The sequence below is a fragment of the Bufo bufo genome, chromosome 4, assembly GCF_905171765.1.
Source record: "Bufo bufo chromosome 4, aBufBuf1.1, whole genome shotgun sequence".
Classification (NCBI taxonomy): domain Eukaryota; kingdom Metazoa; phylum Chordata; class Amphibia; order Anura; family Bufonidae; genus Bufo; species Bufo bufo.
The window spans coordinates 302,628,427-302,695,815 of record NC_053392.1 but is presented as its reverse complement, the minus strand read 5'-3'; the positions used below and the strand labels follow the sequence as shown (position 1 = coordinate 302,695,815).

The following is a 67,389-nucleotide window of genomic DNA, read 5'->3' as shown; positions in this document are numbered from 1 at the left end:
TCATACGCACCCCAAAATAGTTCCAATCAAACAGTCATCTCATCCCGCAAAAATCATACCCTACACAAGATAATCTCCCAAAAACTGAAAAAACTATGGCTCTCAGACTATGGAGACACTAAAACATGAAATAATTGTGTAAAACTTACATAAATAAGTATACATATTAGGTATCGTCACGTCCGTAATAACCTGCTCTATAAAAATATCACATGACATAACCCCTCAGGTGAATACTGTAAAAAATAGAAAATAAAAACGGTGTAAAATAGCCATTTATTGTCACCTTACATCACAAAAAGTGTAATAGCAAGCGATCAAAAAGTCATACGCACCACAAAATAGTGCCAATAAAACCGTCATCTAATCCCGAAAAAAATGAGCCCCTACACAAGACAGTCGCCCAAAAAATAAAACTATGGCTTTCAGAATGTGGAGACACTAAAGAATCTTTTTTTTTTTTTTTTTTTATGCTTTGTTATGTAAAACTGAAACAAACAACCAAAAAATATATATATCATATTTGGTATTGTCGCGTCCGTGACAACCTGCTCTATAAAAATACCACATGATCTAACCTGCCAGATGAATGTTTTAAATAACAAAAAATAAAAACGGTGCCAAAACAGCTATTTCTTGTTACCTTGCCTCACAAAAAGTGTAATATAGAGCAACCAAAAATCATATGTACCCTAAAATAGTACCAACAAAACTGCCACCCTATCCCATAGTTTCTAAAATGGGGTCACTTTTTTGGAGTTTCTACTCTAGGGGTGCATCAGGGGGGCTTCAAATGGGACATGGTGTCAAAAAACCAGTCCAGCAAAATCTGCCTTCCAAAAACCGTATGGCATTCCTTTCCTTCTGCGCCCTGCCGTGTGCCCGTACAGCGGTTTACGACCACATATGGGGTGTTTCTGTAAACTACAAAATCAGGGCCATAAATATTGAGTTTTGCTTGGCTGTTAACCCTTGCTTTGTAACTGGAAAAAATGGAAAAATTAATTCTTGTGGAACACCTAAAGGGTTAACAAAGTTTGTAAAATCAGTTTTGAGTACCTTGAGGGGTGTAGTTTGTAAAAGGGGGTCATTTTTGGGTGGTTTCTATTATGTAAGCCTCACAAAGTGATTTCAGACCTGAACTGGTCCTGAAAAAGTGGGTTTTAGAAATTTTCTGAAAAATTTCAAGATTTGCTTCTAAACTTCTAAGCCTTCTAACGTCCCCAAAAAATAAAATGGCATTCCCAAAATGATCCAAACATGAAGTAGACATATGGGGAATGTAAAGTAATAACTATTTTTGGAGGTATTACTATCTATTATGAAAGTAGAGAAATTTTCATTTCATTTCTTTGACTCAATTTTACCACTGTCATGAAGTACAATACGTGACGAGAAAACAAGTAAAAGCGTTTTAAAGTTATCACCACATAAAGTGACACAGATTTGCAAAAAATGGCCTGGTCCTTAAGGTGAAAATGAGCCCGGTCCTCAAGGGGTTAAGTGGTGAGTCGATTTGTTTTACTTTTAATTATAAAAAAAATCAAAAATTTATTTAAGAAATTGAAAAATGTTCTAAATTTGAAAATCTCTGCCGTTAAAGGGATTTCGGATCATTATTTACAGTAATAGATGTGGAGTGCACATCACCGTTTATTTTCCTATTGACCCCTATTTCCCCGCTGTCAACGCTCACAGCTGCATTGAAATACATTGTCAGGACTGCGGTGCATGCACCCACCATTCCTCTCTATTATATTGATTTACAGTCATGTGAAAAAATTAGGACACCCTTTGAAAGCATGTGGTTTTTTGTAACATTTTTAATAAATGGTTATTTCATCTCCGTTTCAACAATACAGAGAGATTAAAGTAATCCGACTAAACAAAGAAAACTGAAGAAAAGTCTTTTCAAGATCTTCTGTAAATGTCATTCTACAAAAATGCCTATTCTAACTGAGGAAAAAGATAGGACACCCTTGCCCCTAATAGCGAGTGTTACCTCCTTTGGCTGAAATAACTGCAGTGAGACGGTTCTTGTAGCCATCTACCAGTCTTCGACATCGGTCTGAGGAAATTTTACCCCACTCCTCAATGCAGAACTTTTTCAGCTGTGAGATGTTTGAGGGGTTTCTTGCACGTACAGCCCTTTTCAAGTCACCCCACAGCATCTCAATGGGATTCAAATCTGGACTTTGACTTGGCCATTCCAGGACTCTCCATTTCTTCTTTTTCAGCCAATCTTTGGTTGATTTACTAGTATGTTTTGGGTCATTGTCATGTTGCATGGTCCAGTTCCGCTTCAGCTTTAATTTTCTAACTGATGGTCTCACATGTTCTTCAAGCACCTTCTGATACACAGTAGAATTCATCGTGGATTCTATGATGGTGAGCTGACCAGGTCCTGCTGCAGCAAAGCAGCCCCAAACCATGACACTTCCACCTCCATGCTTCACAGTTGGTATGAGGTTCTTTTCTTGGAATGCTGTGTTTGGTTTACGCCAAACATGTCCTCTGCTGTTGTGTCCAAATAATTCAATTTTGGACTCATCTGTCCAAAGAACATTATTCCAGAAGTCCTGGTCTTTGTCAACTTTATCGCTGGCAAATGTCAGTCTGGCCTCGATGTTTCTCTTGGAAAGCAAAGGTTTCCTCCTTGCACACCTCCCATGCAAGTTAAACTTGTACAGTCTCTTTCTGATTGTAGAGGCATGTACTTCTACATCAACAGTAGCCAGAGCCTGCTGTAGTTCTCGAGATGACACTTTAGGGTTTTTGGATACCTCTTTTAGCATCTTGCGGTCTGCTCTTGGGGTGAACTTGCTGGGGCGACCAGTCCTGGGCATGTTGGCAGTTGTTTTGAAAGCCCTCCACTTGTAGACTATCTTCCGGACAGTGGAATGGCTGATTTCAAAATCTTTTGAGATCTTTTTAAATCCCTTCCCAGACTCATAGGCTGCTACAATCTTTTTTCTGAAGTCCTCTGACAGCTCTTTTGCTCTCACCATGGTGCTCACTCTCACTTCAACAGTCAGGAGCACACCAAACTAAATGTCTGAGGTTTAAATAGGGCAAGCCTCATTCAACATGCAGAGTAACGATCTACTAATTATGTGCACCTGGTGTGATATACCTGTGTGAGATCTGAGCCAATTTAAGAGGGAATACATGTGAGGGTGTCCTATCTTTTTCCTCAGTTAGAATAGGCATTTTTGTAGAATGACATTTACAGAAGATCTTGAAAAGACTTTTCTTCAGTTTTCTTTGTTTAGTTGGATTACTTTAATCTCTCTGTATTGTTGAAACGGAGATGAAATAACCATTTATTAAAAATGTTACAAAAAACCACATGCTTTCAAAGGGTGTCCTAATTTTTTCACATGACTGTATGATGCTATGTAACCCTTAGAGGTCTGGAATGTACTGGATAAGGCTACCTTAACACTTGCGGTAGCAGGGTCCGGGCAGGCTGTTTTGGCGGGGAAACAGTCTGCCGGATCCGTACTAAGGCCTCTTTCACACGGGCGTCATGTTTTTGGGCCGGATAAGATGCGGGTGCGTTGCGGGAAAATGCGTGATTTTTCCGCGTGAGTGCAAAACATTGTAATGCGTTTTGCACTCGCGTGAGAAAAATTTGCAAGTTTGGTACCCAAACCCGAACCCGAACTTCTTCACAGAAGTTCGGGTTTGGGATCTGTGTTGTGTAGATTGTATTATTTTCCCTTATAACATGGTTATAACCCCTCCAGCCCTATTGTACTATGCATTCTGTATTCAGAATGCTATTATTTCCCCTTATAACCATGTTATAAGGGAAAATAATAATGATCGGGTCCCCATCCCGATCGTCTCCTAGCAACCGTGTGTGAAAATCGCACTGCATCCGCACTTGCTTGCGGATGCTTGCGATTTTCACGCAGCCCCATTCACTTCTATGGGGCCTGCGTTGCGTGAAAAACGCACAATATAGAACATGCTGCGATTTTCACGCAACGCACAAGTGATGCGTGAAAATCACCGCTCATGTGCACAGCCCCATAGAAATGAATTGGTCCTGATTCAGTGCGGGTGCAATGCGTTCACCTCACGCATTGCACCTGCGCGGAAATCTCGCCCGTGTGAAAGGGGCCTAACACTAGCCCACCGTGCCGCCGGAAGTCCGCTCCGGCCCCATTCACTATAATGAGGGCGGGAGGTCCGGCCGCAGCACGGCAAACAAGCTGTAGTAGTTTTTGTCCGGCCACCTCTCGGCATGTTTGCCATTCTGCAGCCACTTACTAATGTATTGTTAATATCCATTTTGCTTCTTTTGCTGGCTTGATTAATTTTTCCATCACATTAACCACCTCCGGACCGCCTAACGCAGGATCGCGTTCCGGAGGTGGCAGCGCTGCGCAGAGTCACGCATATACGCGTCATCTCGCGAGACGCGAGATTTCGCTCAAAGCCGGCCCGGCAAAAGTTAGAGGACAAGTTCGTCACCAGCCTGCCAGCAACGATCATTGGCTGGCAATTTTCAAAAAAACAAATCAGAAGCCAGATAACACATTATATTAGTAAATATGATCTGTTATATGGCTTGTCTGCTCCTCTGCTGGTCCTTTTCGTCGGTTGGTTCCAGCAGAGGAGCAGACATCACAGTGAGTAGCACCAAACACTTCACCTTAGCCCCAGATCACCCCCATCACCCGAATTAACCCCTTGATCGCCCCTGTCAATCACCTAGTGAAAGGAAAAAAGTGATCAGTGTAAACTGTCACTTTTTTTTTCACTGGTATTGACTGATAGGTTTTAGGATAGTTTAGGCCCCTTGGTTAGGTAGTTTAGCGTCAGTTAGCGCCCACCGCACCGCAGTCACTGATTCGCTGATTAGCGTATCGCTAATCAGCATTTGTACATTTATAGTATCTGTAAGTGATCAAAACTGATCACGGTCAGATCTATAATAGTATTAGTGTCACTTTAGTTCGCCCTCCACCCAAAACGCAGTGTTTGCCCGATCAGGCCTGATCGGTCGCCCACACGTGCGTTCACCCACGCCCGCCCCGCCGCAGTGACAAAAAATATTATATTTTTTGATCACTGCACAATCACTTTCCAAGCGCTGCGGCGATAAAAAAATCAGTTTTGATATTTTTTTATCAACCGCAGCGGCCTCCGGTACTTCGCTAGCCTCCCCTTTGTAAGACAGGCTTGCTTTTTTTCTTGGGTAGTCTCAGGGAATACCCCTAAATTTAGTAGTCCAAATGTCAAACAGGTGGTATTCTTCTGAAGAGACCTACAGGCTTCTGACCCAGTCGGATGAGGAATAGGAACCCTCATCTGACGAATCTAGCGGGTCAGAATATGAACCTGTAGAGAGCAGTGGCAGTCTGACCCAAAGTTCGGACGAGGAGGTTGAGGTCCCTGATAGCACCAGGCGTACCAGGCCCCGTGTCGCTAGACCACAGGTTGTGCAGGATCCGTTTCAAGGGCAGCAGAGTGGGGTTGGCGCTGTCGGATCACGTGGTGAGGCATACACCAGCAGCGCAGCCCTCCCTGGACCTAGTACCAGCACTGCCGTACAACATGGTGAAGTGGCGAGCACCAGAATGGCAGTTGAAGCTGGTACGGTGGCACGTGCAATAGTTACCCCGTCGCAGCCACCGCAAAGACAGGCCCGTAGAGTCCCTGAGGTGCTGGCAAACCCTGATTGGCAGTCACCAACTTCAGCCGCACCTGTAGTTCCCCCTTTCACCGCCCAGTCTGGAGTTCGGGTTGAGACGGCTCAGATCGGTTCGGCCCTGGGATTTTTTGAGCTGTTCTTGACTGCGGAGCTCTTGGACTTAGTCGTGGCAGAGACAAACCGGTATGCCACACAATTTATATCCGCCAACCCGGGAAGCTATTATGCCCAGCCTTTCCGGTGGAAACCAGTCCAAGTTTCCGAAATTAAAATTTTTCTGGGCCTTCTCCTCAACATGGGCCTGACAAAAAAGCATGAATTGCGGTCATATTGGTCCACGAACCCGATTCATCACATGCCCATGTTCTCTGCTGCTATGTCCAGGGCACGTTTTGAGACCATCCTGTGTTTCCTGCACTTTAGCGACAACAGCACCTCTCGTCCCAGATGCCACCCAGCTTTTGACCGGCTCCACAAAATTCGGCCCCTCATAGACCACTTCAACCAGAAATTTGCAGATTTGTATACCCCCGAGCAAAACATCTGCGTAGACGAGTCCCTAATACATTTTACCGGGCGCCTTGGCTTCAAACAATACATCCCAAGCAAGCGTGCCCGGTATGGGGTCAAATTGTATAAGCTCTGTGAAAGGGCCACAGGCTATACCCACAAATTTCGGATCTATGAGGGAAAAGATCAGACCCTGGAGCCGGTCGGTTGCCCTGACTACCTGGGGAGCAGTGGGAAGATAGTCTGGGACTTGGTGTCACCCTTATTTGGCAAGGGGTACCATCTTTATGTGGACAATTTTTACACAAGTGTGCCCCTCTTCAGGCATTTGTTCCTAGAACAGATTGGCTGCTGTGGCACCGCGCGAACTAGTCGCCCGGGCTTCCCCCAACGGCTCGTTACCACCCGTCTTGCAAGGGGGGAGAGGGCTGCCTTGTGTAACGAAGAACTGCTGGCGGTGAAATGGAGAGACAACCGTGACGTTTACATGCTCTCCTCCATTCACGCAGATACGACCATACAAATTGAAAGGGCAACCCGTGTCATTGAAAAGCCCCTCTCAGTCCACGACTATAATGCGCTCATGGGAGGGGTGGACTTCAATGACCAGATGTTGGCTCCCTATTTAGTTTCCCGACGCACCAGACGCTGGTATAAGAAGGTGTCTGTATATTTGATTCAATTGGCGATGTACAATAGTTTTGTTCTCTACAGTAAGGCTGGGAGAACGGGATCCTTCCTCAAATTTCAGGAAGAGATCATCACGAACCTCCTGTATCCAGGAGGTTCCGTGGCCCCATCCACCAGTGTAGTTAGCCGTCTACACGAGCGACATTTCCCCAGTGTTGTTCCTGGTACCTCAACCCAACCGTCACCCCGAAAAAGATGTCGTGTCTGTAGCAGGAGTGGAATAAGGCGTGACACCCGCTATTTCTGTCCTGACTGTCCTGACCACCCTGCCCTATGCTTTGGAGAGTGTTTCCGGAAGTACCACACACACAGGACAGGCACACAGGGCTATTAGGGCCCTTTTACTCACAGCTGCTGCAGCCCGCCCCTCTCCTCTAGATTGACAGCCCACTCGCGCCTGCGCCGTGTGCTTCTGTATTCGGCGCAGTGACTGTTGGACTGCTCCCTGTGACGTAATCGTCGGAGGCGCAGTGAAGATGCCGGCGCAGGGAGACAGTCACTGCGCCTGCGCCGAATACAGAAGCACACGGCGCAGGCGCGAGAATGCGGCCAAGATGCAGAGAAGTAGTCTGTCAATCTAGAGGAGAGGAGCGCGCTGGGCGGCAGACATGGTGAGTAGACGGAGCCTCTAGGTGCTGAAAAGACGCCCCCATAGCACCTAGAGGCTCATTAGCATACCACTAAAACTATGTTTTTTTAGGGTAACCGCTGCACAGAAAGGGATTACAATAGCATGGTTAGGTAGAGCAGACACTGGCAGATCGCTAGTTTCTGACAGCTAAATAGGTGAAAATGTGGTGGTAGAAACCCTTTATTCAATTTTTTCCTGTAACACAGCAAAAAAAAAAACAACTCAATATTTATTACCTTGATGCAGAAATACCCCACATGTGGTCGTAACCTGCTGTATGGGCACACTGCAGAAGGGAAAGAGTACCATATGGATTTTGAAGGGCAGATTTTGCTTGTATGGTTTTAGGGCGCCATGTCGCATTTGAGGAGACCCTGAGGTACCTCTAGAGTGGAAACCCCCAGAAAGTGTCCCCATTTTAAAAACTACACCCCTCAAGGAATTTATCAAGGGGTGTAGCGAATGCTTTAACCCCATAGGTGTTTCATAGAATTCAGAAACACTTGGCTGTGAAAATAAAAAATTACATGTTTTCAAATAAAATGTTGCTTTAGCTCCAGATTTTTCATTTTCAAAGGGGGTAACAGGAGAAAAAGAAAAAATAATTTGGTCGACAGCGATTGAATGTGTATGGCCAGTTTTATAACCTCCTATCATCCATTTCTTCACCAACCAAAATATTGTGACCCCTCTCTGGCCTATCTACCATTTCACTTTCTGCCTTAGTAACCCCCCCCCCCCCCCCCCCCCCCAATTCCTAGTTTAAATACTCCTCCACCCCAGCTAGTATTCCCTCCCCCAGCACAGCAGACTCCCTTCAATTCAGGTGCAATCCATCCCTAGAATACAGTTGATGCCACAATGAAGAGTCAGACCCAGTGCTCTAGGGACCCAAACCCTTCTGCCGCACACCAGGACTTAAAGGGAACCTGTCACCTGGATTTTGGGTATAGAGCTAAGGACATGGGCTGCTAGATCGCCGCTAGCACATCCGCAATATCCAGTCCCCATAGCTCTCTGTGCTTTTATTGTCATAAAAAACGATTTTATATATATGTAAATGAGGCTACTTACATTTCTGGAGCCCAGCCGCGCCCACTGTGAAGGAGCCCAGCACCACCCCGCATACTCCAAATCCCCTCCTTGCTCCCCGACGTCACAAAGCTAGAGCGAGGACTGGCTAGTGACCAAGATTGCTCAGGCGCCTTCCTGAAGCAGGAAGCACCTTTAAATACGGTACTTCCTGCAACGCAGCCGTAGGCTTGTTGTCTGTTTCATGTGCTGTGTTTGTATGGGTTCCAGTTCTGTGTCTGTTTCCACTGATGGTTTCACCAGTGTGGTTCTCTGCAGGTAGGGACCAAGTGTACCGGGACCTTCCTGGAGGTGCGACCAGTGAGCCCTTGGCCCAGTTCGTCCCCACGACCAGGGGCTCTGTAAAGAACGGGCTCACTGGCTCTCCGCTCTCTGGGTTTTGCCTCTGGTCTGTCGGTGCACTTGGTTCTGTGGTAGTGCTTTCAACATTGCCTAACCTGCTTACTGTCATGTGCTTTTATTACACTTGTAATAAAGTTCTCTGTGGGTCCTTGTTCTGTTTTGCCTGTGTCCTGTTCGCATGACTTCCCGGAGGTCTGCTTTGGGCCTGTGACACTCACATTTGTCACATCGGTATTCACCCTGGACTTCTGGCTCCAGTTGTGTATAGATGTGGAAAAGTGTGCACAGAAGACAACCTCCAGTCCTGCTGGCAATTAGTCCAGTTACAACAGTTATGTTTGTGAATATAAAAAGTTATGGCTGAGGTAAAACTGAACAAAATTAAAGGGGTTGTCCAGGAAAGACACGACCTGTCAAGAGAAGCATACTTTGCTGCTCTGTTCCAGCCCAGGGCGTCCTGGGCTGTCCTCACTGCACTTCAGTCTCCTCATGTAAACTTCCACCACCAGTAAAGGGGTATTCCCATCACAATGATCACTGTTAAATCTGTTAATGATTTGACAGTGATCATTTTTCTAAATACATTTAATTACCCAATTCCCACCCTTTTTGAGAAAATAAGTCCCCTCTTACCTGATTGTTGTCTTTCGTCTCCCCTGGTTACGGCCACCTCTCCCGTCGAATCCCACCGGGCCGCGCTTGCGCAGAAGACTGAAGATTCTCTCCCAGCCGGGCCGCGCAATGTCCTGAACGCGCACGCCGCCGCGCATGCGCTATCATGACTTATTCCTGGCCTGTATAGTACAGAGACGGCATGCGCGTTTGCGATATTGCGCGGCCCGGCTGGGAGAGAATCTTCAGTCTTCTGCGCAAGCGCGGCCCGGCGGGAGAAGACTTAAATTAAGCCCAGCCGAATCCAGGAAGCGAACATCGCACTGGACGAAGGTAAGTATGAAAACTGAAGATGGGAATACCCCTTTAAGGTCAAGTGCGCTCAAGTGACCTCAGTGGTGTCATGTCCCCATGGGGCATGTGACCCATCAGTGATGTGTATTTGCCATGGAATCCACAGTAGAAATCTGAGGCTGATTCTTGGACGTCCAGCACAGATTTGTAGTTTATCACGCTACGGATCCAACCGTAGTAAAAACGGTAATTACATATTATTATTTTTTATAACTTACGGTGCATATTTCCCATTGTATCTAGTGATGAGTGAAGCGAGTTTCGGATGTTACATCCGAAGTCGCTTCATTCAAAACTTCGGATTAATACTGTACGGAGATCTGTCTCCATACAATATTAGAATGTATGGGCTCCGATGAGCTGAAGTTAGTTATTCGCGAACTTGCGTGTGATTTCATTGACTAACTTCGTATTTGATTTTTAAAGTGGAAAACCACTTTAAAACTTGAAACCGAACTTGGCTTCAGTTCCGAGATACTAGTCGGAACCAAAGCAGAGTTCAGTTACAGAAGTTATTCAGCGAAGTCACTTGCGACTTCGCAAATAACTAACTTCAGCTCATCGGAGCCCATACATTCTAATACTGTATGGATACAGATCTCTGTACAGTATTAATCCGAAGTTTTGAACGAAGTGACTTGGGATGTAACATTCACACATCTCTAATTGTACCCAATGGCAGGTGGATTCCAATGTCAAGGGAACATACACTAAGGGGTCATTTACACGTGTGCTGCCCGTTGCCGTATTGCGGACCGCATTTGAGGATCCGCAATACACGGGCACCGTTCCGTGTGCATTCCTCATCACGGATGCAGACCCATTCACTTCAATGGGTCCGCAAATCCGAAGATGCGGAACGGAAGCACGGAACAGAACAGAACACTACGGAGTGCTTTCTGGGGTTCCGTTCCATGCCTCCGCACCGCAAAAATATAGAACATGCTCTATCTTTTTGCGGAACAGAGGGATCGCGGACCCATTCAAGTGAATGGGTCCACGATCCCCATGCGGCTGGGCCACGGTCGGTGCCCGTGCACTGCGGACTGCAATTTGCGGTCCACAGCACGGACTTCACACGGTCGTGTGAACGAGCCCTAAGGGAAGGGAAATACACCATAAGGCTACCTGCACACGTTACAGATTACACCGTTTTTTTTTTTTTTTTTTTTTAAGCTGTTTCTCGTGCAGGAAAACTGCAGCATAATACAGTACCAGCAAAGTGTATGAGTTGCAGAGTGGTGAGGAGAAAGCAAAGCTATTAAATATTTTTTTCTCCACTGAAGAAAATAAACTGTCAGATGAAATGCAGAATGTAAAAGTTAATTCCCCATTAAAAGTGCCCTGTCTGACCCAGAAAGAAGTACAGCGGCATCTTAAAAATATTAAAATAGACAAATCACCAGGACCAGATGGCATACACCCCTGTATCCAAAGAGAATTAAGTAATGTCATAGCCAAACCCTTATTTCTGATATTTAAGGACTCTATACTAACCGGCAGTGTTCCACAGGATTGGCGCATAGCAAATGTAGTGCCAATATTCAAAAAGGGTCCAAAAACAGAGCCCAGAAACTATAGGCCGGTAAGTTTAACATCTGTCGTGGGTAAACTGTTTGAAGGTTTTCTGAGAGATGCTATCTTGGAGTAAGTAAATGAAAATAAGCAAATAACGCCATATCAGCATGGCTTCATGAGGGATCGGTCATGTCAAACTATTTTAATCAGTTTCTATGAGGAGGTAAGTTTTAGACTTGACAGCGGCGAATCAATGGATGTCGTATATTTGAACTTCTCCAAAGCATTTGACACTGTGCCACATGAAAGGTTAGTATATAAAATGAGAATGCTTGGACTGGGAGAAAATGTCTGTATGTGGGTAAGTAACTGGCTGAGTGATAGAAAACAGAGGGTGGTTATTAACGGTACACACTCAGATTGGGTCACTGTCACTAGTGGGGTACCTCAGGGGTCAGTATTGGGCCCTATTCTCTTCAATATATTTATTAATGATCTTGTAGAAGGCTTGCACAGTAAAATATCAATTTTTGCAGATGACACTAAATTGTGTAAAGTAATTTACACTGAAGAGGACAGTATACTACTACAGAGGGATCTGGATAGATTGGAGGCTTGGGCAGATAAGTGGCAGATGAGGTTTAACACTGAAAAATGTAAGGTTATGCACATGGGAAGGAATAATGAAGGTCACCCGTACATACTAAATTGTAAAACACTGGGTAACACTGACATGGAAAAGGACCTAGGAATTTTAGTGGACAGCAAACTAAGCTGCAAAAACTAGTGTCAGGCAGCTGCTGCCAAGGCCAATAAGATAATGGGTTGCATCAAAAGGGGAATAGATGCCCGTGATGAGAACATAGTCCTACCACTTTACAAATCACCACACATGGAGTACTGTGTACAGTTTTGGGCTCCTGTGAACAATGCAGACATAGCAGAGCTGGAGAGGGTCCAGAGGAGGGCAACTAAAGTAATAACTGGAATGGGGCAACTACAGTACCCTGAAAGATTATCAACACTAGGGTTATTCACATTAGAAAAAAGACGACTGAGGGGAGATCTAATTACTATGTATAAATATATCAGGGGTCAGTACAGAGATCTCTCCCATCATCTATTTATCCCCAGGACTGTGACTCTCTGCCTCAGGACGTGGTGATGGTGAGTTCACTAAAAGAGTTAAAAAAGGGACTGATGTATTTCTGGAGTGTAATAATATTACAGGCTATAGCTACTAGAGAGGGGTCGTAGATCCAGGGAGTTATTCTGATTGGAGACAGAAAGGAATTTTTTCCCCCTAAAGTGAGGAAAATTGGCTTCTACCTCACTTTTTTTTTTGCCTTCCTCTGGATCAACTTGCAGGATAACAGGCCAAACTGGATGGACAAATGTCTGTTTTCGGCCTTATATACTATGTTACTATGTTACTAGATATATAAATATTGCGCACTGTGCTTTTTCCATGCAGAAATTGACCTGCCCTACAGATGTTGAAATCTGCTAATGTCAATTGTTTTTGCGATTTTTGGTGTGGATTTCACCCTTTTCAATGGAAGAGGATTTGGTACAGAAACACACAAAAATTTGTTCAGAATTTCTGCAAGTCTACCAGCACCCATGTGCAGGTAGCCTCAATCTTACTGAGCAATCACTTGTCTTTGTTTCACATATATATATATATACTAGGTTGTGTATATTATATATTGCTTTATTTTGTACTTTATAGACTGAAAATCACTGAAGCAGGCGACAAGAGAAGAATGATGGAAATCACACAAAAATCTTGGATGTTCTTGATGACAACATGCAGTGTATCAGTAAGACCCAAGATGACTTCAAGATGTGATCCTATAAAGTGGATACTCTCCACCATGACTTCAGGATTCCTCCACGTCTCTTGTGAGGTTCACTTTAACCATGGTGGTAGGTTTCGATAGACCACAACCACGAAGCCCTGAGAGAAAGATCTGTGGCTTTGGCACATTGCTGGCACCATCCCGTTTGGTTTGCGTGCCCACTTGTTTCGGTAGATACACCTGACTGAAATTCTCCCGTCTCATGTGGCTGCCATGGGTTTGCATGGAGTGAGTCACTTTCTGTCGTAAATTTGTCTGTAAGGAAAAACAATGAATATGACAATTCAACAGTACATTTTGTATCACGTATTTCTCCACAGTCCACCCTCCTTTCACAGGTATTTGCACAGGGTTTCAAGTTCACCTATATTTTATATATGTTTTCTTTTCTTTTTACAATGGAAGTGAGTGGGTGGTTTATGTAACCTTACGTGATATAGTTGCAAACATCCGGGCTATGCATTGGGTGTGCATCATGTGAACACACTGCACAGTCCTAATGTAAACATTAGGAAGCACACATACGGTATAACCAGTTCTAGGTCACCCAATGTAAATTCACTGCCCATTAAAAGGGAATCATTACTGATGAAATGTGAATTTAGGTCATTAATCCATTAAGACCCAGTTATCACAATAGCGGCCTGGTCCATAGATTTTATTCTTTATTTAAGGGCTCATTTAGACGGCCGTATGTGTTTTGCGGTCCGCAAATTGCAGATCCGCAAAACAGGGATACCAGCCCGTGTGCATTCCACAATTTGTGGACCGCACATGACTGCCACTCTCATAGAAAATGACTATTTTTGTCCGCAATTGCTCTATATTTTTCGTGGGGACGCGGAATGGAACTGTGGATGCTGTCCGCATCTTTTGCGGCTCCATTGAAATGAATGGGTCCGCACCCATGCTGCAAAATTGCGGAACGGGTACGGACCCGTTCATACGGCCGTGTGAATGGGCCCTTACTGTGATATTTTCATTTCTACGTACCAATTTTAGTGCTTTCCTCCGCAGTTCCCATTCATTCCATTCATATGACTTCACAATGTTGCTTTCCAGAATGTGCGTATCTGTTTGTGTACTGCTATTGCATTTAGTGATTGGCTTCATCAGTAGTTTTTCAGCAGCTTGAGCCTGGGAAATAACATGTACATTGTTTAATACTGGTCACGTATACATCAGCTCCAATGTTCATAGACAACTATGTACCATGTGATTACGACTAACATCTGAAAACTCACCCTTAGGCTCCATTCACATGTCCGCAAAATGGGTCCGCATCCTTTCCGCAATTTTGCGGAATGGGTGCGGACCCATTCATTCTCTATGGGGGATGCGATGCGGACAGCACACAGTGTGCTGTCTGCAGCCACAATTGCGGAGCGCGGCCCCGATTTTGGGTCCGCAGCTCCGCAAAAAGATAGAGCATGTCCTATTCTTGTCCGCAGCTTGCGGACAAGAATAGGCATTTCTATGGGGGTGACGGGCTGGTGTGTTGCGGACCCGTAATTTGTGGGTCCGCAACACACCACGGACGTGTGAATGTAGCCTTAGGCCTCCTGCACACAACCGTTTTTTTTCCCCGTTTACTGGCCGTTTTTTGCGCTCCGTATACGGAACCATTCATTTCAATGGTTCTGCAAAATAAACGGAATGTACTGTATGCATTCCGTTTCCGTATTTCCGTTTTTCCGTTCCGTTTAAAGATAGAACATGTCCTATTATTGCCCGCAAATCACGTTCCGTGGCTCCATTCAAGTCAATGGGTCTGCAAAAAAACGGAACACATACGGAAATGCATCCGTATGTCTTCCGTTTCTGTTCCGTTTTTTGCGGAACCATCTATTGAAAATGTTATGCCCAGCCCAATTTTATCTATGTAATTACTGTATACTGTATATGCCATATTGAAAAACGGAACAGAAACGGAAACCCAACGGAAACAAAAAACGGAACAACGGATCCGTGAAAAATGGACCGCTAAACACTGAAAAAGCCATACGGTCATGTGCAGGGACATTTATGGCATATCCATTTTTTTTTTGGGGGGGGGGGGGGGGACAAGGTGATTTTTTTCCGTTACGCGTTCACTGCGCAGGAAATTTTTTTTTTTTTTTTCATTTTAATAGGACGTGGCGATACCCAATATGTTTATTTTTTTTGTTTATATATTTTTATATGCAAAATTAGGCAAAGGGGTGACTAAAACTTTTAGTATTTTTTTAAAACTTTTATAACAAAAACTTTTACGCGGAACGGAAATACGGAAACGGAATGCTCACGGAGTACCTAACGTTGTTTTTGTGGACCTATTAAAGTGAATGGTTCCACATACGGTCCACAAAAAAAAAACAGAACGGAAGCGGAAAGAAAATACGTTCGTGTGCATGAGCCCTTATAGAGATCTAATCAGGGTGTATGGCATTTTGACTCGCTCCCAGCTGAGCTGTGCTTTGTGCACAGCTTAGCAGGAAGCTTACCATGACAGGCCTGGAAAGCTTCAGCAGCTCCCAGGCTGCCATGGTAACTGATTGGAGCCCCACGATTTTACTGCGGGGGCTCCGATAGGAAGGCAGAGGGAGCCACATCCCTCTGCCTAACCTCATAGATGCAGTGATCACTGTTGATCGCGGCACCTGAGGGATTAAATGACGGGGTTCAGCGTGATCGCCATTCCCCATCATTGCGCCAGGGGGCCTGTTGTTTCGGAGGCTCCTACATAAATTATTATCTGTAACCAGTAAGGCCCCTTGCAGACCAGCGTGTCCGGACTAGGTCCGGATGCGTCCCGGTGCATTGCGGCAAACCCGCGCGAGTAGGTACGCAATTGCAGTCAGTTTTGACTGCGATTGCGTTCCGATGTTCAGTTTTTATCGCGTGGGTGCAATGTGTTTTGCACGCGCGTGATGAAAAACTGACTGTGGTACCCAGACCCGAACTTCTTCACAGAAGTTCAGGTTTGGGTTCAAGGTTGTGTAGATTGTATTATTTTCCCTTATAACATGGTTATAAGGGAAAATAATAGCATTCTTAATACAGAATGCTTAGTACAACAGGGCTGGAGGGGTTAAAAATAATAATAATAATAATTTAACTAACCTTAATACACTTGTTCGCGCAGCCGCCATCTCTTCGGTCTTGTTGTGTGAGGAATAGGACCTTTGATGACGTCACTACGCTCATCACATGGTCCGTCACATGATCCATCACTATGTTGATGGATCATGTGACAGACCGTGTGATGAACGTAGTGACGTCATCAAAAGGTCCTATTCTTCACAAAAGAAGACAGAAGAGATGCCGGCTGCGCGAACAAGTGGATTAAGGTGAGTTAAATTTTATTTTTATTTTTTTTAACCCCTCCAGCCCTGTTGTACTATGCATTCTGTATTCAGAATGCTATTATTTTCCCTTATAACCATGTTATAAGGGAAAATAATAATGATCGAGTCCCCATCCCGATCGTCACCTAGCAACCGTGCGTGAAAATCGCACTGCATCTGCACTTGCTTGCGGATGCTTGCGATTTTCACGCAACCCTATTCATTTCTATGGGGCCTGTGTTACGTGAAAAACGCACAAAGAGGAGCATGCTGCGATTTTCACGCAACGCACAAGTGATGCGTGAAAATCACCGCTCATGTGCACAGCCCCATAGAAATGAATAGGTCCGGATTCAGTGCGGGTGCAATGCGTTCACCTCACGCATTGCACCCGCGCGGAAATCTCGCCCGTGTGAAAGGGGCCCTAGGCTTGTACCTGTAAGGAGACTAGACTCATTTGAAGCAAAAAACGACATTACATTGGTAATTCAGTAATTTACCCAAGTGGGTCTTATGCACCAAAAACTGCACTACGAAGCAGCGTTAGTGTATTTAGTGTAGTTAGTGTTGGTGTTAGTCCCGCCGCGTATGGAGCTTGCTCACTGCCCACTCCATACATTTCTTCAGTCACAGTGGCTGAAGGGGTCAATAGCACTTCTGAAATGTGCCAAGCGCACCAACTCTGCTATTTTCAGACGTGCTATCAAAGTGAATAAAGAGTGCTGTGGACACATGGTTACCACTCTGTTCCTGGCTGGGCGTGACAAGACCCTGTTCTGAAGATACTGTAGAAGCGAGTCCCAGAGGTGGACCTGCAGTCAGTAGACATTTATGCCATAAGGGTCCATTCAAAAGTCCGTATGCGGATCCGCAAAACACAGACACCGGCAATGTGCGTTCTGCATTCTGCGGACCGCACATCGCAAGCACTCTCATAGAAAATGCATTTTCTTGTCCGCAATTGCGGACAAGAATAGGAAATGTTCTTTTTTTTTTGCGGAACGGAAGTGTGGATCCGCAAATGCGGATGCGGACAGCACATTCCGGCCCCATTGAAAATGAATGGGTCCGCACCTGTTCCGCAAAATTGCGGAACGGATGCGGACCCATTTTGCGGACGTGTGAATGGACCCTAAATGTACCAGGTGGGACAATCCCTTTAATATACAGGGAGTGCAGAGTTATTAGGCAAGTTGTATTTTTGAGGATTAATTTTATTATTGAACAACAACCATGTTCTCAATGAACCCAAAAAACTCATTAATATCAAAGCTGAATATTTTTGGAAGTAGTTTTTAGTTTGTTTTTAGTTTTAGCTATTTTAGGGGGATATCTGTGTGTGCAGGTGACTATTACTGTGCATAATTATTAGGCAACTTAACAAAAAACAAATATATACCCATTTCAATTATTTATTTTTACCAGTGAAACCAATATAACATCTCAACATTCACAAATATACATTTCTGACATTCAAAAACAAAACAAAAACAAATCAGTGACCAATATAGCCACCTTTCTTTGCAAGGACACTCAAAAGCCTGCCATCCATGGATTCTGTCAGTGTTTTGATCTGTTCACCATCAACATTGCGTGCAGCAGCAACCACAGCCTCCCAGACACTGTTCAGAGAGGTGTACTGTTTTCCCTCCTTGTAAATCTCACATTTGATGATGGACCACAGGTTCTCAATGGAGTTCAGATCAGGTGAACAAGGAGGCCATGTCATTAGATTTTCTTCTTTTATACCCTTTCTTGCCAGCCACGCTGTGGAGTACTTGGACGCGTGTGATGGAGCATTGTCCTGCATGAAAATCATGTTTTTCTTGAAGGATGCAGACTTCTTCCTGTACCACTGCTTGAAGAAGGTGTCTTCCAGAAACTGGCAGTAGGACTGGGAGTTGAGCTTGACTCCATCCTCAACCCGAAAAGGCCCCTCAAGCTCATCTTTGATGATACCAGCCCAAACCAGTACTCCACCTCCACCTTGCTGGCGTCTGAGTCGGATTGGAGCTCTCTGCCCTTTACCAATCCAGCCACGGGCCCATCCATCTGGCCCATCAAGACTCACTCTCATTTCATCAGTCCATAAAACCTTAGAAAAATCAGTCTTGACGTTTCAGCTTGTGTGTCTTGTTCAGTGGTGGTCGTCTTTCAGCCTTTCTTACCTTGGCCATGTCTCTGAGTATTGCACACCTTGTGCTTTTGGGCACTCCAGTGATGTTGCAGCTCTGAAATATGGCCAAACTGGTGGCAAGTGGCATCTTGGCAGCTGCACGCTTGACTTTTCTCAGTTCATGGGCAGTTATTGTGCGCCTTGGTTTTTCCACACGCTTCTTGCGACCCTGTTGACTATTTTGAATGAAACGCTTGATTGTTCGATGATCACGCTTCAGAAGCTTTGCAATTTTAAGAGTGCTGCATCCCTCTGCAAGATATCTCACTATTTTTGACTTTTCTGAGCCTGTCAAGTCCTTCTTTTGACCCATTTTGCCAAAGGAAAGGAAGTTGCCTAATAATTATGCACACCTAATATAGGGTGTTGATGTCATTAGACCACACCCCTTCTCATTACAGAGATGCACATCACCTAATATGCTTACTTGGTAGTAGGCTTTCGAGCCTATACCGCTTGGAGTAGGACAACATGCATAAAGAGGATGATGTGGTCAAAATACTCATTTGCCTAATAATTCTGCACGCAGTGTACAGTACACTGTGCTTCATGCATAAAGATTGCTAAAAGAAAAAGTTGCCCAATCAGATTTTAACTTTCATTTAGAAACTTGTTCCAAAATCTGATTGTGACAACACTAACGCTGCTTCGTAGTGCAGTTTTTGGTGCATAAGACCCACTTGGGTAAATTACTGAATTACCAATGTGATGTCACTTTCTGCTCCAAATGGGTCTAGTCTCCTTACAGGTACAAGCCTAAGGCTGGGTTCACACAAGCGTGTCCGGATGCGTCCCGGTGTGTTGCTGCAAAACCGCGCGAGTAGGAATGCAATTGCGTTCCGATGTTCAGTTTTTATCGCGCGGGTGCAATGTTTTTTGCACGCGCGTGATAAAAAACCGACACTGGTACCCAGACCCGAACTTCTTCACAGAAGTTCAGGTTTGGGTTAGTTGTAGTGTAGATTGTATTACTTTCCCTTATAACATGGTTATAAGGGAAAATAATAGCATTCTGAATACAGAATGCATAGTACAATAGGGCTGGAGGGGTTTAAAAAAATAAACTCATTAACTCACCTTCTCCTCTTGATCTCGAAGTTCCCGGTCTCTTCTTTACTTGAGTTGTGGGCTAAAGGACCTTTGGTGACGTCAGATCTCATGCTCCAATCACATGGTCCATCACTGTGGTGATGGACCATGTGATTGGAGCATGAGATCTGACGTCACCAAAGGTCCTTTAGCCCACAACTCATCAGTAAACTCAACTCAAAGGTCCTTTAGCCCACAACGCAAGTAAAGAAGAGACCGGGAACTTCGAGATCAAGAGGAGAAGGTGAGTTAATGAGTTTATTTTTTTAAACCCCTCCAGCCCTATTGTACTATGCATTCTGTATTCAGAATGCTATTATTTTCCCTTATAACCATGTTATAAGGGAAAGTAATACAGTTTATAGACTGTCACCTAGCAACCATGTGTGAAAATCGCACCGCATCCGCACTTGCTTGCGGATGCTTGCGATTTTCACGCAACCCCATTCACTTCTATGGGGCCTGCGTTGCGTGAAAAACGCAGAATATAGAGCATGCTGCGATTTTCACGCAACGCATAAGTGATGCGTGAAAATCATCGCTCATCTGAACAGCCCCATAGAAATGAATGGGTCCAGATTCAGTGCGGGTGCAATGCGTTCACCTACCGCATTGCACCCGCGCGGAAATCTCGCCCGTGTGAACGCAGCCTAACTGGTTACAGACAATGATTCATGTAGGAGCCTCAGAAAGGACAGGAAAGGCCAGAAGCCTTAGAGAATATGGCTCCCAGTCCTGAGTTAAATCGGTCGGCCAGTTTATATTACTAGCTGAACATGTGCTGGGAACAGAACATGATAGTAATAAACATTATTAAACCATTGGCGCTGATGTCCGATGGTTTAATAAGATTCCTTCCTATTTACATGCAGGTCAGTGGTACTAGCGCATGCGCTTTCTCTCTCCTCCCTCAGATCATTTAAAGGGGGAGGGGGATCATTTAAAGGGGTGTCTGAGGTTTTAAAAACTTGGCTAACAGCAGGAAATTTGAAATATCTAGTGTTAGGACATAGGTACTATTGCTGTTTCATACCCACCTAAAGGGAGCCTGTCACCAGCTATATCACTATGCAGCCACGCATAGCTCCAGATAGGCTTAGCTTACCTCATTCCAACTGTGCCATTCTTATAGCCATTCGTGGATCGCTTGCAGATAAAATCAACTTTTTAGAAATATGCAAATTATGGCTTTAGTGCAATGAGAGTGGCAGTAGATAACCTTGCCTGGCCCTGTCAGCGGTCCGAGGAAGGGGCTAAGCAGGAGCATGGCTTCTGTGCAATGAGAGTAATGGCGCCGCCCACATTGCACTAAGGGCATCATTTGCATATTTCAAAAAGTCAAATGTTATCTGTAAGGGAGCCATGGATCACTATAAGAATAGGAAATTGGAATCAGGTAAACTATCTGGCAGTATGCTCGGCGATGTAGCCGATGACAAACCCCCCATTAATAGTTACTAATACTTAGTAGTGGTTATTTTGTAACCAAGCTGATTCACATGTTAGGAGATTATACTGCCACATAACGCTCTATGTAATCAATTAGGAGATATAGTAATAACTATGTAACAGTTCATACCTATCACATTGTGTATCTGGCATTTACTGATCTAACGGACATGTACTTGCCCAGCTCCAGTTCATACACATATGAATGTATTTGTCTTGACATATTAAGTCTGTTATATGGTACGATACTACTATATCCGGATTACGATATAGAAATTGTTTTTGCATTCACCTATTTTGTGATAATGATTGCTGTATAATTGACGTCTGCTTTTCTACACTCAACAAAAATAATAATAATGCGCCCAGATAGAAATGTTGGATTGCTGCAAAACTCAGCATGCAGTTCTATCTCCAGCAGATCTGTAAATGATTGCAGGTGTGGTTTATTTGCCACAAGAGGGCAGAAAAGTGCATCTCCGATGCCCTATTAAAAGACTCTCAGAGGCAGCTTTTGGGTAGTATAAGAGATCACTGACTGCCAGAAATGCCTCTATAAACACAAAGACATTTTGCTCAGTTGACAGACTTAAGCACAACAGAAGCAAGATGGTTGTTTCAAAGAAACTGCCCGACATCTAGGCCATTCTGACGTAGCTGTTAGGAGCAGTGGTTACATGAGGACACGCATGATGAACAGGATCCTGATGGCCCAGACAGACCACCAGTAGAAAGAATAGTTTGATTCACTGACAAGCACAAGCAGTTCCCAGTTTCATGATCCACCATCCAGACACATGTGGCCCCTTCATTACAATCTGTCTCTGGTTGGACCATTTCCAGACACTTAGCAGAAGGGAGGTTGGTGTCACAGCACCCATTACGTGTCCTGCCATTGACAGCCTGTCACCATCACCTTTGTTTGCAGCGGTGTCGTGAACAAAAAACCTGGACTGCTACAGACTGAAACGTCTTTGCTGACAAATCATTTCTGTTTGGGATCCCATGACGGTCAGATTCGAGTATGGAGGCCTCGTGGCGAGCGTTTCAATCCTGCCTTTGCAGTGGTACGATGATCTGGGGAGCCATCACATACAACAGTAGTAATACGAGGGACACTAACAGCTCAGCGATATGTGCAGGACATTCTGCGGCCACATGTCTTGCCTCTCAAGGCAGGGCTCCCAACTAGCATTTTTCAGTAGGTTAATGCTCACCCACAGACAGCAAGGAATTTTCCAGGAATATCTCTACCAGATTGCAGCAGTTCCTTGGCCTGCCTAGTCACCACATTTATCGCTAATTGAGCTTTATGGGACCAACTGGGACGCCAGCTTCAGCAATCTACGAGTCTGCAGGATCTACAGGCCCAGCTGCAACATCTGTGGGCAAATGTGCTGCAGCATACCATACGGAACCTGTATGCCTCCATGCCCAACCATATCTCATCTGGTATCCAGGCTAGGGGTGGCCCAACAATTGTACAGCTTTCCCCAATACACTTATCCTATCACTCTGTGTAATCACTCACATATATGCTTACATTCACACATGTAAAGTTTCATTTGATTCCAACAACTCCTTACTGGTGCATTATATTTTTTGTCAATGAGTGTATTTTCATCTTAGCTTACGAATAAGGCCTCGGAAGACAGAAACTAATAAAATAAAAATGCACTATTTAGGGCAGTTTCAGACGAGCGAGTTCACTGTGTGAAACATGCTCAGTGTGGGGACATTAATTCCTGTAGGGACCTCTGCAGCTTTGACCGGACAGAGTAATGATTCATAATGTGTGTCTCTGCCCGACTTCAACTGTAGATCCTTATAATGCCACGTGTTTCACTACGGAAATACAGGCTCCCACGCGGAGCATGCTTCACGCAGTGAACACACTCGTCTGAAATGCGTGTATTTTTTAAAATAAAATTTACTTGCAACCAAGAGTGCCTTTGACTTTTTCTTGATGACACATAGTAACCTGAAACCTATAAAGCGCCAGATACCTGAGAATAAGGTGTGATGGACGAAAACTGTTGGTGTAGCTCCAATAACTGTATCAGCTCTGCACGCTGTTTGGCTTTTTCTCCAATTAAAGTGACGTAGTAATCCGGATCCTGAGCAAACTTATAAGCGGCTTCCTTGGAGCTGAATATGTAATATCTTTCTCTGTGCTTCAGAATACCAGTGTTTGGGTTCCCTGATGAAATGTAATGGAAAGAAGCGGCTTATCGTACATAGATCTGTACAATTATAAACTCTTATACTGTGGACATTTAAATGGGTTGTCCTCTTTTTACTATTGATCTTCAGGATAGGTCAATATCAGATTGGCGGGGTTCCAACTTCCAGCACCCCGCCGATCAGCTGTTTGAAGATAAGGCAGCGCTCATACAAGAGCTGCTTTCTCTGCTCTGTTTACCTGTTGGCTGCAGCAATTGTAGTGGTGAGCAGTGTAATTACCAGTATGGCGTCGCCATTCACTTCTATGGCACAGATCTGTCTGTTCAAGTAATTGGCACTGTCACGGGAAGTACGGGGAAGGAAAGACAACCAAAGGGAACCACAACTAAACAACAACAGACTAGGCCCTGATACTCTCCCTAAGCTGCTAACAACATGTGCAAATCTCAATGGTAGAAATGCACAGGAACCTGAGACTGCTGAAACACTGCACCAAACCCTCAGCTTAGGGAACAGGGAAAGAGGCAACCGGCTCCCTCAAAACTGAAGAAGCCAGTGTCTCCCTGAGGCCTAGTCAGGACAGACACACCAAGAAAAGGGAAAGGACTAAGGCTACTTTCACACTAGCGTTCGGAGCGGGTCCGTCTGATGTTTCATCAGACGGATCCGCTCCTATAATGCAGACGTTTGCATCCGTTCAGAACGGATCCGTCTGCATTATAACTTAGAAAAATTTCTAAGTGTGAAAGTAGCCTGAACGGATCCGCCCCCATTGACTTTCAATGTAAAGTCCGGACGGATCCGTTTGAAGATTGAGCCATATAGTGTCATCCTCAAACGGATCCGTCCCCATTGACTTACATTGTAAGTCTGGACGGATCCGTTTGCCTCCGCACGGCAAGCAGCGTTCAGGTGTCCGCTCGCTGAGCGGAGCGGAGGCTGAACGCTGGCAGGCGGATGCATTCTGAGCGGATCCGCCTCCACTGAGAATGCATTAGGGCTGGACGGCTGCGTTCGGGGCCGCTTGTGAGCCCCTTCAAACGGAGCTCACGAGCGGACACCCGAACGCAGGTGTGAAAGTAGCCTTAGCTTGATCCGTCCCATAGAAGTGAATGGGGACACCCTACTTGTAATCACACCTGCTGACTGCTGCAGTTGCGACGGCGAAGAGGTAAACAGAGCAGAGAAGGCAGCGCTCGTACGAGGGCTCTCATCTCTTTAATCAGCTGATCGGCGGGGTCCCAGGTGTTGGCCCCCGCTATTCTGATATTGATGACCTATCCTGAGGAAAGGTCATCAATGGTAAAAAGCGGACAACCCCTTTAAAGAAAAACTATAAGAATTCATACTGGCTTAAAATGAATACAGTATATTACATTATACATAACATGGTGCTGTACATTGTACAGATTTTTACAATGTCCGTTACTATTACAAGGCAGCGTCCGCTCCATATGTGGAGTAAATCATACACTACATTCACATGTACTGTAGCGGTAATGGTGTGACACATAGCCGGTAGCAGAGATGAAAAATGCATGTAAATGTTTGTAGGAAAATGTTCTTCTATGGAAAAACTGCATGTTCGGCATTTTAAGTGACACAGTTTTCTACACTAAAAGAGATTTTCCTATAAACATCTTTCACCTATCCACAGAATAGATGGTCAATGTATAACTACTGGGAGACAGACTGGTGGGACCCCAACCGATCATGAGTCCTGAGGTCCCTGCTTACATGGAGTGTAATGGGTGGTCATGCAAACTCACTATCGCACCATTCACTGTCTAAAGCAGGCATCCTCAAACTGCGACCCTCCAGCTGTTGCAAAACTACAACTCCCAGCATGCCCGAACGGCCTACAGGTATCAGCCTACAGCAGGGCATTGTGGGAGTTGTAGTTTTACAACAGCTGGAGGGCCGCAGTTTGAGGATGCCTGGTCTAAAGGACTGTTGTAAATTGCTAAGCAAAAAATCCATAATGTGGTCAAGCTGCAAAAAAAATAAAAATTACAGCATGCCCTAAAAAATTGCATTTTGGTCACATTGTGTAAACTAGATGCAACATTAAAGAAAGCACTTTAGGAACACACAGGGCCAAACTGGTACATTGTTATACCTAATATGACCTGGGGGGGCAGTGTAGACACAGGGAATCACTGCCACCGCCTCATACTGAATCAGTAGTAACGTATACCACCCTATCAGCCAGTTACATTTCATGGGCTGTTCTAGTAACACATATTCAGTACCTGGTAAGAGAAGCCCATCTCTTGTAGCGATTGCAAAACCACAAAATCCATGGTACTGAATCGGAAGTCGATCATAATTAGCAGTAGTTTCTGGGAAATACCACTCTTGAGTAGGAAAGTCTAAGGGATTTACACGTATTCCTAAATGAATGAAAAAGATGAAGAAGCTGAGTATCTTCTGCTCACAAAATACACTTACAATATCATTAAGTCCCCGTAGACCTATTCAGGTTTACCACTCTGCTCTTTAGACTAGGGGCACACATGCTAATTTGGCCTAGTTTTTATGCCTTTCTATAAGCAAAGTCAGTGGTGGATTCTAAAGGGAGGAAACCTTTACAGGACATACTTTTGCATCTTCTTGTGTCAAAAATGGCACTAACGTAGTACTAGATTGCCCGCATGTATATTGAATGTCATGACCGCACAAAAGTAAGGCTACTTTCACACTAGAGTTTTGGCTTTCCGTTTGTGAGATCCATTCAGGGCTCTCACAAGCGGTCCAAAACGGATCAGTTTGCATTCTAATACATTCTGAATGGAAAAGGATCCGCTCAGAACGCATCAGTTTGCCTCCGATCAGTCTCCATTCCGCTCTGGAGGCGGACACCAAAACGCTCCTGACGAAGCGGAGCCAAACGGATCCGTCCTGGCACACAATGTAAGTCAATAGGGACGGGTCAGTTTTCTCTGGCACAATAGAAAACGGATCCGTCCCCCATTGACTTTCAATGGTGTTCAAGACGGATCCATCATGGCTTTAGAAGACATAATACAACCGGATCCGTTCATGACGGAGGCATGCTGTTGTATTATTGTAACGGAAGCGTTTTTGCAGATCCATGACGGATCCGCAAAAAAACGCAAGTGTGAAAGTAGCCTACTGCACTTGCCAACAGCCTGGCAGACACACTGGTGACATATACAAGTCACTGACTGGGGAACATTGATTTATACTGAGGTACATGGGCCACGTGGAAAAGGAGGCACAAAGGACATTGGGCAAAGACCTGATTTTTGAGACGTTGCTGGAGTTGCAGTAATACATTAGCCACAAAGCCTCTGACATTACCAGTGCTTTCCTTTATCCTTTCTTCATCCGATTTCACGGTCAAATCAACGAGAAGTGGCTGGATGACGTCTGCAGGGAAAAGCTCTTCGTGGAGTCTCAGAAACGGTTGCAGATTTGCAGTCATATTACTAATGACACTTAACAACACAATTTCGTCTTGGAAGTTGTTCCACAGCTTAGACAAGGAGATAAAAAGTGGCTGAAAGAGATAAATGTAAGGGTTTTCTATATACCGCACTGCACAGGCTGTAGAACAGTAAGTAAACCGAAGCTCTGGAAACTGCATATTAGGAATAAGATATGTTAAAAGAGTTGTCTTATGAAGAAATGTACTTATTTTATAATCCCGGTGATTAACGGGGAAGTGGCGAATGGCCATTAGAGAGGAACTGTAGCACTGCATGGTCAGACACCTAATGCACGGACAGGCTGAGCTTGCGTTGGACTAAGAAACCACTTTAAGCTAAATGCTCCTAAACATATGTGGATGCATATTTTACCAGTTAATAAAACATTTTTTTTTACACCTAAACCTTTTTGAACACTACCCTGACCTTAGGCAGTAATATTATTACGACTATTGGTAACTACAATACTTTTATGTTTTAGTTAATGTTAGTTTCATTCTGGTATTCATATAAGAAAGTCATACTAAACAGGACTGTAATAGTAGTACGTCCCACCAGGGCTGTGGAGTCGGAGTCGAGGTCGGGGGAAATTTTGGGTACCTGGAGTCGGGGTCGGCAAACAATGCACCGACTCCGACTCCTACTAAATTTAGATTGGAATAAAAAAAAAAAAGCAAGTTTAAATGTCCCAATTTACAAAAAGTTATAATTAATGACTTCTCTACTGTAAGAATAAAGACCAATGCATGCAGTGCCTCACGTAACCGCAAAACGAACACGTTAAGTGACCGTGAAGAAGCATGCTTTTCATATGCTTCACTATATGGCACGCAACGCACAATTAGGAGCTGCAATACTTATACTTTCCATTGTGTTGTGTTCCGCTGTTACAGGGAACGCAACGCCCATGGTTAACCTAGCCTCTCACTGATAACTGATTAAGTAAATGTGTTTTTTGCAGGACTAGAGAGTGAGACACTTGTATAAGTGAAGGGAATGGAGGGCCAATAGTTCAAGACTGAAGCTGTAAACCATTGGAAAAACTGCTGTCATTTAGCTAAGGCTAGAAAAACTTGTTGGCTTCCCAGCCAGTAGTCCTGTGGTAGGTTGCGTTTCTTTCCCTCAAGGAATGTATAAAATACATTCGCATATTAATACAGAGGAGTCGGGGAGTCGGAGTCGGAAGTACATAAAACTGAGGAGTCGGAGTCGGAACATTTATCTACCGACTCCACAGCCCTGCGTCCCACTGCAGGAAATGTACAGTATAGCACCTATACCGCTTTTATAACGAATGTTTTTTTTATTGCTTCATTATATCTACAGTGAAAAAGAAGCAACCGCAAAAAGTCTTTATAAAAGAAATGTCCTACCGTTTTGCGTCCACAGCTGCTATGGACTTACGTGTCTCCATGGTAACACAAAAAATTAACCATGTGAAGTGTACTTCTGCAGTCATATTCCCTTCTGTATGTCCCCTACTCCTCCCTTACATACAATGGGTACATTAGCAGGGGACACATAGAAGGGAGCAGGACTGTAGGATCAGAGTACACAGGGTTGTTTCTTGCCTGCCACCATGGAGACATATAAGTCTGCTAAGCAGCTGTGGACACAAAATGATAGGCAATTTGGAATCAAGACTATTTGCAAAGTTGCTTCTCTTTCCATGGTAGATGCATCGGAGCTATACATGTGGTTGTGAAAATGCACATAGCCCTTAAGATCTCTTGTGTCCTAATTGGACAGTAGACATGAAGCTAAAGGACTAATACTGTCTTAGCTTTTCAAAAAAAGGTAGAGATATACTGTATAGAATGTGTGCCTTAGGCTACATGCACACGACCTTTGTGTGTTTTGCGGTCCGCAAATCGCGGATCCGCAAAATACGGACAGCCTTTAATATAACTGCCTATTCTTGTCCGTTTTTTTGTGTGGCCACGGAACGGAGCAACGGATGCGGACAGCACATGGAGTGCTGTCCGCATCTTTTGCGGCCCCATTGAAGTGAATGGGTCCGCACCGGAGCAGCCAAAACTGCTAAAACAACGGCCGTGTGCATGAGGCCTAAATGTATATAAAGGAATATTTGTACTGGTAATCATCTGAATAGAACAATGCATACTGGAAAGTGTTACACGCTGTGGTCGCTACTTACATAGACCTGTGCGGTAGGGATTGCGGTCTTTGATTGAACAGTGGCTTTTAATTGTTCCATCTGTGCTCCGTACTGTTTATCCATCATTTCCAGTTGTTGCGCACATGTCATGACATCCGCCTACAAAACAATAGATCAGAAATGTACAATAGTCTACTGGGAACTTAAATTGGCCCTGGGAAAAAACAGATCACGATGTATCCAGCGAGCGGTAGTAAGGAGGGTTTAGGTGGCCCCCTGGGCATCAGCCACTGGGAAATTTCCTTGTAGGGTTTATGGCCAGTTCTTAAAATACTTCCCCTTCAAATTATTGTAGCTCCAATTCTGGCTAAAGTTAGTTTGTTCATACTTAATTCAAATGCTCTAAAAAAAAGTTAGGTACACATAGTACTTGTTCAGCCAAGAGTTAAACCAAAAAGTAAACCTTCAAACTACCTCCCGGCCATACATACAGATCACTGCAAACTGTACCGCAGTAAGGGTCTTGCAAGTACATGTATGTGGTGCAAAATGGAGCCCCTCTTGGTTCATTCCAAGGCAGGATGGTTAAGTACTTGTATGTCTCTTCCGTCCCATGCCCTGTATGAGAGAATCTTGAAATCTGAAACGGTGACCCCTCTTTCCTCTGCTTGTCTTGTGCAAGGGTCCTAAAAAAGCAGCCATCCAAGAGTCATCCATGTCTTTCCTGGATCCCAGGAGCTTACTGCTTCACTAACCTGCTGCTGCATTAGATTCACCCAGTGAACTGCAACATGATTGCACACAGGGGCACAACTACCATAGCGGCAGACCATGCGACTGCTATGAGGCCCAGGGCAAGAGGAGACCTAGTCTTAGTTGGGATTATCTCCTCTTCTACTGGAGGTGAAAACTTGGTCAGGGCTCTACTCTCTAAAAGGAACAACTTTTAGCAAATGAGGCAGTGGAAAAAATGGCCCAAGGGTCAATGAAAGGGGTTTAGGCGGAAACCCTTCTGTCCTGTGTGGGGGGCCTGGTTTGATCCTTGCTATGGGGTCCTTACTTCTCTATGTACGCCACTGGTTGCACAGAGTGGGAATGGCCTCTTTGTAAAACTAGTGATGTTTGTAGATCTCCTACCTTAGCTGAGTTACAAGAACTTGCACGTGGCCAAGGAGCACACTAGCAGGACAGAAGGAACTGCACAGCTCACCGCTGACAAGTCAGTGGATAATTGGAGAAGTGAAGTTTTTTGCGGCACAGAAATTCTTGCCTTGCACAAGTATACAGACTGGCAGCAGGTAAAACGCCAGTGGCACCAATAAAATGTGACAATGAGGAGGACAAGGTGCTGCTCACTGGGAACCAGAAGAGACTTATTGTTTGATTTTAGTAATGGGAAGAATGACGAAATAGGAACCAAGAGGGTTTCCAACAGTGTGAGGAAAATACATGTGATATGGTATGAGCATATGGTCCAGTAGTGTGCTGTCTGTCCTAGGCTGAGCAGTAGTATATTGTAAAACGTAACTTTTAATTCATCATAAATAAAAAAAGGAGTGAAGTACAAACTCCCTAAAGAACAGCCCCAATCCAAAACTAAACAAAACAAACACAAAATCTAATCACCCCAAGGCTGGGCTAAGCGTGCAAGATGAAATTAATAGATCTGGAAGATAGATCAAGATGCAATAAGTTTACGCCCTCCATGTGCAATACCAAACATTTTCCTGGGAATTCTCAAAGTGTTATGGTGTTTCAAGACCTTTCCCCTATGACTCTTTTGAATCAGAGAGATTTTTGAGAAATATCTGAAGCACTTAAAATTGCCGATATCCAATATAACAGGGAGTTCCCAGTAAAGCTACACATAAGAAAAGATGGAAACATCCCATACAGATATGGCGACAGCTAGGAATTATTGTGCGCCCTGGGCCCTGTATTTAAACCTCAGACAGATGCTAACACTATCAGGAGGCCGAAGAAGATGGTTTTAGACTGGCACAATATATATGAGTGACTGTTATTAGACTTATCCTTTTTTGAGCAGTGGTAGGTCTAATGGCCATCCACACCACGCTAAGGAGAAGAGGATGGACATGTGACTCATGTTCTGACATCAGGGAAATCCCCGATAATCAGGCTAAGGCCTCTTGCCCACGACCGTATGCCCTCTGAGATACAGGGAGTGCAGAATTATTAGGCAAGTTGTATTTTTGAGGATTAATTTTATTATTGAACAACAACCATGTACTCAATGAACCCAAAAAACTCATTAATATCAAAGCTGAATATTTTTGGAAGTAGTTTTTAGTTTGTTTTTAGTTTTAGCTATTTTAGGGGGATATCTGTGTGTGCAGGTGACTATTACTGTGCATAATTATTAGGCAACTTAACAAAAAACAAATATATACCCATTTCAATTATTTATTTTTACCAGTGAAACCAATATAACATCTCAACATTCACAAATATACATTTCTGACATTCAAAAACAAAACAAAAACAAATCAGTGACCAATATAGCCACCTTTCTTTGCAAGGACACTCAAAAGCCTGCCATCCATGGATTCTGTCAGTGGTTTGATCTGTTCACCATCAACATTGCGTGCAGAAGCAACCACAGCCTCCCAGACACTGTTCAGAGAGGTGTACTGTTTTCCCTCCTTGTAAATCTCACATTTGATGATGGACCACAGGTTCTCAATGGGGTTCAGATCAGGTGAACAAGGAGGCCATGTCATTAGATTTTCTTCTTTTATACCCTTTCTTGCCAGCCATGCTGTGGAGTACTTGGACGCGTGTGATGGAGCATTGTCCTGCATGAAAATCATGTTTTTCTTGAAGGATGCAGACTTCTTCCTGTACCACTGCTTAAAGAAGGTGTCTTCCAGAAACTGGCAGTAGGACTGGGAGTTGAGCTTGACTCCATCCTCAACCCGAAAAGGCCCCTCAAGCTCATCTTTGATGATACCAGCCCAAACCAGTACTCCACCTCCACCTTGCTGGCGTCTGACTCGGACTGGAGCTCTCTGCCCTTTACCAATTCAGCCACGGGCCCATCCATCTGGCCCATCAAGACTCACTCTCATTTCATCAGTCCATAAAACCTTAGAAAAATCAGTCTTGAGATATTTCTTGGCCCAGTCTTGACGTTTCAGCTTGTGTGTCTTGTTCAGTGGTGGTCGTCTTTCAGCCTTTCTTACCTTGGCCATGTCTCTGAGTATTGCACACCTTGTGCTTTTGGGCACTCCAGTGATGTTGCAGTTCTGAAATATGGCCAAACTGGTGGCAAGTGGCATCTTGGCAGCTGCACGCTTGACTTTTCTCAGTTCATGGGCAGTTATTTTGCGCCTTGGTTTTTCCACACGCTTCTTGCGACCCTGTTGACTATTTTGAATGAAACGCTTGATTGTTCGATGATCACGCTTCAGAAGCTTTGCAATTTTAAGAGTGCTGCATCCCTCTGCAAGATATCTCACTATTTTTGACTTTTCTGAGCCTGTCAAGTCCTTCTTTTGACCCATTTTGCCAAAGGAAAGGAAGTTGCCTAATAATTATGCACACCTGATATAGGGTGTTGATGTCATTAGACCACACCCCTTCTCATTACAGAGATGCACATCACCTAATATGCTTAATTGGTAGTAGGCTTTCGAGCCTATACAGCTTGGAGTAAGACAACATGCATAAAGAGGATGATGTGGTCAAAATACTCATTTGCCTAATAATTCTGCACGCAGTGTATACGGTCTGTGAGCGGGTCATATGTTCCAAAGCGGCATTGAACATACTTACGGGAACGCACAACATCATAGACAACAATGATGCTGTGCACGTCGGGCCGCCCGCGGTGCTATTGTCCTGCACTCATATGATCTTATGAGTGCAGGACAATAGTCCCGCGGGCGGCCCGACGTGCACAGCATCATTGTAATCTATGATGCTGTGTGCTCCCGTGAGTATGTTCAATGCCGCTCCAGGACATATGGCCCGCTCACGGACCGTATATCTCGGAGGGCATGCGGTTGTGGGCATGAACACTGAACTCTGGTAGTAGTAATTATATTATAGTTAGTACTGATTGGAGAATTGTCATTTCGATGCTACTATCTCCCTGCAGGCATCAAGTTACTCCTTTGCCTCATTAACTTAGGGTCTGGGATGAACTTGGAAGGCTGGATGATGCTCCTGTAAAGTGTGTTTTCCTTCTCCAGTCAAACGCAGTTTATATCTGCAGTATGGTGCGTGAGATTAAAAATCCTACGGATTAATGTGAATGGCTTAAAATGCCCTCAAAAGAGGTACTTAGCTGTAGTATGAATGAGTGTCTTAAATTTATTGTCGTTTTGTTTAGAGTTGCTTTTTCTTAAAATGACAGATACAGCCTCCCCTTAGTGACCACTAATACGCCTTTTTACTGACGTAAACAAAGGGGATTTTAGCTAAACAGCTTGCTTTAAAGGGAGTCTGTCACCACATTTTGACATTATAGACCGCTTACATAGCGCTGTAGCATAACTGTAGATGATTCAAATGGTACCTTTGTTGTGTTCTTGTGAAGTTCACCCGAGGCAAAAACGGATTTTATTCGTATGTAGATGAGGGCTCATAAGTGCCCAGGGACGGCGTTCACTTTGTTGGAGCCCAGGCTGCTCTGCCTCTTCTGCTTATATCCCCGCCCCAGCCTCTGCCCGCCCTTCTCTTCCCTTGCGTCCTCCCTCTCTCCCAGCGAGATCCCGCGCCTGCGTTCTCCAGCAGCTCGGCTTTCCTCCTCTTCTCCTGCGCGCCTCTGGTCCGCCTCCTTGCCGTTGGTTTTGCGCTGTTGGCCGCCGCATGTGCAGTAGCTACAGTGATGCCGTGCCCACAATGGACTTAGCAGTGCGCATGCCCCGACCCAGCGAGGGAGAGCGCAGGCGCGGGATCTCGCTGGGAGAGAAGGAGGACGCAAGTGAAGAGAAGGGCGGGCAGAGGCTGGGGCGGGGATATAAGCAGAAGAGGCAGAGCAGCCTGGGCTCCAACGAAGTGAACGCTGCCCCAGGGCACTTGGGAGCCCTCATTTACATAAGAATAAAAGTCTGTTTTTGCCTCGGGTGAACTTCACAAGAACACAACAAAGGTACCATTAGAATCATCTACAGTTATGCTACAGCGCTATGTAAGCGGTCTATAATGTCAAAATGTGGTGACAGATTCCCTTTAATCAATCATTACATGTACTTAAAATGGGGCATTAAAAACTATAACTTGTCCTGCAAAAAATAAGACCTCATCCAAGTACAGTACATTGATGAAAAAACTAAAAAGTTATAGCTCTTGGAATGCAATAAAAAAAAATGCTCGTGGTCACTAAGAGGTTAAAAAAAAAAGAGGTAAAATCAAGCTGTGATTTGTTTTTCCTATAACAATCCCACCTAGTAAGTAAAGAAAACGTCAGTTTTCACATAAATCAATTTTCCTTGCAAATAATGAAAAGGCAGCAGTCGGTATAATAATAGCATTTGACAAAAGGTTACCCTTAACTTCCCTAAACAACGTGGAGGATGGTATGGGTACATGTCTGCTTATTAACTCTTACATACATAACCAGAAATACACTTTTGTGAATTTGTATGCCCCTAACTCCAGCCAGTTAAAGTTTTTTTAAAGTGGTCTTATCCAGAACTGAAGAATATAGAGGGCGATATGGCCTAAAATCTATATCCCGATATAATTTGAAGCATGTGCGATATAACGATATATCACGATATATTATTTTCTTCTGTATGTATACAAATGACAAAACTGTTCAATACATTTTTAAGATGTGTATTGTGTAACAGATCTTTTTCCAAACAATGTAAAGATGAAGTGTCCCCCAGCCAGCGACATCAGCCCCATGTTATTACCCTTTGCCATCATCCATGTCCCCCAGCCAGCGCCATCAGCCCCATGTTATTACCCTTTGCCATCATCCATGTCCCCCAGCCAGTGCCATCAGCCCCATGCCATTGCCATCATCCATGTCCCCCAGCCAGCGCCATCAGCCCCATGCCATTGCCATCATCCATGTCCCCCAGCCAGTTCCATCAGCCCCATGTTATTACCCTTTGCCATCATCCATGTCCCCCAGCCAGCGCCAGAAGCCCCATGCCATCATCCATGTCCCCCAGCCAGTGCCATCAGCCCCATGCCATTGCCATCATCCATGTTCTCCAGCCAGTGCCATCAGCCCCATGTTATTACCCTTTGCCATCATCCATGTACCCCAGCCAGCGCCATCAGCCCCATGCCATTGCCACCATCATCATCCATGTCCCCCATCCAGCGCCATCAGCCCCATGCCATTGCCACCATCATCATCCATGTCCCCCATCCAGCGCCATCAGCCCCAATGCCATTGCTATTTGCAATCATCCATGTCCCCCAGCCAGCGCCATCAGCTCCATGCCATTGTCATTAGCCATCATCCATCTCCCCCAACCAGCGCCATCAGCCCCATGCCATTGTCATTAGCCATCATCCATGTCCCCCAGCCAGCGCCATCAGCCCCATGCCATTGTCATTAGCCATCATCCATGTCCCCCAGCCAGCGCCATCAGCCCCATGCCATTGTCATTAGCCATCATCCATGTCCCCCAGCCAGCACCATCAGCCTCATGCCATAGCCATCCACCGCCCTCCCACCCCCGGTAGATTCGGGCCCCTGCTAATATACTTACCTTTCCTGCAGGGTGCACGGCTGGCTGATGGAGTCCGCAGGAGATGGACCACGTCTTCTTCCCAGCATGCACTGGGAGGGACCTGACGTCATACACAGCGTCAGCCAGCGCGCTGACAATCTGTGCACGCAAGGCCCTGGCTAGTTCAGCGCAGTGTAGAGTCAGGAGGCCACGGAGCAGTGAGTGAGAAGCTTCTTCAATTCACTACCGCTTCGTGGTCATCTATCGCGATATAGACAAAATCGTTGCCTGAATTTATATAGTTCATATTGTTTATATCGCCCACCCCTAATAGAGGGGGCATACTATTGAAGCAGGGCATTTCAATATGGTTATGAATTCTGATTTGCATGGCACAAGTTAAGAATGTTTCAAGGGAGGCTAGGCTCCATGATATATGGCGGTATTTGCATGGGTCACATAAGGATTAGGGGTGCACCGAAATGAAAATTCTGGTCCGAAACCGAAACCGAAAATTCAGGATGCCCTTGACCGAAAACCGAAACCGAAACTGCCTTTTTGCCCAAATACTTTTAAAATACTTTTTTTTTAATGATTTTATTAATAATTCTTTTTCATGAATGAAATTCATCTGTGGGTGGCGCTGTTATGGAGAGGGGGATCTGTGGGTGGCGCTGTTATGGAGAGGGGGATCTGTGGGTGGCGCTGTTATGGAGAGGGGGATCTGTGGGTGGCGCTGTTATGGAGAGGGGGATCTGTGGGTGGCGCTGTTATGGAGAGGGGGATCTGTGGGTGGTGCTGTTATGGAGAGGGGGATCTGTGGGTGGCGCTATGGAGAGGGGGATCTGTGGGTGGCGCTGTTATGGAGAGGAGGATCTGTGGGTGGCGCTGTTATGGAGAGTGGGATCTGTGGGTGGCGCTGTTATGGAGAGGGGGATCTGTGGGTGGCGCTGTTATGGAGAGGGGGATCTGTGGGTGGCGCTGTTATGGAGAGGGGGATTTGTGGGTGGCGCTGTTATGGAGAGGGGGATCTGTGGGTGGTGCTGTTATGGAGAGGGGGATCTGTGGGTGGCGCTGTTATGGAGAGGGGGATCTGTGGGTGGCGCTGTTATGGAGAGGGGGATCTGTGGGTGGCGCTGTTATGGAGAGGGGGATCTGTGGGTGGCGCTGTTATGGAGAGGGGGATCTGTGGGTGGCGCTGTTATGGAGAGGGGGATCTGTGGGTGGCGCTGTTATGGAGAGGGGGATCTGTGGGTGGCGCTGTTATGGAGAGGGGGATCTGTGGGTGGCGCTGTTATGGAGAGGGGGATCTGTGGGTGGCGCTGTTATGGAGAGGGGGATCTGTGGGTGGCGCTGTTATGGAGAGGGGGATCTGTGGGTGGCGCTGTTATGGAGAGGGGGATCTGTGCACTGTTATGGAGAGGGGATATGTGCACAGATCCCTTTCCCCATAACAGTGCACAGATCCCCCCTCCCCATAGCAGTGCCATAGACCGATCCCCCTACCCATAACAGCCCCGGCCCTGCTGCTCACAGCATCACTCACTGCATCTTTATTTTACCTTCGTGACGCTCCAGTAACAACTCTGCAGGCAGAGCGGAGGGCGGCGTAACGTCACTTACTCACGTGACGCACCTGCTCCGCCCACTTTATGAATGAAGGAGGCAGGGCAGGCGCGTCACGTGAGTAAGTGACGTTACGCCGGCCTCCGCTCTGCCTGCAGAGTTGTTAGTTACTGGAGCCTCACGATTGTAAGGTAAAATAAAGATGCAGTGACAAAGTAAACCGCCCGCCCGGCGCCCGCCCGCAGATGGTGGGTGACAAATCCCACACCCCATATTTTCGGCCGATATGTAACAATATCGGCCGAAGTGGATTAGGTGCATTTTCGGCCGATATTTTCGGCTGCCGGAATTTCGGTGCACCCCTAATAAGGATTATACATATCTTTCTGCCACAATTCAGATTCAAGAATGGACTTCTTTCTGATAAGTTTATCGTGGTTACCTTTAGCCCCAAAGACAGAAATTTTGTCAAAGGTTTGGCCACTTGCCAAATAGAGAAAAAAAAAAACTAAAGAGAAAAAACTCCAAGAGTTAGGCCTCGTGCACACGGACGTTTTTTTTTGCAGTCCGCAAAAACGGTTTCCGTTGTTCCGTGATCCGTGTCCGTTTTTTCATCCGTGGGTCTTCCTTGATTTTTGGAGGATCCACGGACATGAAAAGTGAAAAAAAAAAACTAAGTCAAGTTTGCATTGAAAATGATAGGAAAAACGGACACGGATCACGGACACGGATCACGGACGCGGATGACAATCTTGTGTGCATCCGTGATTTTTCACGGACCCATTGACTTGAATAGGTCCGTGAACCGTTGTCTGTGAAAAAAATAGGACAGGTCATATTTTTTTCACGGACTGGAAAAACGATCACAGACGCGGAAGCCAAACGGTGCATTTTCCGATTTTTCCACTGACCCATTGAAAGTCAATGGGTCTGCGAAAAAAAACAAAAAACGGAACAACGGCCGCGGATGCACACAACGGTCGTGTGCATGAGGCCTTAATAGCACAGCTCTATTATCTGGAAGATGTGCACCCCACGGCTGAGTTAAGTATGATCAGGACACAGGGTAAAACTCTCCTACTGAGTGACTAAACTGAGGTGACAAATTAGGGAAAACCCTGAGCAAAAGAATTAAACTTCACTTTGTGACATTTTAAATTTTTACACTACTCACTCTAGTTTTGCAAAGTGGGTGGGAAAGTGGGCTTTGGTTAGCCTGTTGAGCTGTTAATCAATATCATCAATTTCTGATTGGTGGGGGTCAGACCAGAGAAGCTCCGGCCCCAGAAGTATAGAGAACAGAGATGGTAAGTGCAGTACTGCTCCCATTCACTTCAACATTAACCAGCTCTGTCCACTACACAATGGACAATGCCGTGTAGTTCTGGTGCCACTCTGAAACGGGTGATCAGTAGAGGTGTGGGGTGTCGGACTACAACACTTAGATATTGATGGCCTGTCGTGAGGAAAGGCCATTGATAATAATACCCTGGAGAACTTTTTAAGCCAGATTTATGAACTGTGGGGGTCATTTACCAAACTGGTGTAAAGTAGAGCTGGCTTAGTTGCCCATAGAAACCAATCAAATTCCACCTTTCATTTTTCAAAGGAGCTGTCAAAATGAAAGGTGGACGCCGATTGGTTGCTATGGACATTAAGCCAGTTCTACTTTACACCAGTTTGATAAATCTCCCCCGTGACTTAAAAAAATTTCAAATATTGTTGTAACCTTAATCCAGTAATGGGGTGGGGTAGAAAAAGCAGTAACATCTTAAGACATAAGATACACCAAAATTTGATAAATATGGCTAAATTACACCAATGTAGAATCCTTCAAAACTGACATTTAAAATTCCTCCCATGATAAATCTTCCCCTGTGCATCTGTGGTCATATTAAAGGGGTTGTGAGAAAAATGATGGTTTAATATATGCAAATGAGCCTCTAGGAGCAATGGGGGCGTTGCCATTGCAGAGAGAGCTGAGCCCATTGCTCCTAGAGGCTCATTTGCATGTATTAAACCATCATTTTTCCCAGCAATGCTGGCACATGTGAACATGGGACCTACACAGATGTCTTCAGCTGCCAAGTGCATGTGCCACCGGTCAGCAAGCTTCATAGGTACAAACCTGCTGACAGATGCCCTTCAAGCAGGCTGTCACTTATGTTTTCAAGGGTTTTCCAGGACTTTCATACTGATTGCCTATCCTTAGGATACGTCATCAATATCTGACCCTGCTAATCCCAGCCAGCTTTTTTACAGAAGCTCAGACGTTGGAAATCGACACCAGAAGACTAAAACCTCTGTTATAATAATCATAATAGATCCCAGACTAGGAAAAAAGGAAAAAAAATCATAATAAAAGACGGCTTGTACGTGCAAATACAGCCTTTTGTTCCATCATTACAACAAAACAGAGCCTATAAAGAAAAATACTACTGTAGCATCATCTCAACAGAACAAAGCCTAGAGATAAAGATAAAAGTCCTGCATATCAGCAGTGATGGCCAGTTCGCCATGTTCGCCAGCGAACACATGCGGGCTGCCATCTTGACTCACAAGTCCGGCGATGCACAGGTAAGCCCTTATCTGTGCCACGAGCCGGTCTGAAATCAAATGCGGTCAGTGGGAGCAGGCAGTTCCGAGAACAGCAGCCGGGGGCCTTCATCGGGCTGTTCTCGGAACTGCCAGCTCCCGGTGACCGCATTTGTTTCAGACCGGCTCGTGGCACAGATAAGGGCTTACCTGTGCATCGCCGGACTTGTGAGTCAAGATGGCAGCCTGCATGTGTTCGCTGGAGAACACTGCGAACTGACCATCACTGCATATCAGCTCTTAGCATAGCAGGTGCCCGCTCCACTAATCCTGGCATAGTACATGGGTACAGGGTATCCATGTACTATGCCAGGATTTAGTAAACCTCCGGGGGGGCACAGGCAGGAGCAGCAATATGCGCGGCCTCATTGATAACATCTGTACAGCCCGTACTCCGTACACCGCTTAGCTGTCAGCGGAGTACAGAGAAGTAGATTTTAAGCGCACAGCAAAACGTGCGCTCTGGGGGGGTAAAGTCTATTAAAAATACAAAATGCATTCATAAACTATATTATAAAAACTGCTATTAGGGCTTTAGGGACATGTTCACAAACATTTCTACATGGGAAATGTATGTAGCTACTAAAACAGGCATGTCAGGGGTGGTGACAGGTCCGCTTTAAATGTCACTTTCTTACCAGAATAATATTTAATAGAGCCTCGTGCTGCCTCGCATTGTAGAGTGCTTCTTTCAGCTGGGAAAGGTTGAGCACATTGCCTTTCTGTCGTTTGCCATCCATGTCTTCTATGAGGGCAGTGTAATTATATATGATATCCCGAGATGACTGAAGTTCTGAATCAATATGCTTTGTGGTGGCTGGTATGGCCTCTTTTAGGATAGTTGGCACTGCCAAGACAGGAACATTTATGGAAAAAACAAAAATGCTAATTTGGAAACTAAATGTGACTAAATAAGTAAGGGTGGGTTCACATCTGCGTTCTGGATTCCGTTATGGCTTTTCATTATAAAATGGTTATAACAGAAAATAACAGATTCCATAAGACGGAAGTCAAAATGGAATCCTTTAGAGGCATTCCGCTTTGATCCGTCTTAATAGAAGTCTAGGGGGAATCATAACGGATCCGTCTAGGTCCCGTTATGCAAGACGGAAAACAAAGTCCTGCATAACGGAAACAAGACGGATCCATTATGCTTCCCCATAGACTTCTATTAAGACGGAAAGCAAAACCCGCCTTTTAAAGGCTTCCGTTTTGCATTTCGTCATAATACAAGTCTATGGGCAACATAACGGATCTGTCCTTCCGTCTTATGGATTCCGTTATTTTCCGTTAACCATTTAACCGTTAACCATTTTATAACGGAAAGCCATAACGGAATCCATTTCATAACGGAATCCAGAACGCAGATGTGAACCCACCCTAAGGATGGCATATTGGGCCAGATTTGTCAAAATCAAAGACATGCCCCATTAAATTGAGATATACTTTAAGAAATGATTTCATGGAAAGCAGGAGAACAGATCAGTTCAGTCATTCTTCCAAACAAATGACAACTCCTGATAAGCCTTACATCCTTTTTTCTACTCATATTTTACCTTTTTAACACAATATCTATAAGCACTACAAATCATTAACCACCCAGCTACCAGTCACCCAAACCAACCCCAGGCAGGAGAGGACGTGAAAAGGCCCACATACTTACAGTCATCAATACCCTCTCCACCTTTTCCGCAGTCTTTGTTGAACAGTCGGATCCCAGTTACAATCATGGTGAGCTCTTTTAGCTGCCGTTCTTTGTCTTTTTTGGCGAGGGATAGAAAGGTACCGAGTTCTGTGTGGGGGAAGATGCTCTGAAGGGCAGCTAGGAAAGCACACAGAAGCAATTACCCAATATGTTCTAGGATCAAACCAAAAGAACAAACTCTCATAAAATACGCCATGCTCTGCCAATAGGCCCACTGACGAGTAACCTTCATCTGAAATGGCTTATTCCCCCAGGAGGGCATTTGGAGATGTCCTAATAATGGTCAGCTAACTGTGCCAGTCTCCCCAAGTGCCAAACAAATGGTTGGAAACTAAAGGTCCACATTACTCTTCTTTTTATTTAGCGGTGCTATAAGGAATAACATTACATACTGCCTAAATGTCCTACGGGCCATATAGAAGGGCCATAATAGGGAAAGGGGCTTGTGTTCACAGTGTGTAAAATAGATAATGGGCTCTTCCAATTGGATTGAAGGGTCCTAGCCAAATAATGGTTAGATCAATTGTTCCCATCTTACACAACTATGTTCAGGTCCCACCTCTGGGGTCCCCCTTTCTTCTTGTCAAGGTGGCTTCTGGCCACTGCATCCAGGTGGAGAGTGACTGCCCATGGAAGTGGCTCTCTCCATTCATTTCTATGCTAGTCAGGAACATCTAGGGTGTTTTGGGCCATTTCCGTGACTTCCATAGAAGTGAATGGAAAGGGCCGCATCCAGTCACATACCTATTCACTAACAGATGGGACAGGAGTTATTGGGCCCCGTTCCGGAGATGGGCGCCGGTCATAGACGTGGGACCTGCATCTGATATTTACAGCATATCCTTTGGATATACTATAAATGTCTAAATCTTTGGACACAAGAAAGGGCTGATTTCAAGAGCTGCCACAATTGATAAACCTTAATTTATAGTTTTTTTGTGGCTCTTTACAGCTAACAACTGTAGCTTTGCTGACCTGTAGCTTCTCTGACAACCTTGATATCAGTCGGAGACCCAAGGCCAGATCTCAGTAGAACATAGCTGACAATCTTCCGGTAAAGGCTCTCTAACTCCTCGGCCGTGCGCGCTCGACTGTCAGTGATTTCCCTGCTCACTGGTGCCAGTCTTGATTCCAGGACACGATGATGTTCTTCGAGAAATTCACCTGCAAAGGACGTGGTCCCACTGGTAAGCACAATAGTTTATAGTGCATAATGTATATGTAATCTTATCTCTGACAATAAAGAAGAGCTTTTCTACAGGGGAATGTCTAACTGGAAAGAGAATTTTACAAGAAAATTTTGACTGGCATATTCTTATTCATAATCATAGTCATGGGTGCACATCCATAAGGCAAACATAATAAATAAAAAAAATAATGGCTGCACCCACATATAAGCAGTAAAGCTGAGAAATGGGGATCATTCTAAATTCAAGTGGTACTATACCTACTATTGGAATCAATGGAAGCTCTTAGCGCATATTTTGATCAAACTTGTGTCGGGCCCATCCACCACGTGTCAAGGTGGCTTCCGCGGACGGGTCCCTATCACTAATACCGCCTCTCTTGGACTTATCCAAGTCCACATTATCAGGGCAGTGAAGGAACCAGCTTCATTTGTACTTTGCTCAGAAGCCCCAGGCAGATGGGCGTGTGCTCTGTAGCTGGTTCCTTCACTGCCCTGATAATGTGGACTTGGATAAGTCCAAGAGAGGCAGTATATTAGTGATAGGGACCCGTCCGCGGAAGCCACCTTGACGCGTGGTGGATGGGCCCGACACAAGTTTGATCAAAATATGCGCTAAGAGCTTCCACTGATCCAAATAGTAGGTATAGTGCCACTTGAATTTAGAATGATCCCCATTTCTCAGCTTCCCTGCTTATATGTGTGTGCAGCCATTATTTTATTTTATTTTATTTTTATTTTATTTAACTGGAAAGAGGACCCGTAACCACTTCTGACATGTCAGTTCTAGGGACTATTTGCATTCCTCACCTAGTAACAATTCTGGAGCATGTATTCCTATGAGTCTATGTTTTGCAATTCCTTTATTATTCCTGCTAGAAGTTATGAATTAACTGCCAACAGTTTGCATTGAAGGTCGAGATGGGTGTTACCAGTTGGGGTGTGTCTCTGCACAGTCTGACACTGGCTGCAGTGGCGTAGCTATACGGGTCGCAAAGGTTGCAATTACGACTCGGCCCCTAAACCTTTGGGGGTCTGATCTGAGGATCTGATATGGGGGTCCGATCTGAAAGGTAAGGGGATATTTTTTGTACTGTAATACGTTATAAGGGGGTATTTTTGTACTGGTACACATTAGGGGGCATTTTTTTACTGGCACACATTATATGGGTAATTATTACTACTGGCACACATTATATTGATAATTATTACTACTACTGGGGGACTATGGGTAAAACGATTACTAGTATGGGCACAATAGGGGCATTATTACTATTGGGGGCACTGTTAACACTAAGTGCATTTTGGCTGAGTATTATTACTATTGGTGGGACGTTTGGGAGCACTATTACTGCGGAGGGCACCCCGACACAGTATCAGCTTAGCACAATTATTTTTGGGGGACATTATGTTTACAACACTATTAATGTGAGGGACACTATTTTTTTTTTTAGGGCACTGTGTGCCAATAACTTTTGAATAGGGCCCTGTCTGTGTGGCACTAGTATTTTCAGGGGGACTATTTTATTGGGGAGCACATAGGGTACAGTATTCGGGGTGGCAGGATGGGTTGTTCAGAAGGTAAGGAGGTCTAGTCTGAATGGAGAAGATGAAAAATTAGAACATTTACATCAGAGGAGACGTCACTGGATGTAAGAGCTATGTGGCGCTTTATTCTCCTGTATGTTTTGTAGCACTGTATGTAGTGTTTTCCAAGTATGTCTTTTAGGCTAGGCTTGCACGATAGCTGTCATGGACAGGATCACAGAGTAGCGGTGATCCAATAGAAATAAATGGGATTACTCACACGGCGATCCCATTCATTTCTAAGGGATCACTGCCATTCTGTGATCCTAGCCGTGACCATGGTCGCCATGTAGCCATAGCCTAGCAGTTAGGCTGGAGTGAAGGGGTTAGATTGAGAATTTGGCGTGGAGGGCGCTGTTTCAATTTTTGCCTCAGGCAGCAGAAAAGCCCCTGGCTACAAAGCACTGAGGCAAGGGGGCCCATAAGCCTTTAGCTACGCCCCTGGCCTAGAGAAAGGGAGCATTGCTTTCATATTTCTCTGGGAGGACGGGCTGCCATTCATCGTGATGTCAACGTGTTATCTTACCGACCCAGCGCTGCTTCAATTTACCTCTGGTTGTATAATTCAAGTCAAAATACACTTGCATCTTAATTGTTTCCAGGGAGGGGCTCTTGGTGTCAAGAAGTCGATCCACGCAAAGCTTGAAAAGAAGAATACATAGATCATTTACAGAACAAAAACAAGCATAATCGATAAAAGCATCAGAGCATTAATTCATTCCAGAGAACAGTCCATTTTCTGTGACGTTCAGAGTTAGGGATTGATTTACAAGCAGAGGGAGGAAGGACCAAAGGATCACAAAGGATCACTTATCACTTTATCCTTCCCACCTCTTTTGAGAGCTACTTGTGAACAGTGATCACTCGTTTGGTCTATTCCTCCCCATAGACATACAAGCTCAGTTCGGCTGAACATGAAGGAGAGGAAAATGAATTCCCACCAGGCTCCTCTAGTGGTGGCTTATCTCCAGTGAGAACAAAGGATCGGGCATGTTGAAATTCAATATCACAGCCCCAAAGGCAGATGGTTGGCTGGTCCCACCGAAATCAAAGGTTTTGGTTGACATCAAACTAATATGTAGGTCTAGCTATAGTTTTAAACCAGTTTACTCGGTAAGAGTCTTTTGGAGGCAGATTTTGCCTGCACATGTAGCTGTCATTTATTGCCGCGATCGCACAGAGAATGGACATGTCCGTCCTTGACAAGGGTGTCAACACAGATGCCGCTGGAAACAACAGCAGGTGTCCACTTGCAGGTTAACGCCACTGAATGGGAATAAACTGCCAACCGGACTGGTGCATTTAAATTGAAACATTGTGGCAGAAACCTCTGTGCATTTAGACGCACCAATAATTGTCCAGATGCCCCTTCGCTGTGACTGTTCGGCAAAGGCAGCCGAACTCTCGTGCATAAGCGCTGTCAGTCACAGCGAAGGGGCAGGGAAGGGGGCACGGTTACCGTGACCTGAAGCAAGGAGGCCGCTGCCTCCGTGACTTCAAGCATGTTTGGAGAAGCGCGCCGGGCAGGGGATAAAACAACGTTTTCAGTACTTTTGCTGCATCTGCTGTCAGGAAGAAAGGCATCATCAGAAACACACTGCTTGCTACACGCAGGTACTGCTGGCGCTTGGGATGGTTTTGGGAGGTGACAGGTTCCCTTAAAATCCTTGAACAATTTATGTTGTTGCCGTTTCACTGGAATGAAAATGTTATGCTGGCCTTACACACAAAGAACAAAGGATGTGGACAATTAATGGGGTTCTCCGGGCTTTTAATATTGATGACCTATCCATCAACATCAGATCGGCGAAGGTCCGACACCCCCGCCGATCAGCTGTATGAGGAGACCGTGCACATGCACACTGTGCACGCCTTCCCTTCATACAGCTGATTGGCAGGGACGTCAGGTGTCGGACCCCCGCCGATCTGATATTAAAAGCCCGGAGAACCCCTTTAATACCAGGCTCCATAAATACACCACAAGCTGAGGCGTTACCTTGATAAGCTTCTGGACATCATCCTTTGTCAGAGTTCGATCCACATTAAATCCATTTCTGGGGTCTAAAACAATAGCTTTCACCTAAGTAAAAAGGAAACCACATCTAATAACTGTATTTCAATATATTTTTGGGGTAACACTTAGCAACAGAAGCCTAAAATGTGATCTGTGTTAGGATTTGCTTTGTAAGAGATGCTTGGTTTACATATGGAATGGAGAAGCATGTGCCACCTACTTCTTCCACTGCTTATCTTGGGAGGGATAGAATAGGATCTGCTGTAAAGCCATACATCCCATCCTACCACTACAAAGGACGTCTGGCAGATCCTATGTACAGTCCCACTTCAAGAAAAATAGATTAGAACTGATAAAATTCTGGATCACAAAAGCTGACATGAATGATAAGTGTCCTATATCATCACGTTATTGTGCACACATCCATACACCTAAAGGGGTTTTCCGGGACTCCTACATTGATGGTCTATCCTCAGGATCCACCAATCAGCTGTTTGAAGAGGCTGTGGTGCTCCAGTGAGTGCTGCAGCCTCCTCACAGCTCACTAAGCACAGCGCTGTCCATTGTATAGTGGCTGTGCTTGGTATTGCAACTCAGGCTCACTCCAATTCAATGGGATTTAGCTGCAAACAAGCCATGTGAGCGATGAACGTGACGTATTCCCGCCAACACGGATAACACTGAATTGTTAGATCTTGGAAAATGATGATAACCTGCAATTCCTTTCTATTTTAGAAAATGCCTCTTTGCAGAGTTATTGACTTACCATCGACCCATCTTCCAATTTTAATTATTTTGAAAACTGTTGACAGCGCTTACGTCCACCAGCAGCTGTTGGTGTAGGTGGACACGCATGCTCAGATTGAGATTTTTTTGCCCGGTTCCTGTATTGCTCCCTTACTAGTGCCTTTGCTTCCTGCCCTGTGCTGTCCACTGCATCGTACTTATCTGGAGATCCGTTATAATGCAGACGTTTCTTCCCCGAAACTCAGCCTTAGGGCTCATGCACAGTACCTTTGTTGTCTTGCAGTCAGCAAATTGCGGATCCGCAAAACACGGCTACCAGGGGTGTCCATTTTGTAATTTTGCGGAAAAGGTAGGCTATAATAGAACAGTTCTATCCTTGTACAAAATGCGGACAATAATAGGACACAATTTTTTTGTGCGGAACAGACATATGGAAATGGAATGCACACTGAGACATTTCAGGGTTTTTTTTGCGGTCCCACTGAAGTGAACGGTTCCGCATATGGGCTGCAAAAAAAAAAAAATGCAACAGACACGGAAAGAAAATATGTTCATGTGAATGAGCCACAGGGTGACCCACGAAAAAGTAGCCCACCTCCAATATCACTAAATCAAACTGCCTAATAATAAATCTGTCTTAGGCTACTTTCACACTGGCGTTTTGGTTTCCGTTTATGAGATCCGTTCAGGGCTCTCACAAGCGGTCCAAAACGGATCAGTTTGCATTCTAATGCATTCTGAATGGAAAAGGATCCGCTCAGAACGCATCAGTTTGCCTCCGTTCCGTCTCCATTCCGCTTTGCAGAGTTTTGATGTCCATCTGACGAAACTGAGCTAAACAGATCCATTCTGACACACAATGTAAGTCAATGGGGACGGATCCGTGTTCTATGACACAATCTGGCACAATAGAAAACGGATCCGTCCTCCATTGACTTTCAATGGTGTTCAAGACGGATCCGTCTTGGCTATGTTAAAGATAATACAAAGGGATCCGTTATGAACGGATGCAGACGGTTGTATTATCTGAACGGATCCGTCTGTGCAGATCAATGACGGACCCGCACCAAACGCGAGTGTGAAAGTAGCCTTAGGTGTCCATAGAAACCAATCAAAGATCAGCTTTTATTTCTTCAGAGCCCTGTAGGAACTGAAAGCTGAGCTCTGATTGGTTGTTATGGACAACTGAGGCTACTTTCACACTGTCGTTCGGTGCGGATCCGTCTTGTATCTGCACAGACGGATCCGCACCGATAATGCAAACGCTTGTATCCGTTCAGAATGGATCCGTTTGCATTATTCATAAAAAAAAAAGTCTAAGTTAAAACGGATTCGTCCTGACTTACATTGAAAGTCAATGGGGGACGGATCCGTTTACAATTGCACCATATTGTGTCAGTGAAAAACGGATCCGTCCCCATTGACTCACATTGTAAGTCAGGACAGATGCGTTTGGCTCCGTATCGTCAGGTAGACACCAAAACGCTGCAAGAGCGGAATGGAGGCGCAACTGAGCCAAACTGATGCATTCTGAATGGATCCTCATCCATTCACAATGCATTGGGGCTGAACTGATCCATTTTGGGCTGCTTGTGAGAGCCCTGAAACGGATCTCACAGGAGGACCCAGAAACGCCAGTGTGAAAGTAGCCTGAGACAGATTTATTATTCAGTTAGATAAAAGTGGTCTATTGTGTCAGAAAGATGGTGTTCTCCCTGTAACAGTGAATAGTCATTGCGGAAGCCTATGTGAGAAGAGACCTTTGCAGACAAGTACCCAGGAACAAAACCACCAGCTAACCGTTGTATTCAGAGTCTGGTTTGGAAATGGCATCAAACTGGCTTTGTTACATGAAGAAATGGAAGCCTCCATCAATCAGGATGGCTGAAATTGTGCATGAAATTCAGCAGCGGATTGCAAATAGACTGTCTCAGCAAGTTGGTGTATCACGAACGACGTGTCAGCGAGTTCTGAAATCTCTGAACCTGTACCGAATAACGTGTGTGCAGGAGCTGAAAGAGTCTGACAAAGCTAAACGCGTAAATTACTGGACTTAGTTGCTGACTATGATTGCTGACAGACATTTGGACCCATCGCTGTACTTCACGACGAACGAAGTTCGGTTTCATTTATCAGGTCACGTAAATTCCCAGAATCCGAGGTACCGGTCCGAAGAAAATCTTCATTTAACTCACGAAACACAACTTCCTGACCAGAAAATTGGCGTTTGGTGCGCAGTGTCAGGAGCACAAATAGTAGGCCCAATTTTCTTCAAATCAACTATGTATACCGCAATTTACCTGGACATGGTTGAACAGTTTTAGAACCAACTAACACCAGAAGAAGAAATGTCCTGCTTTTTCCAACAAGATGGGGCAACATGCCGCACCTCACAGAACTGACCGGCACAAGTTCATGAACTGTTTATGGAGGAGCGAACTGTGAGCGAGGGGTTATGGCCACCACGTTCCCCAGACTTGTCCATGTGCGATTTTTATCTATAATCCGACGTACCCAAAGATGCATAGACGTGAACGGGGACCACTTCAGAATCACTGAAGCACCACTGCTCGTCCATCTTGTCACACTGTCACTGGAGGCGGGCTACTTTTTCATGGGCCACCCTGTATTAAAGAAATGATAAAGACGGCGTGCCCTGTACTGCCCGCAGTCTTACTATTCACAACCGGCACAGCTCACCCCTTTATTCGCGAAGTAACTGCACTATAGAATGGACATGTACATTCTTGGCACAGTCCTCGCCCTCGTGAACTGCCGCGTGGCCTCCCATTGAAATAAGAGGCTGTTTGAGCGCAAATTCGTTGTCGTTTTTTAGCATAGACTCTTGTATAAAATCCATCAAGTGAACATACCCTAAATCTACAGGCACATTGCTCCGGCGGATTCAGACCGGCCAATACCTTTCTTCTCTGCACACCGCCATGCCCTTAAAGGGGTTTCACTTCGGTTCCTTCTAGTTAAAATTCTAGATAAGAGAAGAATATGTGACACCCGGTATTCTATTGAAGGGCATCAAACATGCTTGAGACAGGCCTATACACTTCCTAAAGCCCAAAATGTTGCTGTATTACTGTTTGCACTACCTTTTCAGCTGAATAAATAAAGAATTACATGTCAAACTGCATATTGCCGTCTGGAGTTGTGTATCTACAAATGTGTATTTGAATTGGTTATATACTTTTCTAGAGGAACATTATAGTAGATGTAGAATAAGCGCCATCAGGGGAGCAGTGTATTGTGGGAGATAAAACAGCACAGCAGGGGAAACACACAGCCCACCAACAGTACAGGGGGCACCGAGACCACTCCATAGTAGGCATTTTTATAAAAACAAAAACTCCCATTTGTATTGTTGTGTAACCCTGCACGTCCTTGTGATAATGCTGATCCTAACCCTGCACATCCACGTAATAATGCTGATCAGAACCCTGCGCGTCCCCATGATAACGCTGCTCAGAACCCTGCGCGTCCCCGTGATAACACTGATCATAACCCTGCATTTCTCCCGTAATAACACTGATCATAACCCTGCACGTCCCCGTGATAACGCTGCTCAGAACCCTGCGCGTCCCCGTAATAAAGCTGCGCATAACCCTGCACACCCCTGTGATAACACTGATCATAACCCTGCATATCCCCGTAATAACACTGATCCTAACCCTGCATATCCCCGTAATAACACTGATCATAACCCTGCATATCCCCGTAATAACTCTGATCCTAACCCTGCATATCCCCGTAATAACACTGATCCTAACCTTGCATATCCCCGTAATAACACTGATCATAACCCTGCATATCCCTGTGATAACTCTGATCCTAACCCTGCATATCCCCGTAATAACACTGATCATAACCCTGCATATCCTCGTAATAACACTGATCATAACCCTGCACATCCCTGTGATAATGCTGATCCTAACCCTGCACATTCCCGTAATAACGCTGATCATTACCCTGCACGTCCCTGTGATAAAGCAGGTTATAACCCTGTGCGTCCCCAAAATAACACTGCTCATAACCCTGCGTGTCCCTGTGATAGCTGATCATAACCCTGCACGTCCTTGTGATAACGCTCATCATAACCCTGCACGTCCTTGTGATAACGCTCATCATAACCCTGCACGCCCCTGTGATAACTGATCATAACCCTGCACGCCCCTGTGATAACTGATCATAACCCTGCACGTCCCTGTGATGATGCTGATCATAACCCTTTACGTCCCTGTGATGATGCTGATCATAACCCTTTACGTCCCTGTGATGATGCTGATCATAACCCTGCACGTCCCTGTGATGATGCTGATCATAACCCTTTACGTCCCTGTGATGATGCTGATCATAACCCTTTACGTCCCTGTGATGATGCTGATCATTACCCTGCACGTCCCTGTGATAACTGATCATAACCCTGCACGCCCCTGTGACAATGCTGATCATAACCCTGCACGTCCCTGTGATAACTGATCATAACCCTGCACGCCCCTGTGACAATGCTGATCATAACCCTGCACGTCCCTGTGACAACGCTGATCATAACCCTGCACGTCCCTGTGACAACGCTGATCATAACCCTGCACGTCCCTGTGACAATGCTGATCATAACCCTGCACATCCTTGTAATAACGCTGATCATAACCCTGCACGCCCCTGTGATGACGCTGGTCATAATCCTGCACGCCCCTGTGATAACTGATCATAACCCTGCACGTCCCTGTGATGATGCTGATCATTACCCTGCACGTCCCTGTGATGACGCTGGTCATAACCCTGCACGTCCCTGTGATAACTGATCATAACCCTGCACGCCCCTGTGACAATGCTGATCATAACCCTGCACGCCCCTGTGACAATGCTGATCATAACCCTGCACATCCCTGTGATAACACTCATCATAAACCTGCACATCCTTGTAATAACGCTGATCATAACCCTGCACGTCCCTGTGATAACGCTGATCATAACCCTGCAGGTCCCTGTGATGACGCTGGTCATAACCCTGCACGTCCCTGTGATAACACTGATCATAACCCTGCACGTCCCTGTGATAACGCTGATCATAACCCTGCACGTCCCTGTGATAACGCTGATCATAACCCTGCACGTCCCTGTGATAACGCTGATCATAACCCTGCACGTCCCTGTGATAACGCTGATCATAACCCTGCACGTCCCTGTGATAACGCTGATCATAACCCTGCACGTCCCTGTGATAACGCTGATCATAACCCTGCACGTCCCTGTGATAACGCTGATCATAACCCTGCACGTCCCTGTGATAACGCTGATCATAACCCTGCACGTCCCTGTGATAACGCTGATCATAACCCTGCACGTCCCTGTGATAACGCTGATCATAACCCTGCACGTCCCTGTGATAACGCTGATCATAACCCTGCACGTCCCTGTGATAACGCTGATCATAACCCTGCACGTCCCTGTGATGACGCTGGTCATAACAATTGACAAACTGAAGGGCTTTGCATCACATAGGACTGAATAAGTACAGGGTGGGCCATTTATATGGATACACCTTAATAAAATGGGAATGGTTGGTGATATTAACTTCCTGTTTGTGGCACATTAGTATATGTGAGGGGGAAAACTTTTCAAGATGGGTGGTGACCATGACAGCCATTTTGAAGTCGGACATTTTGAATCCAACTTTTGTTTTTTCAATAGGAAGAGGGTCATGTGACACATCAAACTTATTGGGAATTTCACAAGAAAAACAATGGTGTGCTTGGTTTTAACATAACTTTATTCTTTCATGAGTTATTTACAAGTTTCTGAACACTTATAAAATGTGTTCAATGTGCTGCCCATTGTGTTGGATTGTCAATGCAACCCTCTTCTCCCACTCTTCACACACTGATAGCAACACCACAGGAGAAATGCTAGCACAGGCTTCCAGTATCCGTAGTTTCAGGTGCTGCACATCTCGTATCTTCACAGCATAGACGATTGCCTTCAGATGACCCCAAAGATAAAAGTCTAAGGGGGTCACTGGATATGCGAAATTGCTACATGATGATGTGTTTCCCTCTTTATGCACTGAAGCTGGCACGTTCCCTGAGTTTTTCCAGCAAGATGGTGCACCACCACATTATGGGTGTCAGGTCCGAGCATTCCTAGATGAACAGTTTCCTGGAAAGTGGATTGGTCATCGTGGGCCAGTTGAATGGCCCCCAAGGTCTCCCGATCTGACCCCCTAAGACTTTTATCTTTGGGGTCATCTGAAGGCAATTGTCTATGCTGTGAAGATACGAGATGTGCAGCACCTGAAACTCCGGATACTGGAAGCCTGTGCTAGCATTTCTCCTGCGGTGTTGTTATCAGTGTGTGAAGAGTGGGAGAAGAGGGTTGCATTGACAATCCAACACAATGGGCAGCACATTGAACACATTTTCTAAGTGGTCAGAAACTTGTAAATAACTCATGAAAGAATAAAGTTACGTTAAAACCAAGCACACCATTGTTTTTCTTGTGAAATTCCCAATAAGTTTGATGTGTCACATGACCCTCTTCCTATTGAGAAAAAAAAAAAAGTTGGATTCAAAATGGCCGACTTCAAAATGGCAGCCATGGTCACCACCCATCTTGAAAAGTTTCCCCCCTCACATATACTAATGTGCCACAAACAGGAAGTTAATATCACCAACCATTCCTATTTTATTAAGGTGTATCCATATAAATGGCCCACCCTGTACATAGAAGATCTCTGCACATATCTCTGCACAAAAAAGTGCAACTAGATGGATCATCTTGTAACTGGTGGTCCCAGTGCTTTCATCTCAGTGGCCGCTATAAGCTCTGTTAGGGGAATAAAAGATTTTTTTCAAAAAAGGACCACCCCGCTAATAGCAAGAGTGGCTCCAGATCTGGAGGTCCTGTCTTAATTGATCTCAATAGGGTCCGTGTAATGTTCTTTTTCTCTACCGGTACATGGGAAATGCAAACTTGCTGATCACAATAAATTGGGATGGGCAGGGATTCCAGCATGAAGCCCACCAGTAATCATCTGGGGTTATCCCAACCAAATTCCAAAAACAGAATATGTCCTGCTTTATATATATATGACTTTTAAGATAACGCTGATCAGAAAGTGGGAAAGCCGGACAAGGACTGGGCTGAGAATTGCCCATACACATTCAATAGCTGTCTCTCCTGAATCCCCCATGCACATACATGCTCGGCCGAACCAGGCGTGAATGTCTTTTCCATGGGAAGAGAAGAGACACCTCTGGAAGTAGCTTATATTCCGGGAGAAGATAATGATTGGGCTTTCTACTTCTTCTCTCCGCAGACATCATCTGTCAATGGAGGAGTCGGGAGCCCTCCATGCACGTTGGGCCATATTCACATGACATTTTTGTCATACATGTGTTCTCATCAGGTTTCTCTCCCACGCTGACATAAAACGTTAAACGGTGTGACATCCGTCACCATAGGTCTCCATTGTAAAAAATAAAGAAAGGATCCATTTAACATAAACATTTATCTGCTGGATGAAGCGCTTTAACGTAACGTTAAACCTGATGTGATCACAGCCTCAGCCTTTACACAACAGATAAGCCCCCTTCGCCTGTGATATAAGTATCACCCAATATTATACAGTACAAACCTACCATATCATGTCTAATAAACTCTGCTCCAGTGTCCCCTAGAAAAGCACAAGTGCCACTTACTTACCACGAACGCTATCATGGTCTCTGATACAGTGTGGCCCTTGGCTGCACACTCCTGGGCTATCTCCCTTATAATGTTCTTGATCACACTTTCCGCTTGTGTATGCGACATATTAGGAATAACGCAAGACCAATCGCTTCACAACCAAGCAGATGAGGAAATGTGGGTGACGGTCCGTTATGTCCTACAGCTCCCTGCAGGTAGCGATCGCGCAGATCTGGTCTCTCACAAGTGCGGGTTGTTTACACAGCCGTCGCCATAGAGACGGTACGTACAGCACGCAGGGCGGGAGGCGGGAAATGCTGCACGTCCCCGAGCACCTGCTTACAGTATAGCACAGGCTGGTCTGCGGAGTGCGCGCCCCTGCTGTATGGGCGCTGTAGTCTACACAGTCACTGTGTATGGAGCCCACACCTTTTCAGAAACCATTTAGTTTTCATTTTGAGAAAAGGGGGGAGATTTAAATTTTTAGGTTTGTTATTTTTTTACACTTTTTTTTATAGCTCCCTTAGGGATCTAGAACATGCAATCATCTAAATTGCCATTATCATAGACTCCATTGCACTTGCATTGGAATCTATAATGATTTCACTACTTTCCTATGGAGCCCTATTACAGGCAAGGGCTCCATAGCAAATACTAGGCAGCAGCCTCCTGTCATTCATAAAGACCCGGGCTCCTGCATACACGCTCCAGGTCCTCCGATCGCCACGCGGGAGAGCCGGAGCACAACCGAAAGCGGCCCACACTAACACCACCAAAGGCTCGTCTGCTGACAACAGTGGCTGATGCATGGCGCTCTCCTTAACATCTCCAACATAGTTGGTGGCCAACATTTCTACTCAGCGCGAATTGACTTTCATCAGTGAACAGCACTGAGGCCCACTGGTCCCTCGTCCATGTTCTCTGGCCCATTCAAGACAATGATTCCTGGTGGGGGGGGGGGGGGGGGGGGTCAGGTACCCTTGCAGGTCATCTAGCACGCAGACCACGCTGATGTCAATTATTTCAAATGGTCTGACATGACACTTGCATGCCTCTCACCTCCCTTAAAATGTACCTGGAGTTGTGTGGCAATCATCCGGTTCCACAGGACATTGTTCACAATGAAGCCGTCAGTGTGGCATGTGACTAAAGGACGTCCACTTCTATGCCTTTCTGTGACCCTTCCAGTCTCTGTTGGAAAGTGCTGATGAGTGATGACACTCTAACACCAAGATCAGTGGCCACTTCTGTCTGAGAACATCCTGCTTAAAGGGAACCTGTCACCAAAAAATGCTTACTAAGCTGTTAATAGTGCTGCATAGTAGTTTCCTAATGCACTTTTTCATCGTTTAGCCGCATCTAGCCTCCTTGAGAAATCAATGTTTTATTCAGCCGCTGCCCCCTGCTTCAAGTCAGGTTTGAAGTCAAGGGGGCAGCGGCCTAGGCGTCTCCAATGCCGCTCTCCCCGCCTCCATTGACAAGCCGGATCTCAGTGCCGGGACCGCACTCCCAGCCCGCATGCGCAGTAAAGGGCTGCTGTAGCGCGATCCCGGCTCGTACACTCAGCCGGCTTCAGTTTCGCTACTGCGCATGTGCCCCGCCAGCCTTACATACTAGCGCAATTACAGAAGATGCCGGGCGCATGCGTAGTAGCGAAACCGAAGCTGGCTGAGTGTACGAGCCGGAATCGTGCTACAGCAGCCCTTTACTGCGCATGCGGGCTCGGAGCGTGGTCCCGGCCCTGAGATTCTGCTTGTCAATAAAGGCGGCGGGGGAGCAGCATTGGAGACGCCTAGGCCGCTGCCCCCTTGACTTCAAACCTGACTTGAAGCAGGGGGCAGCGGCTGAATAAAACATTGATTTCTCAAGGAGGCTAGATGCGGCTAAACGATGAAAAAGTGCATTAGGAAACTACTATGCAGCACTATTAACAGCTTAGTAAGCGTTTTTTTGGTGACAGGTTCCCTTTAAAGCCTCACACTGACAAGGTACTATTGATCAATTGTTAGGCGTCATCTTGGTCTCGTGATGTCAAAATGTGAACATCGTGATGAGAACTATTTAAATCCCAAATCGAACCAGGAAATTTATTGGGCGATTCATAGATCAAATACCTGTGAATTTTGCTGTTAACGGTTTAGTGGGGTGACAGAAGCCCTTTATTTTTTTTTTGTTTTGTTTACTAATAATCCATATACTGCGGGCTCTGCATACATAAGTTAATCATTTTCGTTCAGTAGAATTTGCTAAAAAAAAGTTTAAAATATGCAAATTACCTTGCTACCAGCAAGTAGGGCAGCTACTTGCTGGTAGCAGCCGCATCCTCAGACCCTAATGACGCCCCCTCCGCATTGTGATTGACAGGGCCAGGGAACGGAATCGTTCTCTGCTGGCCCTGCCTGTTAGCATTCAAAATCTGGCGCCTGCGCTGCGGCCGTACGTATCTTCAATCTGCGCAGGCGCACTGAGAGGCGGCCGCTCTCCTCAATGCGCCTGGTGTAGATGTGACGTCATCGGCGCAGGCGCATTGAGGATGGAGCGGCCGTCTCAGTGCGCCTGCGCAGATTGAAGATAGGTACGGCCGCGCCGCAGGCGCCAGATTTTGAATGCTAACAGGCAGGGCCAGAGAACGATTCCATTCCCTGGCCCTGTCAATCACAATGCGGAGGGGGCGTCATTAGGGTCGGAGGATGCGGCTGCCCTACTTGCTGGTAGCAAGGTAATTTGCATATTTTAAATATCTTTTTAGCAAATTCTACTGAACCAAAATGATTATTTAACTTATGTATGCAGAGCTCGCAGTGTAGGGATTATTAGTAAACAAAAAAAAAAAAGGTTTAGTGGGCTGACAGAAGCCCTTTAAGCTCCTTGTTAGAGAAAAGCAAGTTGTGCAAAGGGTACTGACACATTGAACAGTTGGACATGTGCATTCAAAAGTTCAGAGGTGGTCACATGAAGTTCACTTGTAAAAGGTTCGAGTGCATTTTAGGTTCATCCTGAAAATTTCACCCACAAGCCCAATATCCCTAACTTTGTGAGTAGTGTATATTGTTGATAAACACACATTTGTATACTAGTCTCTCTCATCCTTATTTGCAGTTTATGGTAAAAATTGGTGTGTTGCTGAAGCAGGGCTTAAAGGGGTTGTCCGGGTTCAGAGCTGAACCCGGTCATACCTCAGTTTTCACCCAGGCAGCCCCCTGACTTGAGCATTGGAGCAGTTCATGCTCAGATGTTCTCCTTTGCCCTGCGCTAAATCGCGCAGGGCAAAGGCATTTTCAGGAGTTCGTGACAAACCGGGGAAGTCTGCAGTGGAACAGACCTATAACAAACAGATTACAGATCCATTTACCCAGTTGCAGTGGTTATGTCAACCTGCGACCGCTGCAGCCAGTCATTTGTCTATTCAGTATACCAATGGCCGTTTTTATTTTTATTTTAGGTCATTAGTCTCCTTTGTAGTAGTAGAGTTCCTAGGTCAGGTCTAGGAGCCTTCCATTGCCATGACAGCTTGGGGCCTTCTTATCGCCCCATGTATGGTACAGTAGATGTTGGGAAGGACAAAAAATAAATAAAAAAATAAAGATTTTATATATCATCTGACCCTTTATTAAAAGCAGAGCTGTTAGAGAAAATACAGACTGTATATAAATAGGTTTACATTTAAGTGCCAAGTGTTCAATTCAGTGATGGTGAGTTCACAAAAGTTACATTGTGATAAATTACAGAAATCAGTAACAAGTTATACAGTGATAATGTTCACAGCAATACAGAAAGTCATAGTGAAAGCCATACTCGTGTCAAATCAAGAAGTCTAGTGCACACAAATCATTAGTGTAGGAAAAAAAAGTGAAAGTTAACATAGTACGATACTTCTGTATCTCTCCATGGATTAAAAGTGATAATTAAAATAAAGATCATGAGAGGTCACACTTCTAACATACATTTAAAATATTTACATTTCAAGGGAACACATCACATTGCATATGCAGTCTGAGCTGCAGAAAGCATGATATAGAGCAGAAGGAGCTGAGCAGATTTGGGGGGGAATTTCATGCCTTTTCACAGAAACCGTTTCACCTTGAAACTTTCTTGTTCTCTGTGTAAATGGTGTAGAGGCCACTTGCTAAAAGCAGAAGAGGGGGGGGGGGGGGGGGGGGGGAGTCAATGTTTCATGTATATAAAAGTATTTAATGGCTTCTAAGGGCTCTTTCACACCTGCGTTCTTTTCTTCCGGCATAGAGTTCCGTCGTCGGGGCTCTATGCCGGAAGAATCCTGATCAGTTTTATCCTAATGCATTCTGAATGGAGAGAAATCCGTTCAGGATGTCTTCAGTTCCGGACCGGAATGTTTTTTGGCCGGAGAAAATACCGCAGCATGCTGTGCTTTTTGCTCCGGCCAAAAATCCTGAACACTTGCCGCAAGGCCAGATCCGGAATCAATGCCCATTGAAAGGCATTAATCTGGATCCGGCCTTAAGCTAAACGTCGTTTCGGCGCATTACCGGATCCGACGTTTAGCTTTTTCTGAATGGTTACCATGGCTGCCAAGACACTAAAGTCCTGTTTACCATGGTAAAGTGTAGTGGGGAGCGGGGGAGCAGTATACTTACCGTCTGTGCGGCTCCCCGGGGCACTCCAGAGTGATGTCAGGGCGCCCCACGCTCATGGATGACGTGATCTCATGGATCACGTCATCCATGCGCATGGGGCACTCTGACGTCATTCTGGAGCGCCCCGGGAGCCGCACAGACGGTAAGTATACTGCTCCCCCGCTCCCCACTACTACTATGGCAGCCAGGACTTTAATAGCGTCCTGGCTGCCATAGTAACACTGAATGCATTTTGAAGACAGATCCGTCTTCAAATGCTTTCAGTTCACTTGCGTTTTTCCGGATCCGGCGTGTAATTCCGGCAAATGGAGTACACGCCGGATCCGGACAACGGAAGTGTGAAAGAGCCCCAAGACATAACCATTAGCTAGTTTTGTAAAAAGTAATTTATACAATAGACTTTTTGGGGGCACCACATAAAGGGAATTTATAACTTTATAATGCAAGTTGAATGATAGTGTCACGAAGAAAAAGCATCCAAGAACATCTAACTTGAGCAGAGCATTTTAGACATTTAAACATTTTGGTTGAGTTTTTGGTTAAAAAGGGTGTGGGGGTAGAAAGACACCATGCAAAACTGAACTGCGTTGTCACCTGCATTTTTCAAGAGTACAGGGAATTGGTGCAGTGTAATGAAACCCTCCTCTCCCATTAAAGCAAACGGGACGGGAGGGGAGTTGTAATCACACTGCACCGCCACTACAAGGGAGATGGCGGGCAGTCAGGTAAACATTGAAGAGGATGCAGCACTCACAGGAGCCACGGCCTTTTCGATGAGCCGATTGCTGGGGGTTTCAGGAGATTCCCCCCCCCCCCCCCATCGATAAGATATTGATGACCCAACCTCAGGCTAAGTCAATTAGTACACTGGACAACCCCTTTAAGATTAAAGGTACTCTGCTGCATGGCAAACCACCACCTTGCAGCATGTAATCTCTGCCCAAGTTGAATGCAATTTTGTGGACTGCAGCAGTAAGCCACGTTATACATAGAGGCATTAGGGAATGTTTACACAGCCAAAATCCACCACCGATTCAGCTTTGGGATTTTCCACTACTAAATCCACATTCCAAACGCAAACAATATCCCCTTTAGGCCTTATGCATACGTCAGTGATTCACAGACATGTGCTGTCCGTGGAGCCCATTCATTTTTGGGCTTGTTCACACGAACGCATGTGTTCTGTGCTTTTGTGGACCGCAAATTGCGGTGCCTAATGCATGGAGAAATTCGTGCAGGCTCTGGGATGGATCCAGACCCATTCAACTTGAATGGGTCCGCATGCTTCCGTTCCGCAAAAAGATAGAGCAAGTTCTATCTTCTTGCTGAATGAAAGTACAGAACCCCATGGAAGCACTTGGTAATGCCTCCATAGCATTGCGTTCCGTGCTTCCGTCTGCACCTCTGGAGTTGCAGACCCATTGAAGTGAATGGGTCCACATCCGTGATGCGGAATTCACACGGAATGGTGTCCGTGTATTGCGGATCCACAATACGGAAAACATACGTTCGTGTGAACAAGCCCTTAGTGTGTATATTCACTGTGTTTTAGTATGGAAACACTATTTTGTCAGTGTTTACGGATCCATCATAGTCTACGGGTCCGTGAAAAACAAGGACCCAACATGGACACCAGCCATGTCTCAGACCATTTATAGGAGATACTCTCAAAATTTACTTTCAGCCTGTATAGTCAGTGGAAACACGGACTAAACACTTACAGTATCTCGGATTTAATCAGATGTGGAAAAAAAGCTTAAATGATAAAAACCTCCACCTTGTGCACATAGTGTAAAAGGAGCCAATTTGAAAATGCTTGAGAAGTAACATCTTACTTGGAAGATTTAATTGTGGAATTCATAGAAGTCAATAGCGAAGTTGGAAAACCTACACCAAATACTCTTCCAAAATAAAAAAAAAAATCCTAAGGCCCCTTGCAGACGAGCGATTGCACCCGCGCTATAAAAACTGAACAGAACGCAATGCGTTTTTCACGCGCGTGATAAAAAACCCGACTGTGGTACCCAGACCCGAACTTCTTCCCAGAAGTTCAGGTTTGGGTTAGTTGTAGTGTAGATTGTATTATTTGCCCTTATAAACATGGTTATAAGGGAAAATAGCATTATGAATACAGAATGCATAGTACAATATGGCTGGAGGGGTTAAAAAAAATAATAATTTAACTCCCCTTAATCCACTTGTTCGCGCAGCCGGCATCTCTTCTGTCTTTATCTGTGAGCAATAGGACCTTTGATGACATCACTACGCTCATCACATGATCCGCGTAGTGATGTCAAAGGTCCCATTGCTCACAGATGAAGACAGAAGAGATGCCGGCTGCGAGAACAAGTTGATTAAGGTGAGTTAAATTAATTTTTTTAACCCTTCCAGCCCTATTGTACTAAGCATTCTGTATTCAGAATGCTATTATTTTCCCTTATAACCATGTTATAAGGGGAAATAATAATGATCGGGTCCCCATCCCGATAGTCACCTAGCAACAGTGCGTGAAAAATCACACTGCATCCGCACTTGCTTGCGATTTTCACGCAACCCCATTCATTTCTATGGGGCCTGCGTTACGTGAAAAATGCACAAAGAGGAGCATGCTGCGATTTTCACACAACGCACAAGTGATGCGTGAAAATCACCGCTCATGTGCACAGCCCCATAGAAATGAATGGGTCCAGATTCAGTGCGGGTGCAATGCGTTCAACTCACACATTGCACCCACGCAGAATACTCACCCGTGTGAAAGGGTCCTAAATCTCCACCAAATTTCAAATCTGCCACCACTGATTACCCGTTTTCAGATGCTAATCTGCTACTGATTTTTCCGCTGCCGATTTTGCCATCTCCCTTTACACCTCTGTAATCTTATCCTTCAGTGAGCAGGTAATCCGTCTTCAGAAGATTGATTTGAGCAGTGAATTGAGAGCGTTTGGCCTCATGCACACAACTGCATTTTGTATCCGATCCACATTCTTTGCGGATTGCACATAGCAATTTCTACTTAGAGTGAGAAAAAAAAATGCAGATTGCACATGGAATGGTTTTTCAGACCGCAATACGGACACTTGTGTGCATGAGGCTTTATACTGCATTTACATGTAGACATCGAGCACACAATCGGCAGGAAGGGAACGTTCCTTCCCAACAACTTGGGGGGGTGAACACTGCATTTACGTACAGCAATCACCGCCAAAGCATGAGGAGGAGCGTTGGCAACTCCATTGTTTCTGGGCAGCATAGTGCCATTTAGAGAACACAATCTGAGGCCCAGAAATTTTTATTTAGATGCCTGCATGAATGAACTTTTCGTTCATTCATCAGGTGATCTGCAGCACCTTAACACAGGCAGATTGGGGGGGGATGAGCATCCGTAGGAACTTTAGTCCACGATAATCTGCTCGACAATTGGGCACTTTAACCCACCTTTATTGAAAAGGTGGACAGCAGGACAGGAATCTGATAATAGGAGAAAGCATTTGTCTGATTAACCATATTTGAAAGTTTCTTGCATGCATCTGTATTATTCATTTGTAGGGTGGGGGAGATCAAACTGTCGTAAAGGAGAACTGGCTTCTTTGCCCATTGCAACCAGATTCCACCATTCTTTTTCCAAAGGAGCTGTGGAAAACGAAAGCTAGAATCAACCAGTTTTGATAAATTTACCCCTTACTCTTTAAAAGGGTTTTCCCACAAGACACATCCTCTATACACAATTTCCAGTGAAAAGTTAGATACTGACCTGTTGAGGAGAATGTTCTCCAGTGACTAGATACAAGTCGTTGTACCACAGATAGTCCACTTGTTCACTCCATAGCATCATCTCTTCCTCCTGTGCAAATCCGGTAAATAAATATAGTCATGTCTGAAACATACTGTAGTACATTATAGAACTAAACACATGCAAATAATGCTCCTAGAAGTGCTACAGAAAAAAGCATGGTAGGGGGTCATCCTGAAAAACATAATGCAGACATCCTCAGGTCCAAGTCCCAGCATCCCCACCGATCAGCTGTTTTAGGGCTGCACTCACTTGGAGCTCTGGTGAGCAACGCAAGTTCCCGACAGCTTTCCAAGGACAGTGCTGTGCATCATATAGTGGCTGTGCTTGGTATTGCAGCTCAACAATATTGACTTGAATGGGACTGAGCTACAACTAGGCCATGTGACAGAAGTACAGTGAGGACACTGGCCTAGGAGGCTGCAGCGCTCAAGGCCTCTAACAGCTGATCGATGGGTGTCCCACCCCCGCAGACCTGATACGGATGACCTATCCTGCGGAGAAGTCAAATATCTTTTCCTGGATAACAACTAATGCTGTTGGGTTCCACATTTCAGTAAAGAAAACTTCAACTGAACACACTGCATGCACGATTAAAAAACAAAAAAAAAATAAAAAAAAATACAGGATCTAAGCACAGTTTGCTAATACATGCAGTTGTGCTGTGATAGTTCCAAGAAAAAAAAAAAAATGATATTATGGAAAGCCACTTAAATATTACAGCCATGCACCAAGTCAAGCTTGCTCTTCTGGACAGATTTCTCAGCACTCTAGAGTGGTTGTCTCATTGCCATGAGTGTCTGTGGCAAGACCAGCGACAGCCTATACCACTTGTATTAAGATTTCTACTGCTGTCTCTAGACCAAAGTCAGTTTGCCTAGAAATCCTAATCTGCACAGACTATACTCCATGGACTACAATGGTGGCATTTGAATCACACAGGCATACTGAGATTCTAATACAAACTAGTTACAATGGAACAGATTTTATCCAAGAGATACTTGCTAGATTACCAGAAGCATAAATACATCTTCAGGGTCTGAGAAAATATGGTCTTTAAATTGCCAGTCAAGTGATCTGAGATGGAGAAAAAAAAAAAAAAAAAATGATAAATCACAATGAACTTTCATACACTTCATTAATTTGTATATAGAGTAGAGATGAGCAAAGTTTTCAAAAATTAGATTTAGGCGCTTTGCCAAATTTGAGAAATTTGCTTTGTTCCAAATTGATTTGTCAGAAAGTGCGTTAAATTAACCATATCCCGGCCTGCAGGTAGAGTGTATCTCCGTGTACAGCAACATGCATAGCTAGTCCTTTCTAGTAGTGAAACAGTTCCTGTGATAGGCAGGTGGACACCCCAACATCATTGGAATTAGACAGCTTATTCACCCTAATTTGAGAATCAAGGCTCATCTATTAAACAAGGTGGGTAATGTTCAGCCATATAGCTCTGTGCCCGACATATGATGCAAGTTGCACTGTCTCCTATGGATCCCTGCAGTCTCTCCCTACACTCTTATTCAATATTACACAATTAAAAGCTGTGACATCACAGGGGCTGGCTAGCTTCGGATTGGCCGTCTGCACTGCATTATGGGCAATCTCATGTCCCCGGGCTTCTTACTTTCACTTTGTAACACATGTAGCTGCCATTTTAGGAAAAAACAATTACCACGAAACGTGAAGAAATTGGTATTCGTTGCAAAGAGTTTTTCCTAAAATTTGGATCAAATTTTACTTCAGATGCTTCGATTCACTCATAGTACAGAGCAATAATCTTAAAATGCCACGCGTTGTGTTAAGCAACCTGTTTTATGCTCAGTCCAATTTGATTTTTGATTGAAACCCCATTCAGATTGTCACAAGGAGACTGGTATTAACCAGTTAAAAGGGTTCTCCGGTAAGACAGTTCACACTTCAGTTATTTCCATTAGTGATTTGAGTCAAAACGCAGTGCAGGCTAGAAACACAGGACTGGAGGAAATCTTGACATTTTACCTTCTCTGTGTAGGCTTCACTACTGTTTTGGCCCATAAACACTGAAGGAAATCAGACGTGTGAATGAGGCCTAATAATGACAATTTACCAATTTGCCAGCACCCTGCCCCACTAAGCTAAGAAATCCTACTTACCTGCTCCCTGCCACTCTAGTCCCCACACTGTACAGTGAGATGCTGCTTGTGGCCACTTCACTGCTGAAGCCAGTCATTGGCTGCAGCAGATGTAAACAGTGTGGGGATGAAAGCCTAACTATACACCACATTACCCAACCTGAGCCACTGATCTGTTGCATCTCTAGAATGCAGTTTGTACACTTTAACACTAGTGTGAAACTAGCCTAATACTGTCTAGGATGTAGACATCTCCAGCAGCCTACCGGAGAGGTCTGGAAGCGGCACTGCCGAACGCTACCCGACACCCACCAGCCCCATTCACTACAATGAGGAAAGGCGGTGATCCATCCACAACCTGGCACACCTGCTGAGAATTGGCTGGATGAAAACCATTGCACGCAACTGTTTATCTGGCCGAGAATCGGCATATTTACTGGGTTGCGGCTGGATCTCTGCCGGTCTCCATTATAGTGGATTTGCCAGACAGCAATGCCGGAATGCAGAGAGATCCAGCTGGCTGTTCCCTGCCGGGGGTGTCCAACACTAGTGTGAAACTAGCTTTAGTCAAACTGCCCCAAACTTCCACATTGCTCATCTAGATCAAAGGTTTTAAGTTTTTTTTAGCTAAAACTGCTGTCAAAATACAACTTTAGGCCAGTTCTACAAAAACATTCTGCCCGAAGTTTCAATAAGTGACAATTTGACATGATATTCGACTGCTTCAGTGTCCAGACCTGAAATATCTTTCAAATGGTAACATTTTCAAACACACACACATTTGCCTCGGTGATACTTGTCTAACTTTATACCAACTTGACCACACTTCTTGCCAAGCTACTGTAGGCATAGAGGATTTATTAAGTGTTGTTCTTCGATATTATTCCAACTAAACATACTAAAATCCTTTATAGGTTGCTGATGTTTTATGCGAGAGTCAATTTTGCTAAACTGGAAGCCCCCCAAGAAACCAACATTGTCTCATTGGATCCAACTCAATGCTACATTATCAGTATACAAGTTAACTTATGAAGCTAGGGGTGTACCAGAAAAATTTGGGAAAATCTGCAATATTTGGCTGAGTGCAAACTCTGTCACTCTAATGGGGCTGGAGAGGTTTTTTTGAGATGCCCAGGTCACTGCCAGTATGAATGTGTGTGGATGGAGACAGGTCTTAAATGGAACACTTCGATTTCATGACAATGCTGCTGCTCTATGACTGATGTGAACTACATTATAATCGTGCATTTATAGACATGTTTGTTTATATGTAATCCTATTATTTTGCCTGTCAACTGAATGTGATGTTCAAGGTTATACCTTGTTGAGGGGGTTGTTTCCCCATTTAAAGTTTTATTTCTATGAAAAATGACAAAGCCTTAAAAATAAAAAATAAATAAAAAAAAAGTTGTTCTTCAGGGGGCCTTTCTGGCAGACCCTTCCCTCCCCCCCCCCCCCCCCCCCCATCAATATGGCCAGACTTGCGTGATGCGACACATCACCACTGCAGCCAATCATTGCACCATTGTTATTTTCTGACATATTTAAGATAAAGATGCACTTGCTATTGACCACAGCCAGGCTCCTGTAGTTATTGCATGGGTACAGCTCCTAAACCAATACCATCACTGGTACATCAAGGATGCAGCAAGGGGGTTGGGGTGCAGTGTTACAATGAACAGGTGTTCTGCTAGCGTGAACATTGTCAAACATGTAGGTACTAGGGTTGGACGATATACTGGTCTTGGCAGTATACCGTGGTATTAGGAAACAGCGATATCAGCGTTTCCGAATAACCACTGTATTTTGTGACGTCATAGAAGCGGTCATGTGCGCTGACCGCTTCAAAATATGCATCCGCCCGCCCCTGCCTGACTGCATACCAGGAGTACAATTCCTGCCCGCAGCGGCCACCCCCGGCTCCCATAATTGAGTCCCCGCCCACTGTCTGACGTTGGAAATCTGACGACAAGCGAGGCCGCGAGCGAGTGGTGGAAAAGTTTCTTACGCAGAGAGACAGCTTCCGACCCCCAGAGAGTTCACAACT

The 67,389-nt window shown here is 45.0% G+C and overlaps 1 protein-coding gene across 1 annotated transcript; it reads right to left on the bottom strand.

The window, feature by feature from the left end:
- Positions 1-13,171: 13,171 nt before the first annotated feature.
- CFAP206 (cilia and flagella associated protein 206) lies at positions 13,172-55,013 on the bottom strand. Its single transcript, XM_040428744.1, has 12 exons — positions 54,844-55,013; positions 46,366-46,449; positions 44,920-45,010; positions 42,572-42,760; positions 41,555-41,713; positions 40,530-40,738; positions 29,111-29,230; positions 26,825-27,023; positions 25,753-25,893; positions 23,323-23,516; positions 14,270-14,413; positions 13,172-13,531 (listed from the first exon to the last, which is right to left on the bottom strand). The coding sequence occupies exons 1-12, from the start codon at positions 54,949-54,951 to the stop codon at positions 13,298-13,300; spliced, it is 1,872 nt and encodes a 623-aa protein (XP_040284678.1). The 5' UTR covers positions 54,952-55,013; the 3' UTR covers positions 13,172-13,297.
- Between the last annotated feature and the right edge of the window lie 12,376 nt (positions 55,014-67,389).

Excerpts from the sequence above, each read along its gene's own strand:
- CFAP206 (XM_040428744.1), bottom strand. The coding sequence starts at position 54,951 with ATGTCGCATACACAAGCGGAAAGTGTGATCAAGAACATTATAAGGGAG. Across the intron at positions 29,231-40,529 it reads CTCTATTAAATATTATTCTG|GCGGATGTCATGACATGTGC; the intron begins GTAAGAAAGTGA and ends ATTGTTTTGTAG. Across the intron at positions 13,532-14,269 it reads GGAGGAAAGCACTAAAATTG|ACAAATTTACGACAGAAAGT; the intron begins GTACGTAGAAAT and ends TTTTCCTTACAG.